The 72,089-nt window shown below is 42.7% G+C and overlaps 1 protein-coding gene across 1 annotated transcript; it reads left to right on the top strand.

Annotated features, from left to right (window-relative positions):
• Nucleotides 1-2,678: 2,678 nt before the first annotated feature.
• On the top strand, nucleotides 2,679-49,318 carry LOC133011940 (polycomb group RING finger protein 3). Its single transcript, XM_061079880.1, has 10 exons — nucleotides 2,679-2,777; nucleotides 27,585-27,694; nucleotides 34,538-34,655; nucleotides 37,496-37,592; nucleotides 39,814-39,869; nucleotides 40,176-40,283; nucleotides 42,923-43,011; nucleotides 45,978-46,115; nucleotides 47,971-48,051; nucleotides 49,107-49,318. Exons 2-10 carry the CDS (start codon nucleotides 27,680-27,682, stop codon nucleotides 49,152-49,154), a joined length of 750 nt encoding a protein of 249 aa, XP_060935863.1. The 5' UTR covers nucleotides 2,679-2,777; nucleotides 27,585-27,679; the 3' UTR covers nucleotides 49,155-49,318.
• Nucleotides 49,319-72,089: the final 22,771 nt, after the last annotated feature.

The raw sequence follows: 72,089 nt of genomic DNA on the forward strand, positions 1-72,089 counted from the left end.
CTTATTTAAATCATAAATAGGTTTCTTATAAATAGATTGGAACATGTCTGGTAGATTAATATAAAGAGGTTGGAACATGTCAGAGAGACTAAGCGGAACACATTGACTGTATACAAAGTTTATGTACGGTCTATATAGGTTTATACACTATATACTGTGTATATGGTTGATATACAGCTTGTGGAGCAATGTGTTGACCTTCATAAACCAAAAGCTGCCCACGATAATATACCTGTCTGAAGGGATTGATAAATAAAGCTCAACAAAAAACAACGCCTAAACTAAAAGCGATATTGTTCATATAAACATAATTTATTTTAATTTATTAAGCACCTTTTGATATTGATTAATCTTCTCTTATTCCTGTGTGCAGCTTTTATTTTGGGAACAATTTAAAAATGTTAACCACCTAAAGTTCACTCATGAAAATTTGTGGCATTATGGAAGTTTTCATTAATCAACATTTACCTTAAAGCCAGTGACCATGGTTCAGATTCAAGCAGCTTTACTGCACCCAACCATGACACACATTATCTCAAGGTTCTTCACAGAGTAAGGCCAAGACCTCAGATCGTTATAGAGAAACCCTGTTTTCACCGTGAACAAGCACGTGGCCACAGTGGAGATTAAACCTCAAATAGAACCAGACTCAGGGTGGGTGGATAAATCCTCATCAATGTCACTCAGAATTTATATTTGTGTTAACCTGCAGCGCCATTTCAAAGTATGTCAAAGATAAATTCTCTCAAATATTAGTTCACAGGTGCACTGGCCCGACTTCCAACTGACGGCAGTGGAATTTTGTAAAAGAGGACAGTTATTCTACATGTATATGGTGTTTAAATGTCTCTTTTCCACATGAAACCTGAGGAAATGAATGATGGCTGAATTCAATCACGTACACATACATAGCAAGTGCTTCTCCAGATATCAGGCATGTGTACATGTGAAAACAACTGTGCACCATTTAATCAGAAGACTTTCCCCCCACTGTTGATCTTTCTTCCTTGTGCTTGGCCACATGAACAGAGTGAGAGTCCTCTCGTTTAAACAGCTCTGACTGAAACCCCTCCTCCCTTTCTTTAACCCTTTGTGTGTATGTGCTTTAGTGTTTAGGTTTCACTTCTCAACAAAGCTCTATACAAAGTTAACAGAATACCTTTTGAACAGGATCTATAGTGTTAATATATACAGTGTAAACAGAATATATTTAATGTAAACAAAAATATACACACCCAAATGTAAATCTAAACATATATATATGCATGTAAATGTATATAGAATATATGCAGTGTAAACAGACTATATAAAGTGTAAATAGAATATATACAGTTTTAATGCAGTGTAAACTGAGTATGCACAGTGTAAACTTAATATAAACAGAATATATTCAGTATAGAGAGAATATATACAGTGGAAACAGAATGTTAACCGAATACATACAGATTATTCACAGTGTAAACAGTGTGTAAACAGAATATATACAGATTTCTAAACAGTGGAAACGCAATACAGTGTAAACAGAATGTAACGAATATATGCAGTGTAAACTTAATGTAACCACAATATATACTGTGCAAACAGAATGTAAACATGATATATGCAGTATAAACTTAATATTACCAGATTATACACACTGTAAACAGAATATATGCAGTGTAAACATAATGTAAACAGAATGTAAACACAATATACACAGTGCACATTTAATATATACAGATTATACACACTGTAAACTTGATGTTAACAGATACAGAGTAAACAGAATATATGCACTGTAAACTTAATATAAACAGACTGTATACAGTGTAAACTTAAGGTAAACAGACTATACACAGTGTACACTTGATGTAAACATAATATACACAGTATAAACTTGATGTTAACAGAATGTACACAGTGTAAACCATACAGATTATACACAGTGTAAACTTGATGTAAACAGAATATACACAGCATAAACCTGATGTTAACAGAATGTACACAGTGTAAACTTAATATATAGGATTGTACACAGTGTAAACTTAATGTAAACATAAATAACACAGTGTAAACTTGATGTAAACAGAATATACACAGCATAAACCTGATGTTAATAGAATGTACACAGTGTAAACCTAATATATACAGATTATACACAGTGTAAACTTAATGTAAACATAATATACACAGTGTAATCTTGATATAAACATATTATACACAGTGTAAACCTGATATAAACATAATAAACACAGTGTAAACCTGATGTCAACAGAATGTACACAGTGTAAACTTAATATATAGGATTGTACACAGTGTAAACTTAATGTAAACATAAATAACACAGTGTAAACTTGATATAAACATAATATACACAGTGTACACTTGATGTTAACATAATATCCACAGTGTAAACCTAATATTACCAGATTATACACAGTGTAAACTTGATGTCACACATTACATGTTATGGGATAAGCTTTATTTCCAGTACAAACCCAGTGTGGAAACCAGTAAAGTGTGTATAACTGTATCATAACACACACACACACTCTCACAGGATCGATCCCCCCCCCCCTCAGATTAACAATGATTGACACTCTCTGCGGACCAATCGCAGGGAGGAGCTCCAGCCGCCCGCCCCGCCCCCTCCCCCCGGGCTCGCAGTGCGCATGCGCGGCTCAGCTGTTTCGGCCTGTTCCGCGGCCGCTCGGTCATCTCCGCCTCTTTGTTTTACCCACAGTGGATCTAACCGGGACCCAGCGCGACTTCCAGCGGACCCGGCTGCTCCCGAACAGGTCAGTGGGGACGACCGGACCCGGGCCCGTTTCCGGACTCGAACCGGGCCCGGTTTACGGTCCCAGTTCGAGTCCACCCCCCCTCACCCTCCCCCTCTTCCCCCCTCCTCCTGCTGCTGCTGCTGCTGCCTGCTCCCAGTGTCTTTCCGCTGGCTGCTACTGGGGGCATGCTACACTGGTGTGTGTGTGTGTGTGTGTGTGTGTATGGTGGCGCCGGGGCCCAGTTGCACACACACCGGGGATGGGGGGGGGTTGTTCTCACTGGGTGGTGGTGGGGGAGGAGAGAGAGAGGGGGGGTGCACCGTTGGTCCGGAGCTAGCCGGGGCTAGCTGCCGCTGCTCCGGGGAGACGAGGCTCCTCCAACCGCCTCCTCCTCTGTTGTCTCGTCATGTTTGAATGCTGGCTGTTCCGCCGTGTCTCCTGTCCCCCCATCGAGCTGGAATGCTCTTGAGGCTGGGGTGGTGGTGGGGGGGAGGAGGAGGAGCAGGGGACAGCTCGTGCTCCTCCACCATGAGATCCGGGCTGACCTCCTGCACCTCCTCCTGCACCTCCTGCAGGGCAAAGTTAGGGCTCGGGTCCACATGAGGCTTCAGCAAAGTTGGTGCATTTGTGCTGCACTGTGTGTGCCTCTGTGTGTGTGTGTGTGTGTGTGACATTGTGTAGAAGAAGGGGTGAGGGGGGGACATGCAGAGAGAGAGCAGCCAACAAGTCTGTGCAGTTATTCAGTAGGTGGAGGAGGAGGATGCAGCTGAGATATCATCTGCACATGGAGCAACACGCTCCTGGGCGGTGATGAAATTCACATTCAGGGGTTTCCTCAACTTTTGTTGTATTTACACCATCTTCCTCCTCCTCCTCCTCCACCTCCTCCTCCACCTCCTCCTCCTCCTCCTTCTCCTCCTGCTCCTCCAGGGACAGTGCAATCTGCAGGGAGCATGGTGGAGGTGAGCTGCAGGTCAGGAGATGGAGGTGTCTAGAAGCAGCTCCTCTCAAGGTGCTTGATAAAGTGACTCGAGCTCTTTCTCCAACAAACATCTGTGTCTTGTTAAATCACGTTCGGCTGGAATCGACTCCTCCAAGTCTCGCTCCAGTTGTGAAATGTTTTTACTTATTGTTTGCAGCTCGACACAAAAAGCTGATTTCACGTTAATTTGAAAAGTTCCTCTGAGTATTGAATCTGTGCCGGCTTGGTTCGGAGACTTTGTGAGACGTTGGACAAAGTCTTGGTTCAACGTGAAGCTCTCACAAGTTGTGTTACCTTGTGTGGAATCTCCAGCACTCGAACACTGAGGGTTTGACTTTTAGGTTAAGTAAGAGATTAATATTTGCGTGAGGGTGGATTTTTAAATGAGGAAGACCAAAAACTAAAGTTTATTTGTCTTAAAATGTCATTATTCAGTTAAAGTTTCTCCAAACAAATGTAAAAACTCATTTGGTTTTTCCTAGTTCACCTGAAAACCTGCATTGGAAATCTTCTTGTTCCTTTTAAGAGAACAAGGTATTTTAGTTCTTCATAAGATGTCGAGTTTTGATTTATGGTTAAACTTTACATATCCTTAAATCATCACCGACTCGTAACCTTGATTTGACTTTTCACCGACACGTAGCTCAGCTGAAACCGACACGACCGGGCGTCTCTTGCTCTGCAGATCATTAAACCCGTGTCTGCATACACTCTGAACCACAGACATTTATACTTAGTCTAATTGGTGCATGGAAACCAACGACCATAAATCAGATCGGTATTGACTTCAAGCTATGGCTGTTACCGCGCTGACATTAAAGCTGCCCTCCACCACGTGAATATTTGAACCTGTATAACCTGCGTCCTTCTAATGAATGGCTTTGTTATTATGATGGTGAACACACACACACACACGCACACAGGCACACACCGGGGAAGTGTTTCCTCTGCTCCTTTGAGCTTCAGTTGCCTCAAATCCCCACGCCGCTGCTGCAGCTGAACTGCACCGGTGGCGTGCTCGTGCCTCCGCCGCCGAGCCGCTCTCTGATGCTCTATCCCACCAGAGAGGAATGAGATCTGACAATCGGCGAGTCCTGGTTTCTGCTTTTCACTGAGACCAGAATCTAAATCTCTAGAGCCTCAGCCAGACGCCAGTGAAACCGTAGTTTTACCAAATGATGTCAGCTTCCGTTGCGGTGAAACTGAACCTCATGGTTTCTCGGTTCCACCAGAACACCCCCACTGTCCCGACTGATGGTTCCTGACCAGCTGACTCGTGCTCGTGTCGCACCTCAGAGGTCACACACGGTATGACCGTTGCATAAGAGTCCACATGCCCTCCAAGCATCAGCTTTCACGTCAGGTATCTGCTTATTTACCGCAGTTATAGCCGGATTTCTCTAACAACCGGGCCTGTGCATGGTCTGATACGTGTTGGTTGGCACCGCAGGACGGGCGAGCAGGATATTTGGCCTCCTGAAGAAACCAGCGCCAGATGAACCAGATGAGGCATTTCTCTCTTTTTTTTTTTTCAGACAGGAAATCGTCTGAGTCAACTTCCTATATGAGATGCCACAGCTTCCAGTTCAAGCTGCAGCTCAGAGGAGCACTGGTCTCACTTTCTCCTCCTCATCACAGACTCCTCACACATTTGTTGAGATTCTGCAGAAATAAACGATGATATCAACCAGGACAGTGTGGTTTCTCTCATCTTTAGAATAATGCTATCAAAAGCTGAGCCTCGTGATTTATTTGCCAGATTATTTAAACGTGCTCTATTTCAATGTTGTTTTGCTGAATTCAGTGAATTGGCCACAGAACTTTTCTGTTCTCCTGAACTTCTCTTCTGCAGCATTTAGTCCAATGAGCAGTGAAACTATTAACTGGAGCAAGGGGTAATGATTTCTCCAATGAAGACTTAATAGGAAAGACGAACTAATCAAAGCAGAATTAAGAGCACAGAACAAACAAGAAAACTCTGGTGTGGAACCAAGTGTATTGAAACTCTTAGAAGCACAATTTAAAAGGTTTGATCAACAAAATTGATTTATTCATCTGAGCTGGAATTGAGACTCTGGGACGTAAATATCCTTCACTGACGGAAAGGGTAACACGGAGGTATATATTTGACTTTTCAGCAGTGCAGTGAAAACCATCTTAAGCCTGAATATACAAGTCAATAAAGCTGCATTTAGACCAGAGGACAAACGGATACACATGGAATAGCTGTAGATGAATGTCCGTCTGTCAGGTGGCTCTGCTCTGGCTGCTCTGACTCTGATAAGATTCACGGCCAATTGCGTCTGTTCTGTGTCAACATCTCGGAGAACTGGTTGTCAACAGGTTGTGTGAATCTAAACGGTCGGACCTGCCTTTGTGTCAACATTACAAACACCCACTGACAGATACTGAGCTGGATTCAGGTGGAGAAAAAACACCAGGAGACAATCTGCGTGTGTGTGTTTCCAAATCTGGGTTTGAATTAAATCTGTGGATGACGCCATCGCTCACATTGATCTGTGTTTCTAACTGAGTAACTCTTATATTGTGAGCTTGTTTGTTGTGTTGTGCGTCGGCAGGTTCGTGAAGGAGCTGTGCATCTCCCAGACTCACTCGTTAGCTGAGGCAATTAAATGAGGACAGGAAGACGGTGCACTTAAAGTGAACGGATGCTGGAAGCTGCCCTGGAGGGGGTTTCTCTTTTAGAGCTTTCATGTGATGAAACCTTTTTCCTGCCGGCCGGGTCCGAGGTGTTCAGTTGCTGCTGATGTCTCTGAAGCTGTTCCTCTGCTTTCTCCACTGTACAAGCTACACATGTTGTGGATTTGACTTGACAGATCACTCTCAGCCCTGTGGCATGAAGAACTGAACCAAGCAGCCAACATTTAGATTAATTAATGACAGAAAATGTAGATATTTGCTGGTTTTCTTGATGTTCTATGATATTGAACCATAAATCTGTGGGTTTTGAATTCATGATCAGACCCGACAAGTAGTGGGAATAAGTCAGTTTGGGCTTTGACAGTTTGATCAGGTTAGTTTCAGTTGGTTTAGATTAGAAGTTTGTAGAGTTAAAGGTTAAGATACTTTAGTCTTCATCCAGAAATGATATATTCTGGATATATGGATCATTATTTCACCCACAGCTGTTTCTCTGCTTCCTTTCAGCTCTGGGATTTAAGAGCCAAGTAAAGCAGGAAGTCTCCAAAACTGAGTTATATCACATCCAAGGCCTTTAACATTATTATTTAATTATTTATGTCTCAACCTATCCTCATGCTTCAGGAGTTCCTCAAGTTTTAAACATGCGTTAGCTCTTCAAATAATCATCAATTTCATTGTCTATTAATCTTCTTATTGTTTTCTTGGTGAATTAATGAGTTGTTTTGTCTATAAAATGTCCAAAGGTGAATAATAAGTGATTTTCAGTTAAGTTTCTGAGGTCACACAAGTTATTTAACTGACTTTTACTTTGTTTTACATTCTTGGTTTGTTCCGTCATCCAGGAGCTGACTTAATTATAAGACTTACTCATGAAAACAATGTGCTTTTTCATATATTTAGTTTGAACAGTGTAGGAGCTCGTTGCCCACTCAGCTTCCTGTTGAATGATGTTCGCTGGCATGAAATAAAGATTTGTGAGGGAGAAGTCTAAGTGACTTTAAAGATTTCCTTTGTGTTTCACCCACACGCCTCCACTATCATCTGGTGATTACTCGTAGTCTGTCGTCTCGAGCCCAACGGTAGTGTCGGTGGACAGAGCCTTGAAAGAACCAGACAGACAATATAACAGCTCAGCTGGTATTTATTGGTCCGTCAGCCGTTTGATAAACGTGATCGGGGGTCAGCAGGGGTCTCTGCTCTGTATCACAGTCGTATCGGAGAGCTGCTCGAGTGACGGCCCTGTTTAGCTGCTCTGTCGGGTTTAACAAGCCCAGAATATATACCGTGTAAACAGAATGTAAACATGATATATGCAATATAAACTAAATATAACCAGAATGTGCACACTGTAAACAGAATATATGCAGTGTAAACAGAATGTAAACATGATATATGGAGTATAAACTTAATATAACCAGATTATACACAATGTAAACAGAATATATGCAGTGTAAACAGAATGTCAACAGAATATACACAGTGCAAATTTAATATATACAGATTATACACAGTGTAAACTTGATGTTAACAGAATATATACAGAGTAAACATAATATATGCACTGTAAACTTAATGTAAACAGACTGTACACAGTGTAAACTTTATGTAAACAGACTATACACAGCATAAACCTGATGTAAACAGAATGTACACAGTGTAAACCATACAGATTATACACAGTGTAAACTTAATGTAAACATAATATACACAGTGTAAACTTGATGTAAACAGAATATACACAGCATAAACCTGATGTTAACAGAAATTTATACTCCATATATCATGTTTACATTCTGTTTACACTGCATATATTCTGTTTACAGTCTGCACATTCTGGTTATATTCAGTTTATATTGCATATATCATGTTTACATTCTGTTTACACGGTATATATTCTGGGCTTGTTTCAAACCGAGCCCAGAAAGGCTTCGGAGATGAACGTCGCTCAACCAAATGAGGAAATGATTACCTGCTCGCCTCGTTCCTCAGCCCGGCTCGTCCTGTAAATGGGTAATAACTGTCATCTCCGGGTCTCACCCTGTCGCCGCCTGTGGCCGCGAGCCCACAGTTTGTGGTTTCGAACTGGAAGAGCAAGACAGCACTACGCTGCTCTGAGGCTGTTAACCAGCAAACCCACGTAATGGCTCATTGCATCCTCCCAGTGGAAGCTGGCCTCGGCCCCACCGCACAATAAATGCTGCATTTGAGTTTTTTATTTTTCATTTAGAGGAATATAAACAGGAACTTGTTTTTTTCTTAACACTTGTTTAGTCTGAAATGTGTCTGATGGACACGGAGCTGTTGGAAAAGCAGTAATTCTTAATTCCTTGGTATAGTAATGGCAGCGTGGTGACAGATGAGGATTTATCATCGTTGGGCTTTTATCCAGTGAAGAGGGTTTAGTGTTAAGTTGATTAAGAGATTGGTTGATCAGTGAGAAAATGAGCTGACAACTGTTCTGTCGTTTAAATCTCTACTTCATTATACGACACGGTTGGATGGAACATGCATGGACCCAGGATTTATTTTCTTTATCAGAGACATTTCTACAGAGAATAATTCATGAATCTTGAAGAAGTAATTCAGGCACATTTAGGTGTTTGATTTCTATGATTGTGTGCAATTTGGTGCAGTTCCAAATATAAAACAAGCATATTGAAGACACCATATTAACAGGGTCTGTTCATTTGCTCTAACCAGAGGATTAATCGATGCTGAACATAGTGTCAGCCCTGTTTGCCACTGTGACCATTTAAAGTGACCTCTGATGCCCTCTCTGTCGGAGCTGATCTCACTGTATAAGCTCCCACCGGCGACCCTAAATGCCCCCCCCCCCGCCCCTCAGGGTCTCATGCCGTCATTACCCCCAAGGTCAGGAGGCTAAGAGCTTTAGAAGAGGGCCACTTTGACCTGAGGGGGTTTTCCTCCGAGCGTGTGTTGCTGTGCTTTTTAGCAAAGTGACGGTGACTCAAATGTAATTAAGGGCTTCTTTCGTTTTGCTATCATATAACAGTAAACCTAATTTCTTTGGGGTTTTCACGTTCTGTTTTTTTAAGGATAATCAGGAAGTTCATCAGTAATGAAAATCACAATTTCTACTTTTCTTCTATGTTTAATAATCTTTAAAGATTATTAATAACTTGATTGATTTAACATTTAATGTTTAAATGTCCTGTTATCTTTATCGTGAGCTGCCATAAGATTCTACTTTGAAATTAATGTTGCAGTGTCAGCAAATGAAATGAAGCCTTATCTTAAAAACAGAAAATACTGTATGAAGAGTCGGCGACTAAAAGGGTCAAAGGTCACAGATGGAAGTTTTTGAATACATGATTTTGTACTTTAATTATCTCGTCTCACAAAGAACATGAACCTGCCTGACCTGCTGCTGTTAATGGCTTTAAGTAAAACAAGCGTTGGAGCTGCTAAGTTCTAAATAGTTGCTGTTATACTGTGTAAGTAAGGAAGTGGAGAGAGGTGTTGAAGGAACTGCTTGCTCAGCAAACCCTCCTTGCATAAACAAATGTTTTAAATACCATATCACTGGTAATTTGTCCTGGTATTGTCATAGGACAAATGAAGGATTCCTGTGAGGGCGTTTCTGACAGCTAAAAGCATTGTGACGCTGAAGAGTTTGCCTCCAGTTATTCATTTACTGCAAGTTAATTTAAAAGTGTACTTACATTTTTTAGAATGACATTTGAATTGGTTTTGAAGTAAAGCTCCAAATCAAAATAACCTGCAGCCACTTTAGCTGTGGTGTAACTCCTCTCAGCAGCTATCACAACATCACACTTGGCTTCACAGTATAATAGATTAACCTGTAAACATTTCAGATTAGCATCCGGCATTAAATCATAAAGTTGAGGCCTTTTAAAAACTGTAAAATAAGATGAAGTCTTTTGGTCCCAATCGTGTTTTTATGCAGATTCTTTTGAGCATGAAGAGAGTGAAGAGCTGTGAACCTCATTCGTCTCAGAAAGAGAACGACTTGTAAAAATCAAACCTGTGGGAGAGGCGGTTATAAATCTCCCATTAAAGAACAGTTTGGAGTCACGCTGCTAATATTGTCTTTTACTTGATATGTGACGTTGTGTGAGTCCTGAGATTCAACTCCTGAAGATCAGGGTCAGATTTACAGAAGAGATCTTGCTGTGCCTCTGTTAGAGGAACTTTAATGGGTTAGGGTGTGTGCACTTAACATTAATGGGACCAGTTTGTCAGAGTTCAGCCCCAGACCAGTGGAAGCACAAACTACTCAACTGATCTCAGACAAGGTTTCCAGACTGAGAGATTATATCAAATGTTATAGGAAATTCAGCACCTCAGTTTAACAGGTTCTCAAAAAACATCCTTCCACCAAGTTTCATGGAAATCCATCCAGTTTTTTTTATGTAATCTTAAAGGGGTGAAATCACATGACCTTCTCGGAGGAAAGAAACAAAAAGCATCATATGTCTCCTTTCAAACATATATCATAGAATAGTACTTGCATTAACCCTCATATGGGTAATACCAGTACTTTATATGAAATGTAACTTGGGTTGGAAATAATTTGTTCACCCTTTGAAGTAGCTGCAGCATCCATGTCTTCATCTGCCAAAATATCTCATCAAACAAGAAGCGTCCTGGAGCAGAAACAAGGCCGGTTGGTTTCCCTCCAACGTGACAACAACCTGGTGAAACTCCGGCTGGAGCCAGGATCCAGCCCCATGCGGCCGGCTGCTGTTCGTCCCACCGACGACTCTCTGGCGGTGGAGGAGGAGCGCTGCTTTGCATCTGGACGCCACGCCGCCAAGATTACACTGTTGCACCGAAGCCTTGCTCATGGGCGTGAGTCGCGAGCAGAACAGAGAGATTTGTTACGAGGGAACAACAGACGCCTTTTATTTAATCCCCTCATCACAAACAGCTGTGTGGAGGTCGATGATGGAGTTGACTCGGGTTCATTTGATATTCGAGACACTTTTTAGTTACTGCTCTCAGCTGCACTCTGCCGTGCCAAAACAAATACTGGATCGCAACGCAGGGAATTCATATTTTCTCCTTATTTTTCTATCATAATATAATAATTAGAAGTATTTGTGTTATCTATCTAACTGCCTTAATGTCACTGACAGCCTGTTATCATCTTGTACTTTGTAGAAGAGGGTCTGAGAGTGTCATTCAATAATTTGATAGTTAATAATTCCATCTTTCTACAGCTGCTTTGCTTGTTGGTGAGTTCTCCGTTTGTGTCCCTGCCCCCCCGGGAGCTGCAGCCAGCCGTGCTCGTTACATGTATTTAATGACTTAATTAAAGTTGACTGCTTATTGGTATTTGTTAAGTGGGTTGTGTGTGGACGCCAAATTGACCGCTGAGTAATGATGATTCTTTAGGTCTGCTGGTGAAGTTCTCACGCGAGCCAGACAACACGACACAGTGTTTCCTCACAGATGGAACCTGAGAGTGGATTCTACCGGAGGTGGACCTGAATCCGTCTTTACCCACAGCAGCTTCTGTCAGTCGAGTTCAGGAGAGTTTGATCCGTGTTTGCAGTCAGGGAATCGCTGCAGCTGAAAGGTGTGGTCGCTCAGCCCCCCCGCTGTTAGCTCTGAGCTCAACAGAGCTGTGAATCAACACGTTGACCTTTTTAAAAACTTCAGACCAGGACACTTGATAATCGTCCTTATCCGTGTGAGGAAATGTCTTAATTGGTTCTGTCTTCACCTTTTGATGTTGATTTAGTCTTCAGCAGGATGATAGGCGCCGTTTAATTTGTTCTTCAAAAGGACAAAATGCATTTTTATGTTTCCACTGACAACAGTCCTTTGTTAGGGATGAACTGAAGAGGATCCGTGTCAGAGCGAGAGCAGAGAATTCAAAGAAAACAAATTGACGGTGATATCTTTGCAGGAACATCTGACAGATTTGCATCAGTAAATCATGTTTTGCAACTGCCAACCTTTGGTTTTGGTCTCCAGCAGCTCAGTGTCTGGCACTTTAACGTCTAAATGCTCGGCTGTCGCAGCAGCCTGCCTCTGTCGGCCGTGTCTGTAGGCAGAGCAGGTACACTGGCTTTATTGGAAACGGCCGCCTGCAGCTGGAGAAGATGCAGTGAGTGAGTGGAGCTGCGGCTGATGAGCTGCATGATGCAAAACGGAGGGATTCTCTATGCATTTGTCACGATGACGTTCAGACAGACACTGAGGAGGATAAACAGAAGCTATCCGGAGGGGCTGTACATGTGAATGCAAAATGTCTGAGTCGGTTGCTGCAGAGATTTTCTGGATTTTCTTCTGCATAATGTGAGTGAGTCCATGTGAAAGTAGCCGCCAGCAGCAGATTGTCTGGTGGATTCACCTGAAGCCAGCTGGTGATGATTCTAACTGAAAAAACAAAACCAATACAACTATCTCAGGATGAAAAAGAGGAGACACTGAAGACACTGTGGAAGATGTTGACTTGGAAAGACGTGACTAGAGAGATTTTGGTGATACAGGCTAGAGTCGATGTGCTATAAACATAAACACCTGATCTCTGCAGCAGATCTCATACGTTCGGTTCTGGAGATTTTTCTGTTGTTGTGAACTCGTCCGACTGGTGAATTTATTCCACAGTTGTATTCTTGACACCTGGAGAGAGTCCGGTTCCCATCGTGCAGACATTTCCCGGAGCTCATGTCTGAAAACGGCAGTGGACTAGTGGCAGAAACTTGGACTATGGGCAGAAAAGGTCTCTGGTTCGTCTCTGGTTCGACTCCACGGAGAAACAACAAAAAGACGAACCTGGATTGATCTGTCCAAAAATCCAAGAGGATTCTCCCTACCCTGTCTAGTGCCCCTGAGCAAGGCACCTTACTCCCCCAACATCTGCCACGGGCGCCATACATGGCTGCCCACTGCTGTGTTTCCTGCACCAGATGGGTTAAAAGCAGAGGTTAAATTTCCCTCCTTGCATGAGTGTGCTTGTGCATGTCTGTGCATGTGTTTGGGATAAATAAATGTATAAATGTATCTTAATCTTATACAGTCACGTGACCCATAGTTTGTATGTAACCATCAATAAATGCAGCTTTAACTGGAAACGATAAGAAAACCTGAAGCACATTATTAACGGAAAAAGATTCAATGATCACTAACAAGCACAAGGAAACAGACAAGACGACCTCGTCTGTAAATTTAAATCTGAATTCATTGAAGTATCCTGGACGAGGCCGATGTAATTAATAAGACGATGTGTGTTCCAGCAGACGGAGAGAAAGAAGGTCAGAGACACGTCAGCGCGTTTGAACAGATTTCTGCAGAGCCTCATTTTGCAGATTCTCTTTTGTCTCTGAGCCGTCGGGGCAGCCAGTGAGTCCCGAGCCTGTTTACTCTTTGATATCCTCTCCTCTGTGTGAGGCTTTGTTTGTGTGTCTGTCTGCACAGTAGGACACACAGCACGCTCCATCTCAGCGCCTGATAACTTTAAGGAGCTGGATAACAATCCCATTTGGCCGCGCTCCTTGCATGTATCACTTAGTGGGAACATTTACCCAAAGCTCCTTAAGAATGTCATGTGCGAGTGTGTGAGTTTTTTGTGTTGGTGGCTCCGATGGGAATCTCCCACTAATGGGAAACCACTAACTCATACAGTGTTAGTGCACTAATCTGCCCAGTTTCCCCTCCAGGATCAATTTGGCTCATCCTCTTTTTTTTGGAGCCACACATGAGTCCGACTGATGTTCGAGATAAAAGCCACCAGCAGCGTTTCACACAAATGGTTTTCATCCGACTTCGAGTGGCTCAATAAACGCTCTGAATGGGCTTTGAACAGGTTTTAATCTCTGGCTGTAGTAACTGATATTTCAGATCAGATCCTTAAAGTAAACTCCAGGTTCTCTCCTTCACAGATGAAAACATAGACAACATGGCTGCTGTGTGACCTTGAGCTTTTGACATGATCACGAGTCTGAGTCGAAGCAGAGGTTTTATTTTCATCTCTCTCCTTTGTTTGTTGTTTGTTGTTGTTGTTTCCAGCAAGATGACTCACAAAATAATGAACACCTCACACTTCCTTAAAACTTGGTGGAAGGATGGAACTTGGATATTTTAGGATTTTCCTTTATCAAATTCTTTAAGATTGTGAGATAGGAGATTTATTTGCATTTTCAACAATTTTCCACAGGGAAGGATTCATGAATCCTAATTATAAAAAACTGGTATCTTTAGGGAACAGCTCTGTATGAATATGTGCAACCTGTTGCAGCCTGATTGAATTTAAGGGAACTGGAGGTATGTGCTAGACTGGGGGATTCATAAATCCATGTAGGTGCATCTGACAGGCACAAAATGAAGGTTTCTATAAATCTGCTCCTGATCTGAGGAGTCCTCTCACACACTAATTCAGTGATCACCAATATGTGGTTGTAAAATGTCCGTCCTCGGAGAAAGATCCTCACATGTGGCTCTCTGAGGTTTCTATGTTTCTTTCCCCTGTTAAAGGGAGTTATTGGTAGTTTCACTCTTGTTTACGGTTAATAACTGATGAAGTCACACCTTGTTAAGCCCTATGACACAAACTGATATGTGAATATGGGCTATAATAATATACTCTGATTGATTTATTGTCCCAAGTGCAGGGACTGTATGTGTTTTAGCTCAAGGCCTTGCTTCTGTTTTTTTCCAAATAAAGTTTTGCTTATAAAACATCAGTATAGTGAAATAGTGGCAAACCAACATGTTCTGACCAACAGTCCCGAACCCAAAGATACTGAGTTCATGACTGGAACAAAGATGAAATGCTCTGTGTGTGCACTATATGTGGTTCTCTCTGCAGAATGCTTTGTGCCAAACCATGGACTCCTGTTCTCTTATATATATAATATCACTGATATCTAAGCCAACTGCTCTTGAAGTGGGTCAGATTGTGACTGAAAAGCAGAGTATGCTGTTTTTCTAATTGGATATTTAATTAATTGCATTTGGAAGTTCTCTGTCTGTTTGAAAACAATAAGGGAAAGTGGAATTCACAGACCAGCTGTTGGTCACTGCAGAAGTCTGTGAGTGTTCAGTAGCGAAGTGAGGAATGTCCAGTATGTCTCCTGCAGTGGAGAACAGCCTCCGTGCTGTAACACTAGCAGGTGAAAGCCATCGTAATCCAAAATGCTGCAGAGGCTCAGCGCACGTGAAATGAAACAGACTTTGGACCGAGTTATTTTCTTGACCCAGTTTCCAATCTACTAACATTCTCCTGGTGATGAGACGTAAACACACTTGACTGTAAAACTGATTTATTTAGTCGTGTAATCCAAAATGCAACCAAACACGACTGTTTATGTGAAGATTACCTGTGAATATGTTACGGTCTCAGGGATTCGATTTAAAAATCATACAGGATAACAACTGCACTTCGATAACAAGCTAAGTTCAACCAGATACATATTTGTCAGTTACCTTTTACAGATAATCTCAATAAAGTCGATGGATAAATTGATAATCTTGGCTCTTAACATTTACTCCTGTGAGAATCAAGCCTGTTGAGCTTCCCTCATTCTGCTCTAGTGAACATTCTCTCTCTCCGTCTTCTTTCTTGGAGAATCGCCCACGTGTCCAACAACGATCCAGATTGATTCTGAGTGGGATTGTTGAGCTTTTGTTTCCCTCTGATGAACAAACAGTTTTTCCTCCTATTCCTGGCAAATTCAAACCGTGTGCATGTGTGGTCGAGTTCCAACTGTTGCCTCGGATTCTGGAGATCGATTTCTGGTGCGTTGGATCAGCGGCGGACTCATGTGGACTACGTGTTTGTCGAGTGTCGTGTGAATCTTGGCGTCTCTTCGCTCGCTGCCTCTGGGAGAAACTTGCTGACACAGAAAAATCAGGGCGCCTCTCTCTGCTCACTCTGATAGCTTGAAGAAGATAAAGAGATAAAGAGAATGGTATCTTTGCTTTGCTACCAGTTTGGTTCCCAATCACGTCAGGAGAGCATTTGGTCATATCTGTTGTCTTTTCGTCCTTGACCTCATCGGATTTGTTCGTCTTTACAATCGATAACTCATCAACTGACTTTACTCTCTATGATTTTGCCCTAAAAAATCCTCCAGATCTCCTCAGAACTTTCCTTTTCCCAGGTTCTGTTCCCTCTGTGCACCCGGTGACCTGCGAGCCTTTTTACACATTAGCTTCAATAACTCAGCTGCCGGCCTCCACAACCTAAACTCAAAGCTCAATTATTCAAGTGTTGCTGCTTCTTGGCAGCGCACGCGGCCTCCCGGCCCCCCCGCAGCCGGCTTCTCTCCGGAGCGCCGCTATTGTCTGACTGATTTCCCCAGGCACCGAATCCTGGCAGCAGGATTGAAGGCCATCAAAGAGAATTAAGAGGAGACAATAAGTGTGTGTGTGTGTGAGAGAGAGAGGGATGGTGGTGGATGTGTGCACGCTTGTATTTAAACTTGGGCAAGAGTGCTTTTCCATCGTTGTGTATTTGGTGTGCATTTGTCGTGTGTGTTTTTGTGTGTGTGTGTGTGTTGAAGTGCAGCCAAAGCTTCCACAACAAGCCCAGGCCTCCCCTGCTGGCTCCGTCCACTGGTGCAGGCCTTCCGTGTCCGTCGCTCCAGCTGGCAGCCGACTTCCACTGAGGCCAAACACTCCAATACCCACAGGCCGGCCAACAGGGAGCTCTTTGTGATGCCAGAGTGTGTGTGTGTGTGTGTTTCTTTCTGTGTGTGTACTTATCAGCTACTGAGACAGTTGTTCAGCTCGTGATTGACTGCAAACGCTGCTAATCTTCAGACTTGGCTGCGTCCGGAGGACTTTTGTGTGTTTGAAGAAACGACCCGGCTGCTTTCAGCAAAACCACTATATCGTAATTTATGCCTCGACCAAAGCAAATTGTCGAGTCTGAATCAATGGTTTCAAGGACAATGTGCAGTGAGTGTGAGGTTCAAATGAGGATTCTTGATTTGCAATATTTGGCTGCATTGATTTTCTGACGGTCAATGCGCAATTGTTTCAGTGCAGTTTTTGCAGGAGTCAACAACAGGTGAATATCAAACACATGGAACAAGCAGTGGTTTGATCTGTTTTCTCAGTGGAGGAACGTTCTGGGTTTCAAATCAAGCCTTTCTGAGCCGAGCTTGCATGTTCTCCCACGGTCAAAAACTATGCAGGTCACGTTAACTGACCTGAAGGTTGTAAAGCAGATTTCAGACTCAAACCTACTGCGCCTCATCTGAAGTACAAAGCAGGAGATCGTCAGAGTCGAAGAACATGACGTTGAACTTTGACCTTGAAATCCCATGTTTTGATTTATATCACGTCATTTGTACTGTCGGCGGTCATCATTAAGGGCTCTTAAATCTCGCTGTCATTCTTTTTGTCTGGCTCCTCTTTTTCATTCTGACATTCAGTTAGTTTTTCTCACTTTTTGAATTGCGTGTTAGAAACGTCCCCGACACGCCCACTCGCTGTGAGCTTTCCTGATATTTTCTTGCTGTGTTTACACATGGGATCAGTCTGCCCTTCTATTAGGAGGCTGGCAGGACTCAGGAACATGTCCAGCCATCAGTGCTGATGTCTGAAGCTGCATGTCAGTGTGAGTGTAGGCGTGAGAGGTTGTTGGTCCAGACCTGACGTTACCATTCACCCCAATATACCCAATTAAGAGTAGACTGCTCTAAGCACGTCAGTTCACACCTGGCATTAGAAAGTGTCTCCACGTGTGTCTTCTGTGATTAGGTCTCACTTCCCTGCTCTTTATGCTAATAAACACATCATGCATGAGACCAAATGATGCTGTTTTTACTCTTGTTTATTTAGTGGATGTGGTTGAGGTCTGAGTGAATCAACGGCTTGCACGTAGCTTCACGATGAAAGAAGATTTGACCCATTTTCATAATGAAACTGCAGCAGGTCATGAGACGTCAGCCGAGGAGATGATGAGTTCACGTTCACGCTGATAAAGGATGTGGTCACACCTCTGAATGTGGGTTGAGAGATCGGAGCTCAAGACACACTGAAGGATGCATTAGGGAGCGATTAACGAGAGCTGTCTACATGTGATCGTATCACTAAGGGTAATAAATAATACCAAGTGTGAACGGCCCCCTGTGACCGTCTAAGGATAAACGATATGTCTTTATACTCTTCATGATTCAGAGCCTCTGATGGTATTGCCTAATGTGTAAGAATGAAGGTAAAAAAGTTTAGAGGATCAAATTCAGGTCAGTGCAGATCACAGCTACACAGACCAGTCGTCAGGTTTGCAGTTTTTTCAGAGTTGCTCTTTGCAAACAGCCTCTTTTTTAAAATCTGACATTTACAAGAACCCAAAGCTGATGCTGTGAAACCTCTGTGTTCACAGCTCTGGCAGGTGAACCACAACCGCTCTAACCTCTTGCACGGTCATAAAAGCGAATGTATTACGCCGGGCCGCCAATTTGAGTATTTCCTCCTGACGCTCTGTCTGTTCCTGATCTCTAAGGATTATGCAGTTGTGTTTGTTGCCTTGATTTGTTGCTGTGAGCAGGATAAAGTTTGTCCGGCACTGAAATGCTGCCAACTGGATGTTGTCGTGTGAATTTGACGTCAAAGGTACCTGGGCACGAGAAATGCATCTTTATCATAAAGCAGGAAGTGTTTTTCTTATTTAAATGAGATCTTGGATTCATTGACAACCTGTCATAGCATCGTAGGCTGGGAACTTCCCCCCCAATTTGCAATTTTGCACTAATTTATATCAAATTGTGCAGCTTTACTGCTGTGAAACCTCATCTGATACCTGCGCTCTCCTCTCGGGGGTCGACCAGGCTGACAAACCTTTCACCCCAACAGCAGGTTCAATTACAACATTTAAAAACCTCCAATTACACCTTCCCTGATATTTCTGCTTTTCCAAGAAGCAGCTGGACTCTGTTAAGAGAGCACTTAAACTGAAATCAGTCCCCGTAATGTTTTTACATGGCAGGCGTTCAACTGATCCATTTACCCAGAGTGACTGTTGCTACAGTTTTATTTCATTAAGCTGTGGACTCGAGCCACGGTCTCTCTTTTTTTTGTTGCCGCGACTTCAGAATAATTGTGTAAAAAGAGATGTTGGGGAATGAATTTAATTTAAGTTAATAATAATTTTCTGGTGTTTTGATCCCACTGATGATATTTAATATACCTTAATATCATTATGTAGAGAACTGTCAGCTCTCACCCTCTCACCCTAACTTCACGTACTAAAGGCTAAAACATCATCCTGTCAAATATTCCCTTGGCTGTCACATGACCGCCTCTCAGTGCGATGTGCAACTCTTTAGTTTCAAGTCTCGTGTTGAATAAATTCCTCTTATTTCTACAGCAGACTTGTGTTATCTGAAGGAATTTCACGGCCTGAAGAGGTAAAAGTCTTTAGGTCTTCACCCCAGTGATCATCTGGTGAGGCTTTTGGGATGTGGGCATCGCTAACTGCAGGTTGTGAATCACCGGGTCAGAGGGCGTCAAACCCACAACCTCCGTAGACGAGAGACGAGAAGAACATCAGATATCAAGTCGCCATGGCAACCTGACGTGCTCTGTCAAGGCAGCGTTGTGTGAAACGTTAGATGTCTCAGAGCCAATATAAAACTTGTTACTGGTCTGGGAGATGAACATTTGAGATTTATTGATAAATGGATTGATGGTGACGCAGGTTAAACAAGTGGCTTGAGAATGATGAGCACTCGTGGGGCTAAAGCATGGAAGAGCTAATGAAGCATGGATGTGGATCAGACTTGACATACGTTTATTATTTGATGATTTGCATTTCCACTACGTTTGGTCTTTAATTTAACTTCCAACGCTGCTATATAGTCTTGACTTGAACTTGTTTAAAGCTGTAGACACCCTGAAGCTAAGACTTTCCAAAAGTCTTTTCACAGAACAGACATGATTGTGTTGTCTCCCCCTGCGGCTCCAAGGAGATTTGATTCATCACATTGTTTCTGTAAATCTTGACAGAATGAGACTCTCTTCTCCACCGGTCGATATCTGTGCTGCTTGAATCCCTCACAACTCGGACCCACGTGCGGGACTCACTCTCCGCTGGGATCAGATATTTGTCTGTGGTTGTAGAACGTGACTGATGGAACCAGAGCGACTGGTTTCTGTAGGTGTTGGGAGTGTGAGCGGTGATGAGTGTGTCTGTGGGTTTGTGGGGCAAACACATGCTGCTCGACTGGTTTCAGTGGGAGGATGATGAGGATCTCTGTGGTGTCATGGTCGTGAATCACTACTGGATGACGAAAAGGCCAGCAGGGTGTGAACAGACCCACAAATCAGAAACTAGTTTTCATTTCCTCTCATTTTCTCACTTTATGTTTCCTTTTGGCTCAGTTAATAGAATTCATATGTGCAGAGGGATGTTTAAATTGTTCTTTCTGTGAAGCTTTAACCAGTATTTTAAGGTTTGGATATATTTCTCTTAGAGCTGAAATAATTGGTCATTTAATTCGTAAATTGTTTAACGTTCACAGAAAGGCTGTGCTGAAATAACAAATCTTTCCAGATATGTTTTTTAAAAGCAATGATAAGAAATAAAGAGCTGAAGAACATCAACACTAAGAAATATCTCACAGGCCTTGATTTGTCTTTTTTTGACGATTCATGATACAAACAAGGTTTGAACAAAATCTGAGACGATGCTGAAACAACCTTATCTGACCTGATTCTATCTGAATGATCCTTATCACCAGCAGCAGCCTGAGAGCTGACCTGACCTGAACTCAGCTAAGAGGTGTGCGTCGGTGTGTTTTATCACATGTGCACGTTCCCTGGAGTGATAACTCTCTAATCATCCAGTGAAAAGAAAGACAGCAGCTATTTTCTGATAAGAAAGTCTGACTCATATTGTGTTCTTTCTTGACACTTCTCCAAATAATTCATTGATCTGCAACCACATCAATGAATACACACGTCACGTGGCACCTGGAATAAGGTCAAAATCCAAATTTAACTGTCATTTTTGATATTTAGCTCATTAAGAGTCGTACTGTTCTCACAAATTAAATTAATGTTGATTGTTGTGGAATGAAAGTTTCAAACAATCACATGTGGGTGTGTGGCAAAAGCGAAAGTGTCTCCTGAGACATTCCACACATGGGAACATGCTTGATGTGAACGTGACCTCAGCTCACCCCTGCAGACGCACACATGTAAACACTGAGGAGCTGCGTGGTCGTCACGTGACCACAACATCTGCGTGAAGCTCATCGGCGCGTGACAGCTCTCTAATGGGCAGCGATACAGCGCGTGTCCTCAGACGCCCCCCCCCCCGCCCGCCACACTTCATCTCTGCAGACTAACTGGGCTGATTTCATGCTCTGATGAGCAGACACAGGCGGGTTGACTTTAAAAGGCAGTGGGTTTTTCACGTGTGTGTTTAGACGGATGAGACGGAGGAGGATGTTCACCTGGCGTCCTCCTCCTCCCTTCATGACTCCTCCTCGAGTGGTCCGACTCCTACAATCACACAGTGACTCACAAGAGCTCCTGGCACAGCTGCTGCGTGGCTGGGAGACAGAAGTACAGTATGTTGCTGTGTGTGAAGGACGGATACAACGCTCGTGAACACTTGTGCAATGTGCGTGCTCGAGTTGTGACTCGTGAGATCCTCGTCTGTGGTTTCCTTTTGGCTCGTCGATCCGTGTGGGTGGAGCGGTGACGTACTGGGATTGAACTCAACTCTTTGTACGATGTTGTCCTTTTAGTTACTCAACACAACCAAACCAAAGTTAAAGCTAGTTTTCGGGAAGTATGATCTTAACTTTCATGTCTTTCTGTCTGAGTTCTCCCGTGTCTGCAGATTGAGGTTCGGTTAATTAGAGCAGGGGTTTTCAAGTGGTTTTGTCCCAGGGACCACCATTCTGACTAGAAAGTAATCCGCGACCCACTGATGTGTCTACGCGCGCCTTGCCTACGTGTATGTGTGTGTGCGTGCGTGCATGTGAATAGAAGGAAGTTTTAACATTTGGTTTTCCATGTTGGTTTTATTTAAAAACCTCAAACAAATCTAGAAAAATCTGTGAGAAAAAAACGAAACAAAAACGGTTGATTTTCAGTGGTTAAGAATTGCAAACAAAACTACGTTGTAGCACTTGCGGGCCCGAGCACCCGCCCGTTGAAGCCTGTTGCGGTCGGGGGAGAGAACGAACGATGACCAAGCGCACGTCTCCGCGTTGGATGCGTTTTCCTCTCTGTGGCAAGGCTAAACGCTTCACATTCCCAGAAGTTGAAGTTGATCTGATGAAAGCCCTATGAGTTTGTCAAAGTACAAATGTGGAAAATGGCCAAAATAGCCATTAAAGTCTAAATGGCGGGCTTCCTGTTTGGTCTAGCATGTCTATCCAGGAAACTTATTTGTTTTTTATGAAAAGACATATTTCCCTATATATTTTTGTAGATGTCGGCCAATCGTAGTGCCGGGGCTGCCGTTTAGGGGGCGCTAGTCAGTTATTTTGCCACGCCCATTCCTTAAAACCATCTGAATGTCTGTGGGTGGGGGATGGCTACACACGTGTAGTTTGAGGGTGATAGACCCATATACAATACAATACAATAGGGCCCCCCACAGCTTGGTGCTTGGGTTCTTTCAAACACATTCATGTCAGTGTAATTATAGATTTCTGTCTTTACAAAGTGAGATCTAAATATGTGTGATAAAGGAAGGTCAGTGTTTGATTGACAGCTGATCTCTGTGCAGAGCAGAAACGTCACCACGATGAACTTTGATCAACAAACATGGAGACAAAAGAAGTTAAAGATTTACACACAGAATCTAAATCACTGCTATTAATGACTCGAGTCTATTTGAGTTTACGGAACTCAGTTGTGGCTTCATACCGATAAACTCCAGGTTAGAGAGGCTGAGTGAATGTGGTCTGGACTCTGTCGAGGAGAGTCATGGTGTCAGAGACTCTGTAGAAGGACAGAACACCTGCACTGTGATCCAGGTACACTCCTACTCTGGAGGACTCAGGACCTGACACTGGAGTGTTGATGCTGTTGTAATAAAAGTTATAACTGTTTCCATCACAATAAAATGATCAAGATTTATCATAGTATCCAAATATACATTCATCTGAGCCTCCTGCTCTGCTGATATTCTTGTATGTGACTGCTACACCAACTTCTCTTCCCCCCCCACCTCCACCTCCCAGTAACAACGTCCAGTCAGACTCTCTCTACTCAGGACCTGAGACCAATGAGTAAATCTGTCTGGGTGATCAGAATAAGACTGATCTTCTCTCACACATGCTACATTTCTGTTTCCATGAGATAATAACAGACGTTTGTTTGCTGTGTTTGGATCCAGTGTAATTTCCTGTGAATATTTTAAGATGTCAGCTTTGGTCTTTGGCTCTGGTTGAGGCAGTAAAACATCCACTTGAGACACAATCTGTAAAATCTGTGTCTCTGTCTCACTCAGAATGTCCTGTAGTCGACCGTTGACCTGTGACACAGCTGCTGTCACGTCCTCAAAGTTCCTCAGAGGACGGATCCTGATGCTGGATGAGTGTGTAGATTCACTGAGTGGTGACAGTGAGGGGTAGTTGTGTAGAAACTGGTTTTGATCCTCTGTGTCTGAGAGCTGCTTCAGTTCATGGTCTTTCCTCTTCAGCTCAGTGATCTCCTGCTCCAGTCTCTCCTGAAGCTCTCTGACTTGACTCAGTTCAGTTTCCTGCTGGGATCTGATCTGCTGCTCCACATCAGAGCTTCTTTTCTCCAGCAGAGGGATCAGCTCAGTGAAGATATCCTCACTGTCCTCCACTGCTTTATCAGCAGAGCCATTGACGTCCTCCTCCTCCTGTTGAAGCAGCTTCACGTCTTTCTCTGTGTCCTGGACTCTCTGCTGGATTGTTTGTCTCCTCAGCCCGAGCTCTCTCTGCCTCTCAGTCCTTTCTGCTGCAGCTGACACTGTGTCGTGGTCTTTATGTTCCTCCACAGAGCAGAGATAACAGATACACTGCTGATCAGTGCGGCAGAACATCGTCATCACCTCGTCGTGACAAGAGCAGATGTTCTCCTGGAGCTTCTCCGAGGGGTCCACCAGCTTGTTCTTCTTAAATAGAGGTGACTGAAGATGAGGCTGGAGGTGTTTTTCACAATAAGAGGCCAAACAAACCAAACAGGACTTGACAGCTTTCAGTTTTTCCCCAGTGCAGACATCACAGGCCACATCTTCAGGTCCAGCAGAGCAGTGATCAGCAGGAGCATCTTGGAGTCCAGTCTTCTTCAGCGCCTCCACTAAATCAGCTAACATCGTGTTTTTCTCCAGGACAGGCCTCGGTGTAAAGGTCTGTCTACACTGAGGGCAGCTGTAGCTTCCTCTCTCCTCCTCTTTGTCCCAGTGGGTGTTAATACAGCTCTTACAGTAGCTGTGTCCACAGCCAGTAGTCACCGGATCCTTCAGTAGATCCACACAGATCCAACAAGAGAACCTTTCTCTGGCCAGGGGATTTTCTTGCTGCTCCATTTCAGATGCTGCCAGAGACTGTTGAACAAATTCACTTCCTCCGAACAGAAACAGATCTCTGCTCCTCCCTCTCTCCTTCACTTCCTCTTTTTACCATGTTTTAACACACCATTGAAAAGAGCACCAGTATGGTCCCTCAGCAGCTGCTGCCTTTATGTCAAACTTTTTAAAGGCAGCTACCTTTAGTGCAGCTGCCTCTTCTGTAGCTGCCTTTAAACAGTGTGACATACTGTTGTATTTTTAGACTTTGATGCGGGCCAATTAAAAGTGGATGGCGGACCGCAGTTGGCCTGCGGGGCCGTATTTTGGACACCCCTGGTCTGGGCCCTGAAAAAGCTTAAAATGGCCACCAAATCCAAAATGTTGGGTTTGGTCTAGCATATGTATCCAAAAGATGTATTTCTTTGTAATGTAAAGACACATGTCCCTATTGATTTTTGTAGATGTAGACCAATCGTAGTGCCTGGGCTGCCCTTTCTTTGTAGATGTCATCAGGCCGGGTCTCTTGTCTTATGTGTCTAGTTTGGACACGATTGAACCAAATATGTCCGAGATACAGAACCTCGTGTTTTGATGGCGTTTAATCAAACTTTGACGCCACAGTCACATGGTGATCTCTAAATCAGTTTTTATCTCCATCTTGTTGTGATGACACTCATCTAAATTTGAAGTTGATCTGATGAAAGCCCTGGGACAAGTACGTCAAAGTAAAAATGTGGAATATGGCCAAAATGAAAATAGAAAATGGCGGGCAATTTCTACAATCCCACTACCAACGAGGAAACGAGTCTCAAAACTCTTACAGTATTGTCACCTTTCTTTAATGCTCGAGCATGGTGCATACCACAGAGTTTAGTTTGTAATATGCACACAGATAGAAAACAGTTCTTTGGTTTTATACATTTGGCTAACCCCTCCCACTCTGGAGGGGGTTTGCTAAACAGGAAAAGGTTGAGATCATTTGATCACATGAATACAACAATGCCTAGTCTAGAGCAATCAGACCAATATGCATTCTGTAGTAAAGGGCTGTGTCTAGAGAAAATCAGATTACAGTGTCTATGGTAATCAGGCCTATATACATTCAGTAGTACAGGAAACAGCATGATCGAGGAGAGCATTGTGAGAGATTCAATCATGATCAATCAAAAGGGGAAATAAACATGATTATTATGGTCAACTGTTATATTTCCCTTACAAGACTTTTTTCTTTGTCTGGTCATGATACACGTGGGCCACGATTTTTGTGTTGATCGGTCAAAGGGAAACCTAGGGGCTGCTTTCCAGGGGGCGCTGTTGAGCCATTTTGCCACGCCCATTTCAAATTACTTCAGTCTAGTAAAATATCCGTAGGTCTTGAATTTCTTGCAAAGTTTCATAACTTTTGAGCATGTCTAGACCCTGAAACCCCCCCTCCCCCCCCCCAAAGGGAAATAATAAAAATCTTTACAGTTTCAATAGGGCCTCTCACCTTTCGGTGCTCGGGCATAAATTAAAATGCAGTTTGTAGTTGTACTGCATCTCAGAACCATATGTACATTAATATATAACGTTCATGACTTAAATGTACAGACATGTAGCTGACATGTTGAGAGAACGTTAAAGTAACGGTGATCAATAACAATCAACATGAACTGGGGCTACAACTGAAGAGGGAAGATGACAAAGTAATGCAGAATATGTCACAAATGATAATCATACAATATCACACATGATCACCAGCACCTTTATATTATTTTAGACATTTTTCTTATTTTAGATATTTTTCACGATATTCAAGAGTAATCTGGAAATGTGTTGAAATATCAAAGCGAATTTCGCAAATCCCCAGCAAAGCCGTCGTGGACCACCAGGGGGCTGCGGACCCCCGGTTGTAAACCCCTGAATTAGAGAATCTAAAGCCGGAGCATGCTTCTGCGTTGTCAGGGGCCCGCAAGCACGCAGCTGTAACGCAGGACTCGTTCTCATTCATGATTTTCCAACCATTGCGCGGGTTGCCATGCAATTCCCCGCCAGAACACTAGGCGGAGTAATGTTTTTTGTCAAAGTCGGCTCTTCTTCGTGTGTGGCACGAAGAAGAGCTCCTCAGAGCCTTTTTCTGGTGGAAAAATCCGCCGGTCAGTGACGGGTTATACTAGTGGTCATAGTGTCGGATCTCTTCTGCCAAGTGCTCTTCTATTTGATCCATATTCGTTCTTCTAAATCTTCCGTGGTTTCCGGGCATGAACCGGAAATGCGACTCCGGAAATGATGTAGTTAGCAGACCAATCACAGCCCTTGCGGGCGGGTGACGCTTGCGGGGCATTGTCGTCTAGTTAGAAAAATTGGCCGACGCACGTAAGCACATAAGGACGTAAGAAGGGCTACGTTAGCGCGTAGGGGGCCCGGCAGGGCTCTTGCGCTTCCGGGCCCATGAAAACGCAGAAGCATGCTCCGGCCTTTAGTCGTCCATAGTTGTGAATGTGAATGTTTGTTTGTCTCTGTGTCCCTGTTCAGACCTGGTATAGACATCCACCCTGAGAGATCTGCTCACACGTGGTCAGAATCTCACTACGTCTGTTCACACCTGGAATTAAAACGTGTCCTGAATCTGTCCCTCGAGATCGTCTCTCACTTCCTGGGGCTGAATGAATCTCGTGCAGCTCAGCCGTCCTCGCCTGGTTTGTGACCTTGCTGCATAACAAACAGATTTCTAACTCTGCTCCTCTGTCTCCTTCAGGCTCCGATGAGAGGCTCTCCATGATGAGGAGCTAACACTGTCGGCCGTACAACCGCAGGAAGAGACGTGGCTGCTGCACCATCCACAGCCGACGCATGGCGGTATTAGGGGTGAGAGAAGCACGCTGTTTGGTTTCCTCTTGTTTCTGTTCTTTCATCTCCCAACCCGATAGTAGCTCTATGCTCCACGTAGAAAATATCATTTCAAAATCACAACAATTCTGACTATGGCTGCTCACTCATTCCACAAATGTTTTTTTGACACACTACAATGCCTGAAATTAGAAATTAAAATCCATATAATTTTTTTCCGTTTAGTCTAATCAGCTCTTTAGAATTTAAATATGTAAGATTTTCTGACACAAAACAGCAAATACTCACAATTTCAAAGCTATTTTGCCTAAAAATTACTCCATTAATTATAAAAGACGGATCTTTTCAGCTCCATCCGTGTCGTTGTAGATTGTTTAGAATTCTCTAAGCAAACTTATTGTTACTTTGAGGATGTGAACCTCGTCAAGCTGCACAGATAAAATATCTCGACCTCCACGTTCATCTGGCGTCTGCACATCTTCCTCCTCGTGTCGACCTCAGTGTGCAGATGCCTGTGCAGTCAGTCAGCGCAGATCTCAGAACAGGTTGCAGCCTCTAAATGATGGATGGGATCTGCCTCGGTGCCTTAATCACCAGACACAACCGTCCATTATCTGTAATGTGGCTGGCTGTAATTTCACATCTGATCATTTGCCCGCGACTGTCGTCTGCGGTGGTCTGTTGATGAGTCTGTCACACGCTCCAGACAGGGAGCCGGTCACTCACTCATTTAAAAAGTACCGTCTATAATATAATAGTAATTAAACATTAATTGCATCGGATAAATTAAATGAATCGCTGATTGTTTTCAGTCAAAGCAGAACTGAAAACAAACCGGTTTGTTGATTTGATGGAGACAGAAGTGACATGATTCAGTCTTTCAAATTGAAAGCTCACGCTCGCTCTTTGTTATTCTAAAAGTTTACCCTGCTAGAGATGAACAGAAAATCTTAGGTCTGCTCTTTAGAAAGATTATGCATTAGTCAATGTGACATTTTATTGTCTTAATATTCATTGATTTCCTTCAGTGACCTGAGATCAATATTGATATTGTTCAGTAGAAGGAACAGCGCATGTTTTATTAGAAAAGTAGAACACAAGCATGACAACCAGCAGTTCTATGATAACTGACTTTAACCTTTAAATCCAATACAACCTCTACTTTCTCTCTCTAACACTTTCCTCTTTATCTTTTTCTTGTCTTCTACAAAGATATTGTAGTAAACATTAAAAATCACCCTTTAAATTCAGTCTTCACATCACTCACGTCAATCTATGGTGCATGAAGTTTCTCTCCAAAACTGCATAAATAATAATAAAACAATCAAAGTATGTTATGAGTAAGAAACCAGATTGTGAGACTTCATCAAAGATGTGAGAGGGAACAGGAGCAGCAGCAAGATACAGAAGCTGAAACCGAGCTGCAGCATTGGTTAGGATGTACAGGAAGTGACACAATACCAATAACAGAAGGGTATCTCCCCCGTAAAGTGACACACACACACACACACACACACACACACACACACACACACACACACACACGCTGCAGTTTGCATTGCAGGGATTTTTCATATCTTCCCAGTATTTGTTTTGCTGAGTGTTGTTATGTATGTTGATGAATTGTCTGCATGTGTGTACTTGTGTTTGCAAACTCACTTGTAAAACAGTATTTTGAATTTAATTGAGTCTTCTGGGCTCATGCTCCCACCCGGGGTGGGGGGGGGGGCTGCTCTGCTGCAGGAGAGTGTGCAACAGACAGCAAATCCAAACTTCATGGAAACAAGTAGCTGGAGCAGAGCAATCACTTTTAATAAAGAAGTGTTTTTACAGTTAGAAGCGTCTGAGGGACGGCTCATTATTGTGTGTTTGAGCTGAGGCAGCAGTGGATTATTAGGGCCCGAGCACAGACATCAAAGGTGTCTGGTGAGACCCTATTGAAATTGTAAGGATTATTATTATTATTATTATTTATTATTATTATTATTATTATTATTATTATTATTATTATTATTATTCAGGCAAATGAAATGGCTTTTTGAGGGCTTTAACATGCTCAACTTCTTACCAAAATTTGCAGAAAGTTAGAAAGTGGTGAAAATTTACATATTCTGAAGGAATTTTCAATGGGCGTCGCAAAATGGCTCAACGGTGCCCCCCGAGACCCCCCGAGACCCCCAGAAGGTGTTCCCATTGACCTATCTTCACAAAAATCGATATACAGGTGTATCATGACCAGACAAACAAAAAAGTCTCTTGGTGCAATTGGAAAAACACAACAGGAAGCCTGCTATTTTGCATTTAGTGGCCATTTTGGCCATATTCCACATTTTTTCTTTGATACACTTGTACCAGGGTTTTCATCGGATCAACTTCAAATTGAGATGAGTGTCATCACAACAAGATGGAGATAAAAACTGACTGACAGATTTTATTTTAATCACACGGTGTGACCGTGGCGTGGTGTCAAAGTTTGATTACACGCCATTAAAACACGATGTTCTGTAACGCGGACATACATGGACCATGAATCCTTTGATTTCAGTCTTCCTAGATCAAAGGAAACTTTATGTCTTGCAAAGGTTACGTCTCTCTCTCTCTCAGAACTGGTTATTTTTGTTTTTTCAGACAAAAAGCATGCAACGCTTCAAAATGGATGTGCTCGGGCCCACCCAGTGCTGCTTTGCAGCCCTAAAATTTTTATTATTATTATTATTATTATTATTATTATTCAGGCAAATGAATTGGCTTTTTGAGGGCTTTAACATGCTCAATTTCTTACCAAAATTTGCAGAAAGTTAGAAAGTGGTGAAAATTTACGTATTCTGAAGGAATTTTCAATTATTATTATTATTATTATTCAGGCAAATGAATTGGCTTTTTGAGAGCTTTAACATGCTCAACTTCTTCTTCTTATTATTATTATTATTATTATTATTATTGTGACTAAAGTGAATTGGCTTTTTGAGGGCTTTAATTATTATTATTAGGGCCCGAGCACCGAATGGTGAGAGGCCCTATTGAAATTGTAAGGATTATTCTTATTATTATTCTAACCCAAATGAATTGGCTTTTTGAGGGCTTTAACATGCTGAACTTCTTACCAAACTTTGCAGATAATTAGAGAGTGGTGAAAATTTACGTATTCTGGAGAATTTGGAAATGGGCGTGGCAAAATGGCTCAACAGCGCCCCCTGGAACCCAGCCCCTAGGTTTTCACATAACCGATTTTCACCAAAATCGGGCAAGAGGTGTATCGTGACTAATCATGAAAAAAAGTCACAAAGGGCATTATGAAAAACGCAACAGGAAGCCCGCCATTTTGGATTTAGTGGCCATTTTGGCCATTTTTGCGATTTTTGCTTTGTCGTACTTGTCCAAGGGCTTTCATTAGTATTGTTATTTTCATTTTGTTTTTTCCTTAGTTTTACTTTTCTTATTTATCCTCGTATGCCTCTGAGTGTTCTGTCTTTTCCTCATTTGTTTTATTTTTTCCTCTATATCCATGTCCGTTTCAGATCCTACCGTCTGTGATGCAGTGGTCTCCTCTCCCGTCTCTTTTTTTATAATTATATTGCATTTATTGATGTTTTGTTTCATATATCATATATAGTTTTTCTTATTTAATTATTATTATTATTATTATTATTATTATTATTATTCAGGCAAATGAATTGGCTTTTTGAGGGCTTTAACATGCTCAACTTCTTACCAAAATTTGCAGAAAGTTAGAAAGTGGTGAAAATTTACATATTCTGAAGGAATTTTCAATGGGCGTCGCAAAATGGCTCATTATTATTTTAATCTGCTGTATGTGTCTGCATTGTTCCTGTTGGTGCTAATAGGGACACTGGGAGCTGTCTGGTGGGAAAAGTGTTATTTTCATAAAACATCCTGCATTAATTTGTCAAATAATTGTGCTTTAACTAGCAACACTACAGGGAGGAGACAATTATCTGTGGCTCCTGTTGACTGTTCTAGTGCGACGCCTCTTGTTCATTTGGATTTTCAGTCACTGGCTTTTATTAACATACATGTGTGCATGTTATAACCTGTTGATTTCATTATAAATCAATCCGTCAGTTAAAACAATTACAATATGTTACCATATAGTCGATTAAATTCCAGAAAATGTTAGAAGGAAAATGACTGAACTTGTCTGAGTGACCAAGGTTGCATCTTCAAAAGTCCTAATTTGTAAGATTTCAAAACCCAAAGATCCTGATTGGGGTTTCATGTGTAACAAAGAGAAGCATAAAATCTCTTGTTTTCAAATGTTTAATATATCAAATATTTTAAATTTCTATGCAACAGAAGTAAAAATGTCCTTTTAATAATAATTATTTCCAATTTGTATTGTGTATGTGTTTTAATGACACTGTTTTTTGCGCCATTTGCCTCGGTGGTGAACTGTTGAACGCCCATTTCCCTGTATTAAGTTTGGCACTTTTACATTGTCACCCAATGGCCCAAGTAACTTTTTCAGGTTTTTCAGAAAACACAAACAAATTTACCAAATAAGCGGTTCTGATAAACGCAACGGTCGCTCCAGAATTTTGATCTCCTCAAGTTCTGGATGGTCTTTGATCAAAGGACTCATCAAAGGATAGTCTGGATCGCTTGTCCTCTTCATGGTGTGGATGTGTCTGCTTGGCATCTTCAACAACATCAAAGGAAGTGTTTAATTGTCTGCTCCACCTGGTGGAAGCTGCTTCATCGCTTCAACGACGATCTCTCGGTCATCTTCAGTGGATGAGGCCTGATCGGTGTCAGAACTGTTGAGTGCATCTACTCCCAACAAAGAAAAAAACATGTCGACCCTATCGAGGTGTGCAGTCACAAATGTGTGATCATTCTGAAAAACATTCATTGCCCTGCACATCGGTTACATCTACTCAAAACGTGACTCAGATCACACTGTTCAGTGATCAAAGTAATGGCAGATTACATCTTTGTTGATTGACTAATCCATTGTTTGACGAATCGCTGCAGGGTTTGTGTGTGTAGTGGAATCTGTGTGACATGTACAGGTGGACTGGGAGTGTGTTTTCAGTAAGATGCGTCTCATTGGAAGTGGAACAAGGCCTCACTGAAGCCACAGCTCCTGTTTGTTACTGCTACTCAGATTCAAATGACAGTTATTGTCTTTTAAGCGTCTCTAAAGCAACAATCGCTGCTTTTAACATCTATGAATCATCAGCAGCTGTAGCAGCCCGTCGGCCTCTCGTCAGATTGTCATGGAGCAGAAACGTGTTGAACTGGATAATCTGTGTGTGGTTCAGCTGCAGCTCAGGGTCTCCACCTGTGGTTTGACGCTGGCAGAGATTCGTCACTGCCAATAGAAGACACCACCTGACGTATTTTCAGTGATTTCCTTTTGTAAGAGTCTGTCGGTGCTGCTGCAGAATCTGGTTTTCTTCTGGCTCAGATCCAGGAGGAAAACACAGGCCCCGTGTTTACTGAAAAGCAGGAGCGATGGTTAAGTAGCTCCCGGGGTGCGATGAGGACAGACGTAGGAAAAACAATGAAGCTGTGAAATGCTGCAGCAATATTCCACATAATGTTCTGTGTTGTGTTTGTGGGGATTTTCCTGCTGCTGGCAGTGTTGTGCCTGCTGTGGTTTGTGTTTTTTGATATTGCTTGTGCTCAACAATATGTTTTCTAGAGGTGAAATTCGCTCTGGAATTCACTTATGTCGTGTGCTTGATGTTTTTGTAGAAGTGTGCATCTTTAACCTTCATATAATTGAATATATATAGTTTGTGCTTGCTTTTTTGGAAAATAATCCTGTCTGTGTTTGCTGTGAGGCTCATCACTGTCGCACAAATAATAGAAATATAAAGCAAACACAACAGAAGGAGGAGAAAGAGAAAAGGAGAAGAGTTGTAACAGGCACAAGTTATAAATGTTGCACAATGAAAAGAGGTCACATTGTGTAATTATCAGTTAATCTGTCGTTAAATCCACTCGACATTCAGAAAGTGTTCTGAGGACAAAATGTCAATTTCACAGTTTCCCACAGTCTTCGTCGGACAAACAGTCAACAACAAAAAGATTTGGTTTCTCGTGACTTAACAGAGAAAAGCAGTAAAATCTGAGAAGCAGGATCAAGTGAATATTTAACACCGAAGTGATAAATCGATTATTACAATAGATGCTGGTGAATTTTCTGTCCACCTGAACAGAAACTTTCAGTATTTAGGTTTAAATCCAGCTCCAGTTAAAAACCAGTGAGGATGTCGGGATGTGTTTTTTCATCCCATCTGCACATGTGCAACAATCTACTCAGTGTGTTTACAGATGTGGGCACTTTTGTAGTTTATGGAAATATATGATGCAAATACTAAATGTTTTTTGCCATAAAATATTTATATATCCCTTTACTTGTAGATAATGTTGAAATAGATTTTTTTTAAGCCTTAAACACTTCAATAAATGTCACATTAAAGTTCTATAGAAGCTTTAACAATGAGAAAGTGTTCTGTCTGTGAGTTAGTTTAAATAAGAACTACAGGACGGATTTCCACGAGACTTGGTGTTGGAAGAACGTTTTATGGGTTAGAGAGGATTTAAATGTGGTTTCATAGGCGTGTTGGCATTTTTCAACCTCTTTGTGGGTTTGTGCTTTCTTGTCTCGAGAAATAGAACTTTCATTTTGTAGTTTTCACTAAAATATATCGATAAAAGAAATGAAGGAATGAATAGTACCAACACAAATTGATTTCCCAGACATCTTAACGTACGCTCAAGGTGTTTTGACTGGAGCTAAATCATGTTTTTTGTTTTGCTCTCAGGCAAATTCAACTTTTGACTCGTCCTGAGCTTCAGTCCTTAATGTTTGTGTTTGTTCTTCTTCCTCAGAACCCCGACATGCTGACGAGGAAGATAAAGCTGTGTCACATCAACGCCCACATCACATGTCGTCTGTGTGAGGGCTACCTGATCGACGCCACCACCGTCACCGAGTGCTTACACACCTGTAAGTCCCCCCCCACACACACACAAACACACACAAACACACACACACCAGCTCTCTCCGTGTCCTTTCAAATATTCTCTCCCTTGAAGTTCCGCTCTTCATCTCCTTGTTTTGTTCCCGTCTTTCTGTCTCCTGTCAGTTTTCTCCTTGTTTCTGTTTCGTCACTTTCTTGTTTACACTCGGCTCTGCTCGTCTCCCGGGGTTTGTTCTTTTTCTTGGCTCAGGTTTTTTTTTACCTCCAGGATTTACCTGAGATGAGATGAATCCTGGAGGCCGGTCGATGCCTCAGTGATCCGTGCAGCTTTGTTTCTATCTGCTCTCTGACACAACCTGTATCAGGTGTTTCATCAGCAGCTCTGAAGTGCCTTCTGTCTGTCAGACCAGCTGCGCTATGGAGTTTCATAGTGTTTTAGCAACATAGAACTTTCCTTTGTTCCTATTTATGTATAAATTCATTATGATTTAAAAGAAGAAGCCTCTCAGGTGAACAAACAATCAGATTCGCCGTTTCACAGAAAATTGGATTCTTGTCACTGCGATGAAATCTGCACATTTATTACCCGGCAGACGAAGGAGAGAAGATGTCGCCTCTTATTCACACAGTGGTTCATCATTAGCTGGGTGTTTTCAGTAAAGTAGGATAATACAGTCCTGTGAGTGTCTGCAGTTAGTCTTCATACTGTCTGTCCTTTATACATGAGGAAACTCTTTAAGCCTTAAAGCCCTAAAAGCTACGCATCTTCAGAGTTTTCTCAAAGACACACTTCTTCGTTTTTCAGTTAAAGAAACATAAGTTGCACATAGTCCAGTCTGAGGTAATGAGACGTTCTCAAAACTGTTTGAGTTTACGTCACAGTTGGATCAAACTCTTCAAAGACGTGATTCGATATTCTATAGGAGGCTAAATATCTAAACAAATCTGCAACAGCTCCTGTGGCTCAGGAAGAGGTAGAGCGGATCGTCCACTAACCAGAGAGTCGCTCGTTCCATCCCAGTCTCCCACTATTCCAAGAAGGCTGCACGAGGATTAGCAGACTTTAAATATCGTGTAGTCTGAAGTCACACGTCTCGTCACTCTTGCAACACGTTCAAGGGGAGAAACTTCCTCCTTCAGCCAGATGTTTCCTGTGTAACCACGAGGCCTTGTGTCCCTGAGAGCATCGTGTGCTGGAGCTGGAGCGCTCTGCCCCTACAGACCAAACCCGGTGCTTTACACGTGGGTGTCTGTTCTAGCGCCTCCTGAAGTGAAAAGGAAGTGGTGCAGCCCGTGAGTTACCTGTTTTCTAACGCCCCAGGGAGTCTCTGAGCTGATCCTGATTACAAGGCAGATTTCACTGCTCACTGACAGGGAGCCAGACGCTTGTGGTTTGTACACAGCTGATAGGTTGTGGTGGTTGTTGTTGTGAAATCATTATCATCTGCTGCTGCAGAATAATGAAGGTGTCTGTGGTTTTCATCGCCTGAGGTCGAGCTCAATCAAACTCTGTGTTTTCATTCCTGGTGCATTCGACATTAGAGTCACTGAGGGTTGGTCCTGTGAGGCTGTGAATTAGGTTCATTGATATGGTTTATTCCAGACAAGCCTCATAACTGGGCCTGGGTTATAGTTAACAGACATGTCTAATGTGTGTTGAAAGAGTTTAAGTTGCAGAAAATGTATATTGTATCTATGAGATTTGGACCAAGCAAATAATTTAAGAGCGGCCAACGTCAGCTGGAGTAGCAGCTTATTTAAGGAATTCATGTGTTTTTCTTTATTGATTAACATCTGACCGACCTGCAGCAAGTCGCTTTCCTCTATTAAAGACAAGTATCAATATCACAAAGGTCAAACCAGTTGACTCGTTCAGCTGCAGGCCAGATTGTGACGTGAACCCATACAGTGTAGTACCTCGCATGTCCACTCGATGGCGCTTCTCCCCCACAGATGAGGGTCTTATTGTGCATACAAAGGGATTCACCGGTGAGAAATCAATTATCTTGAGTATAAACTGTTTCACTGGTTCATCATTACATCATCACAGGGGTCAAACTTTCCTTTCTGTTCCTCTTCTAATCACTTCCTTTCTGTTTGTGTAGGATTTGTGTAACTGAAACAAACGATTAGCTGATTCATTAAATCAAACTTGTTATGAAACACTTGATTTATCTTCAACATCTGCTTCTTTCAACTTCTCACACATGAGCTTTTACTGTTTCTCTCCTTTATATCATTTCAAGCTCAATTATTCTGGGATTCAAATTGTTGTCAGTTTGTTATCAGTTTCATATCTGTGACACAACAATTTGGAGATATTGATTTCTGCTCTTGAGAAGTTATATAGACTAGGTTTACAGACTACAAACTATTGATTGATTTACAGTAACAGTATATTTGATAATTCAAGTGATGAATAGAGATGTTAGTTGCAGCCACGATTTTGCATCCGTTTGGAAATAAATTAATAAGACTAACAATATTCAACTCAACACAAATAAAAGACATCAAGACTCTCATGACATATCCCTGACGTGCTTATGTCAACAAGCTAAATTCTGTCCACAGCATATAAACAACTATATCATATATGACAATAAGAGCCGTGTGTGTCTGTTTCTTCAGCTGTATTAATGTTTGGAAAAAGTCCGACGTGTGATTTCATTCTCAAGTTGCCAGTTGTGATTTCAATCAACATTAGTAAACAGAAGATTTTCAGGATTATATTTTAGTTTAGTCACAGTTTCACGTTTACAATATTTGTCATTTCAATACAACTGTCTGAACTAAATAAACAATATTGTTCATCGCTTGATTTAAACATGTGTAGTAACCATGTGTGTGTGTGTCTGTGTGTCTCCAGTTTGTAGAAGTTGTCTAGTGAAATATCTGGAAGAAAACAACACGTGCCCCACGTGTAGGATTGTTATTCATCAGAGCCATCCACTGCAGTACATCGGGTGAGTGAGAGACCCTCAACACACACACTCCCTAAGTGCACACACATGCACACCCTTGCATGCACACAACCACAAACCGACATGTTGACATCAGTGTGTAGAGAGCCACTTGTGCCTCTGGGGGCGTCACCAGCTCCCTGCCAGAAAACTACCACACAGCAAAGTGCTCATGGCCGTGACCTTTTCCTCTGGACAGGAAACACAGACCCTGCACCTCTGTGGTCACCGTGCTCAGGGTGGTCTCTACTTCTGTGTGTTTCTTCAAAGGACACTACACGATTCACTGAGTAAATTAGTGTTAAAGAAATAGTGTATGCAGGTTGTAGAAGTGCAAACAATAAGAAGACAACTTGAGCCATTTACTGCAGGTTATCAACTGTAGAGCTTTTCCAGAACCTTCTACACCAACACTGATTAACTCCTCAGGTTGAAGTGAAGAAGTCTCATTTAGAAAAGTCCTTCCCTTGTTGTTTGGGGAGTCGGCTCTGCCAGGTGACATCCTGCAGCGTGAGGGATCACGAGGCTCGAACCTCCTCTGGAGCGCTCAGCCATCAACGTCTGATTAATACGAAACACAAAGCTCATCTGCACCAGCAATTAAGTCATTACCTCCTAAACTGTGCTGTCTGCAGACTCATTGTTTCCCTGGAATTGCTCCATTCAGAACACATTAGCTCTTTGCACAGCTGCTTTTCTTTCCCCCCCTCGAGCTGATGGGAGACATCACAAGAGACGTGAGGACAAAACACTCAACAGGTGACTGAAGCAGGTCGTTATCCCCAAGTGCTCTTCAAACTAAAGTCAAACTCAGACGAGCAAAAGTCGTCCCTCTACTTGTTCTGTCAAGTGTAGCTTCTAGTTTTCACTATAACGTCTTCACAGAATTAAACGTAAAATATATCAAAATACTTACAAAGAATATCCTGCTGTTCTGGGGCTGATAGTTTTCTTTTCTTATCAGTTTCATATCTGTGACCCTCTGACGAGCCCCAATCCCCAGGTTCAGAATACCTGCATCCATTTCTATAATGAACTTAATCATTAGGAGGTTATATTTTCCACTGTGTCTGTTTCTTTGTTGGTATATTTGCTGTCAGAATAACCAAACTGATATTCGCCAAACTAAATGCAGGGATGGGTGTCAGAAGAAACCGTTAAAGTTTGGTGTGGATGCAGATCAGGAGGCAGATGCACAGATTTAGATTTTGCTCTGAGCTCTTCTCAGTTCTACTTATATTGAAAGAAACATGAAATGTCGCCCTTTTTAACCTTTAATCTTTTTAAGAACCTTTTGTGTCGAAGTCCTTTTGTTCATTACAACATTTATTTAACTTGATAAAAGTCGTCACCTGATTGGAATCTGTTTCCTGGAGCGACGCCCGAGAGAGGACAGAATACAACAAACAGAGTTGGATCAATAAGGACTAAATTAATTCCTGATTGAAGCCTGAGTACAGAAGGTTTACCAGCAGGTTAAGACAGCCTCAGCTTTTGGTTCAGCTTTGTGTTGCAGTGTTTGCTCACCAGGGGGCAGTGGTCTGCTGTGTATCTGGAGCCTCACCATCATACTGCCTCAGATTCAGTCTCTCTCCCAGCGAACAGCAGGGGTGATGAACCTGTCACATTCTTCTGGAGGTTTCTCCTCCGTAGAACCGAAGCGAACCCAGCGTGTGCGTGTCCCTGTGTGTCAGGGTGACGGCGCCCGGAGCCCCCCCCCCACTGTGCACCTGCGTCACCTGCGTGGCCAGACAGGGAAAAAGTCTCTAACACTGAGTGACGCAGCATATGCTGCAGCGCGGCCTCCGAGGGCGGGTGTCACTTGAATTCTCTGCATAAATGACACCTTCAGAAAAAGCTCTCAGCGTTTGGGAAGTTGTGATTCATTTATTATATTCGACTTTCCAAACTTTTTAGTGCAGCCGTTCATTTCTGACGAATTATTTCTCCTCAGGTTGTTGCATTTAGAGGCATAAATATAATCTGGACCTCATTTACAAGAAGGAAAGTCTCAAAAAATATAATATATAATAATGTAATGAAGCAGATTTAGTCTTTTTCTGTCTTTACTAATCTATTGAAACTGTTTTAAATCAAAAGGGATCCTGGGTATCAAGGTTATCACTACATATAAGGATATATTAAGGATGATAACTAAAATAAATATGTATTTATATTGATTATAAGCGATTATACTAACTAACCCTTTCCTTGTTCTCTTCAGCCATGACAGAACAATGCAAGACATTGTCTACAAGTTGGTACCGGGACTTCAAGAGGGTGAGTGTTGTGTGTTTCTTTGTAATGTAACACTGAGTGGGTCCATCTAATACACTTAAAATGTTAGTTTGCATCGTTAAGAAATGCATAAATACATTATAATAGAATATTCTTGCTATCCTGGATGGGCCAAGCATCTGTGATGGAACAGTTTCAGTGTTCACACATACGAACGCACATACACACACACTCTCACACACTCACACACACACTCCAGTGAACTTCAGAAGCCTGGCAACAGCGGTGACCTCGAGAAACAGTCGCCCCCTTGTCTCACTTCTTTCTGTTTCTTCTTCTCTTTTGCAGCGGAGATAAAGAAGCAGAGAGATTTCTATCAGAAGTTGGGGATGGAAGTGCCCGGAGACATTAAAGGGGAACTTTGCAACATGAAGACTCATCTAGATCAGCGCAATGGTACGATTGGCGACGCCCAGTGTTCACACCTCCCAGCACTGTCAGGGAGGAACTGCTGTGAAAATGTTACACAACCACACATTAGAAAATCTGCACATTTCTACTTTGTGGACTAAATACTGTAAATCCACTGGGAGTGTTCATTTACAGGTTCACTGGTTCACTGTACTCTGTGAAGAATGGAGCTGTGAGCATAAGTAACATCAGAGGGATGACCAGTAACAGTGGGAACCATTAAGTAGTAGAGACGAAGGCAGTTTAACCAGTCAGAAGGAGCTTGTGGTTCTTTTCCGAACCAGTTAGCTAGCGAGTGCTGGTGTGACTGCGCCCAGAGGGCCGTCGTGCTGGCAGGCCTAATCGCTCGCTTAATCCCTTCTCTGATTTTGGTAATTAAGGCTCAAATGGAAGTGGAAATGCTCTCCAGCTTCCACTTGAAGTCAAGTTTACAGCCACACACAGATACAAACACACACACACACACGCACACGCACTGACATATGCTCAAACACACATTCATGTTCATACACAAATACATTTCACGGATCATTTAATGCAAACAGAGGTGGAGACCCAGGAACTGTGGAATTGCATTTCTCCATCGTTTGCGTTTGTGCTAAAAAGCAAACGTTTGACAAGAAAAACAATAATCACAGTTGTTTATGGGACTGCTTTCTACACAAGATACTGTTTATTGAGTGATATATCTTATTTAGACCATTTTAAATATGTGGAACAGCAGCGGCAAAATATACGATGTCATAGGAGTAGTTCAAACAGTTTCTATTGAGTCTTTGAGTCAACTCATAAGCGCCATCCTGCTGTTGCTGCACACAAAGACAACACATGGTGTAGTTTGCACCATAGACCCATCACTCAACCAATGATAGCGCCCTGACGTTAATGGGTGAGACTGAATCACTGCAGGCACCAGACGTTCTGTAAATCGGAGCTCCGTTCACTTCTTCTTTGAGTGCAAACACAGTTTCCTTTATAAGCATCGTTTGTCACCGGCGAATCAAAAAACTTCCGTCAGCGCACGAGACTCATTTTCTCCAAATTGCTCGGTTTCACGAGCACTTAGTGAAGAAGATGGAGGAAGACGAGGCCGCGGCGCCTTCCTCTTTCCTGACAATATATAAACTCCCACACACAAACGGATGGTTTACCCCCAAAGACGCCTCCCTGGAAAATGTTATTGTCCGTCCCTCTGCGGACCTGATTGTATACGAGATCCCATCAATCACAAACCCGCCAGCGCTCGACTGTTTCAAACCCAAACTCGATTGTTAAACTGAATGAAACAAAGAAGAAGAAGAAGAAGAAGAGAAATCCCTGAACTCGAGCGACATCATTACCTGATGCCGTCGTGTCTATTTAGGGACAACGACGGGTGAGATACTCTGGGGTTGTTTGAAGGTGAGACACAACAACAAGAGCACCCCCCCCCGCCCCCCCCTTGATAAGCAATCAGAGAAGCCGACTCTGGAGACAATCACCGCAGAGACACCAAAGCAAGCTCAGGCCTCTCCCGGTAATACCCTGCAGAATTGGTGACAGTTAGTCCAAATGGAAAATGGTCACAGAGGGTTGAGCACAATCACATCTACAGTCTGAGCAGTGAACTGTCCGTTATCACACACACACACACAGACAGACACACACACTTGAGGAGAAGACACTGAATTTCTCTTCTCTTTGTAAAGTTTACAGAAAAGCAATACACATCTGAGCAGCAATTTTGTCCCAGCGCCTCGGTTTTGACTCGGATAAATACATCTCGTATGAAACAATTCAATACTACAATATCACGGCCAACGATAAAACCCAGCACATAGAGCCACGCCTGCTCGGGACGATTTAGCAGCAGCTCCTGTTATGAGGTGTTTTTAAAAGATGTTTAGGCGACTGACAGATGGGTTAACGTGCACAAACGAGGAAGCCGGACCACGTGGGTGAAGACAGGACCTTTCATAAACCTCACTTTAAAAATTGTCTGTGACACCAGCTCATAAAAGCCAATTAAGAAAGTCACCCCCGGCCTTTAAACACCAGTTCTCCTCCAGCACCTCAGGCTTTACTTTGTGTATCATTAAACAGGAGCAGTAGCTTTCATGCTCTGAACACATTAGCCTCAGTGGCCCAGAGTGTCTGTCTCCATTTCCCTGAGAAAAACCCGTGTGTCACAACCAGAGGAACCTCGCCCCCCCACAGGCTCATCAACATGGAGGATGACTGAGGGGTTTCTCCTGATTAGAAGTCCCTGTGTTCCAGAAACGTGCTCAGACTGCAGCTGATTCACTTAACGGCTGTTGTGACACCCTCACACATGTGATTGTCTCATAAACGGGCCTCGGAGGCGCTTTACACTCCGACAGGCTCGGGCTGTTACAGACCTGCACAGAGACAAACATGTCTGTTTCCCCCCATCGTCCAACAAGGCTCGATTTCAACTCAGACAAATTGTCCAAGAATCATCCACCGATTGAATGATTGTCTTCAGTTTTTTACTTTGACATGTTTACAGTTTGCAGGTTTAGATCTGTCTGTCTCCCTTTCTCTGGGGACCAAGTGTTTTGTTGTGATTCAGAACCGAGAACACGGCGCTGAACACTTCTTCTTCTTCTCCTCCTCCTGAACAGGCGATGCTAAATCAGAGGACACCGCCCACAAGGAGGCGGGAGAGGAGAAACCAGAGGAGGACAACGACTATCACCGTAGCGACGAGCAGGTGAGTGATGCTGCTGCTGTTCTCTCCCCTCGGCAGCTGGTCTTTTATAAACTAAGATAAAGTTTAGGTTTGCTTAATTCATAGTTCAAAGTTAGGAAGTGTGAGGAAAGAGAAGTTGGTGTTTTAGATTTTGTGGTCTATCAATCATCAATCTTTTTATGGAGTAGAACTCAAAACTTCACAATCAGGTCGTGAAGTGGTGACGTTTAAAGTCTTTGTTTTCTGAGTGAAATATCAGGACTTTAGGTGAAGTGAGCGACACAAACATAATCACATCCCTCATTTTATTCATATGGAGGCAGGATAATTGACAGTGTAAGTATCTGCATGGTTAGATAACATGAAAAGGAACATGATGATTATGTTACAGAGGTGAACAGGTGCTTTCACATTAGAATTCAGAGGCTGTGCAAAAAGAGTTTGTCTCCTAAAACGACTTGGAAGCAGCAAACGCTTTAAAGTAATGACGGGTTGCAGAGCGAGCTGTCAGGAACAAAAGCACAAGTGAGAAAAATACTGTTGCTGATAATTGTCGGGACAATTACCTTTTTTTTAAAAGCCTGCATTTCAATAATTGCTTTTATAAAAGCGGCCTCAGTGTGATTCACCAGTCTGCTTCACAATTACAGGTTTCCTTTGTCTTTGGTTTCTGTGGCTCTTTAATTTGGATTTATTCATTTAGTGTCTGGGTCCACCGTCCACCGGAGGCATTCAGAATGGATATTTCCTGATTTCATTTGTATTCTGGCACAATCTCAAGCTCGGCAAAAGAGGTATCAATAATGCAGAGGGAGCCGAGTGATTGTTGTGCTGGACAGACGACACCGGGAAGACAGATCTTCTTCCCCTAATGTTGCACAGGGGGAGGGAAAGTGTCCTTGTGCCATTTTGGCTGCTGAGTTTAGACGTAGGAACGACCCGGTGGTGTCGGGCGGAGCCGCTCGTCACTGCCAGGCGCTGAAGACAGGCCGCCCCTGGTGAGGGTGAGGATCCTGACCTTTGGAGATTCAGCGCCGGTGCAGAATGCTCTCTGAATATCTGATCCAGCCGCCTGTGTGAGCTGAATGCAGCCGTGTCTAATACCGAGGAGGGAGCGAGCCGAGGAATCCAAGATTCCTTATTTACTCTTTACAGTCCGTCTCTAGAGAACCTGGTGTGTTGTTCTGTTTGTTCTCCAGCCAAAGAGGAGATAGAGATTTATTTATTTACTGCAGACGTCCTATATTTAGTGTTAGATTCCCAAACTGATGCTGAAGGTTATCTTTATGAGAAAGGAGCTGTTTGGAAGAAGCAAATCTATTCAGCTGCAAAAATAAACAAAAGGTAATGGAGTACAGGCGTCATGATGAAGAAGAAGAGGAAGGTTCAGGGGAAAGGATCCAGGGATTCACAGTTACATTAACAGTAACCTTGGGGGGTGCAGCAGGGCCACAGAGAGCTAATGAAAGCAGTGACACACAGCGAACGACAACAACAGCCACAATCACTCAGAGATATTTCCATCATCAGCAAAGCATGAAACAGTGCAGTTTCAGAAGTGATTATTCTGGGATGGAGGGATGAATCCTGAGGGCTAGGGTCACATTCAGATTCTCATCTAATGTTCATGAGATGTTCCCGATGTGTAAAATTTGATGAACCACAGCTATTTTGGGTCCTAAAGAGGAAGAATCAGAGAACACGGCTCGGCTCTGAATTATTAATCTCGTCTCCAAATGCTCGAAGCCTCATTTATCAAATTCAACACTGGCACGGAGAGAGAGAGAAGCTGCTGCTGCTCAGAGAGACACACAAAGAAACACAACAAAAAGACGTCTGCACGCGTCCGTGACTCGGTGATGAGAAATCGTGTCTTCTCTGCGTGGCACCATAAAGCCATATATGATGTTTTCTCTCTATACGCCTCACTCTTGCATCAGTCACATACGTAAGTGTGTGTGTAACTCCTGGGCGACATAAAGAGGTCGTTAATGTTCAGCAATGTGAGGAGCTGCCTCTCGGGCTGCCATAGCGGAGTCCAGATCACCACGGAGACTTTCATTCCACATGATGAGCCTCGCTGATTGCCAGCGCTGGTGGAAACAGAGACACGTTCCAGCGCTGCCAGTTCTAATCAAAGACCAGTGATGGGGTTTCCAGGGTGTAAGCAGAAACCAGAGTAATGTTGGCTCTTCCTGTTTGAAGAGAGAGCGGCAGAGGACTCGGTGGTGGTGATGCAACCCGGCTCCTGCAGCCGGCGGCGGCCAGAACCAACTAGCGTGTCACCACATGGGGGGGAGGGGACCAGTGGGGGGTCAAATGACAGAAGCCAAAGACAAAGAGACACAACTGGTTCAGTGAGATGTGAAGGGGAAAAGCAGAAAACCGTCATTCAGTCTATTCTTATGATACATACACGAAATGAGCAGAGTTATAATATTAAGGATAACTGTTCTTACTGCTGATCTGCTCCTCGGATGCAAGAATGGCTTAAAAAGAGACGAATTTAGCTTAAAGGCAGATTTTCTAAGTTGTTTCTGAAACCGTCTTTATTTCCCGATAGCTATTTATAAATAAAGTTATCCAGGAAAAAGCCTGTGTCTGTAATAAACACGACCAATCATTCCAATCAGGTTCTTGTGTTTTGCTGATTCTTCCGCTTCATACGTTCGTTCATCCTCTTCTTCACCGTTTGTGTTTCTCTTGTTTGAAACGAGCAGAGTTATAATATCAATGGTACTGTCCCTTCTGCTGATCTGCTCCTCCGATGCAATTTAGCTTAAAGGCAGGTTTGGTAACAGGTGTCTGAAACTGTCTTTATGTCCCGATAGCCGTTCATAAATAAAGTTATCTAGGAAAAAGAAAGCGTCTGTGGCTGTAATAAACACGACCAATCATTCCAATCAGGTTCTTGTGTTCTGCTGATTCTTCCTTCTCGTACATTCGTTCATCCTCTTCTCCACTGTTTGTGTTTCTCCTCTCCGCAGGTCAGCATCTGCTTGGAGTGCAACAGCAGCAAGCTCCGAGGTCTGAAGCGCAAGTGGATCCGCTGCTCGGCTCAAGCCACGGTCCTGCACCTCAAGAAGTTCATCGCCAAAAAGCTTAACCTGACATCGTTTAATGAGGTAGAGACAACAACACGCTCCAGAGGAGAGAACCACAGCTCGATCACTGAACGTTTGCTGCCTTACTCAAACTTTGATAAGAATTACACGAGATATGAAAGTGTAGAAATGATCCGCTGATCAGCTTTGTGTGACTTTTGTTCGCTCTTTTCATTCGTCCTGATTCCTGAGCCGAAACAAAGTGATGTAGTGAAGTGATCCACGCTCTCTGAAGAAAAGAGAAAAGTGCTTTGTTCCCCTGAAGTGGATTTGTAGCAATTTGGAACAAATCTCTTAATTCTTTAGCGTTTTGTTTTAACTCGTATTAAAAGCACCAGCTGGTCCTTGTTTACCAGGAAGTTGAATGTAATCACAGGAGATGACACGATGGTCAGCGGAGACACTGACACACACAGGTTCTTTGTGTTGGTTTTAATTTGCAGATATCAGGTCTTTGTGAAATCTAGATGTGGCAACTTTTCTATTTATTGTCCCCCCCCCCTCTGTTCAGAGCAACAGGGGGGGAAGGTGGGCGATAATTTGACAGATGGATTTTTCTGAGATGCTGAGAATATTCATCACAGCCGCCTTCTCTCCTCCCGTTTTTCTATTTTCTGCCTCTCTTGGTTTTTTGTTGTGGTTTTTCTCTGGCTGTCACAGAGATGAGTGGGACGGCTCCATTATATCGCCGCCCCCCCGCCAGCACCAGCCATTGTTGTGCTATCTATTGACTATGGAAAGTTGTTGTTCAAACCCGTTTCTGCGCCGAGCTTTACAATAAGTGGCTTTGTCAGAGAACAGTTGGGCCATTTACTCATTTCCTGTGTCTGTGAACACGTTGTGATCCCGTCATACATCTAAATGTTCTCACAGGAAGCGAACGCATCGAGAAACACACGAGTGAACGGAAGAAACGCCCCAAACTACCAAAATAACATATTTATATAAAGCTCAACACAACGTCCCCAGTGATTGTCGATGGTAAAATTGATGGAAAAGCTCCTGAGAGCGTCTGAAGCAACTGACTGATTCAAATACAACGTACAGTAAATCTCTGTCTGTAGTAAAAAGGCCTGCGATTGATGATTACTTTCATTTTGGGTTCATCTGTCCTTTGGTTTATTGAAGTATTATTTCTGTAGTGTTAGAAAATGATGAAAAATGCTTCTCACAATTTAGTTTCAGCTTTAGATTGTTTGTTTTGTGCTGGAAATCTAAAGAGCTTCACTTTCCTATCAACAGAAGAAAAGTAAAACCAGTATCTTTTCACTTTTTGCCGATTCACTGTTGGTGGATGTTTTGTTTCCTCTGTTGTTTGGACTCAGCTGCTCTGTGACTTTCAGGATTAAAGTGGATTGTTTCGTATCTTTCTGATCACAAACCGGCTGTTTCCGTGCTGATAAAGAGGCTGACACGTCCTTCCAGTGGCGGCCAGTAGGTGATGCTGTGGCAGTAGTTTGTCTCAGGCCTTCACCCCCCCACCTTCCCCTCCTCTGCCTGTCTCTCAGTATATTGATCGGCAGACGCAGATGCCAGGCGCTGCTCGGCAGAATATCAATGTTGACTTCACAGGAGGAGAGGTAGATTTGGCGAGCCGGGCCCCCGTGTTCGGTATTGAACTCCCGTGTTCGCCTCCCTGATGCTGCACGGGGGGGCCGGGGGGCCGCTCCAAGTCGAAGTCTGCTCCCACCAGACTCCTCTTCCTCAGAGAGGTTATAACTCAGGCTGAATAGTGAGAGAAGAGAGGACAGGAGGTGGAGGTTTATCTCTGCATCACGTCGGCTCAGATGCACACGTCTCATTTCATTTGAGTGAAAACTTCAAACTCTGATGTTCAGAAATGTTTCAGTCATTTGCTCTTTTTCTCTTTTTACAGCTGGACATTTTATGCAATGAGGAAATCTTGGGGAAGGACCACACATTGAAATTTGTCGTCGTGACAAGATGGAGATTTAAGGTAACTCTCAAGAAAGACTGATTTAGATAGATAGATAGATAGATAGATAGATAGATAGATAGATAGATAGATAGATAGATAGATAGATAGATAGATAGATAGATAGATAGATAGATAGATAGATAGATAGATAGATAGATAGATAGATAGATAGATAGATAGATAGATAGATAGATAGATGGATACTTTATTAATCCCGAGGGAAATTCAGATCATCCAGTAGCTTATACAGTTAACACTTAAACACCGCACTGACATACATACATAAATCACATACGGAGAATATATATACAGATACAGGAATGCAGTGGTGGGAAGTAACAAGGTAGAAATACTTTGATTCTGTACTTAAGTAGATTTTTCACATATCTGTACTTTACTTGAGTATTTCTTTTCCTGACGACTTTTTACTTTTACTCGTTACATTTGAACAAAAATATGTGTACTTACTTCTTTCTACTTACATTCTCAAACTGGCTCGTTACTTGAGCAGCGGAGGTTGTCTCTCTCTCTCTCTCTCTCTCTCTCTCTCTCTCTCTCTCTCTCTCTCTCTCTCATCTAGGGTACATTTTTTTTACATTATATTCATATTGTTGTTAAAAATGTTCAGTTTGGTACTTGTACTTTTACTTTTGATACTTAAGTACATTTCAACACCAGATACTTTTGATACTTAAGTACTTTTAATATGAGCTACTTTAAGACTTTTACTCAAGTCATTTTCTGACGGGTGACTTCTACTTTTACCGAAGTCGCTTTCAGTTAAGATATCTGTACTTTTACTCAAGTATGGCTTTCAAGTACTTTATACACCACTGCAGGAATGGAATGCAACTTGTAAAGTATATAATGTGGCATCAAATTGAAGATGTTAAATTAGTTCTAATCATGTAATCTGAAGTATGAGTATTGATTCAAAGACTTTATGAAACTGGTCCCTGGTTGACGTTTCCTGTTGACTCGTATTATTGACATGACACTAACAGTGCAATGTCCTGTAAAGGTTAAAGCTAACAAGCTAAAGCTAACCGGCTCCATGTGTTTGTGTCACACAGAAATCCCCCCTCCTGCTCCACTACAGACCCAAGATGGATCTGCTGTAGCGAAAACGGACACAACGGTTGTTTCTTTCCTTTTTTTTTAAATATTTTTAATTTCAGGTCCGGTGACTGCAGACTGTGCCGTCTTTTTTAATTTTTTTTTTTATTTATGCAAAGACGATCAACCAACACCAAGCAAAACGCCCGACAGTAAAAAAAAAAAAAAAACATGAATCAGCATAAGCCAGCAAACGGGGGAGCGAACGTTGGGAACAAACACACAACCACCGAACTGGAAAAACCTCCAGCACAGACTCTGCAACACTCGTGTTTTTTTTTAAGGAACTACAACAACCATTTTTTGTTTGTTTTTTTGTCCGCTACATCCTTGATATGTGAACAAAATGGAAAAAAAGAAAAAAAAAATTGAGAGAAAGCATATATTTATACTTTTGTACAGAAGAGACACATTGAACCAAGACACTACTGGTGCTCTGTTTACACACAAACAAGATGTCTGGATCCCGTGGGTTTTTGAGCTCCGTGCAGATTTCATCCTCCCGAGACGAAGACTGAACGGAGAGGAGGACGATTTCTTTTATATATAAAAACAAGGTTTCTGTTTTTTAATTTTTCTTATTTCCTGTCACAATCCACTTGACACGTCTGGGGAGCACAGAAAGTTTATGGAAGATTTATAACAGGCATCGATTTCAAGTAAAATTGTCTCAGAATTCTTTTTTTTCCTTTTCCATTTCATTTCGTTGGCTTTGTCTAATTTTGCTAATGGGTTCTTGATGATTGTCAATTGTGAATAGGCTAAAACATTTTTGTTGTGTAGTAATTTATGTTCTATATACCGATATTGTACATAAAATGTCATTACAGAGAGAGAGAGAGAGAGAGAGAGAGATTGAAGAGAGTAAGAGAGACTTTAGACTGTTAAAAAGAAAAGAGTGGATCCCAGAAGAGCTATCTATATGTCGGGCAAATAAAAAGAAAAGTGTCCAGAGGTTTAAAAATGAGGAATTTAAAAAAGACAGACTCACTATCAGTATCAAAAATATATAAATGCATCTTTATGTTGTCTGACACAGACACGAGACAAATATCAAGTCCCTTGCAGTGTGCGTGTGTGTGCGAGTGTGTGTGTGCGTGTGTGTGTGTGTGTTACGAGACTTTAGGGCGAACAAGCAGAAAGCTTCCCATCCACCCCCCCCTCCCGTGCTCCTCATCTCACCGGCCTCCTGTAGAGTTCAGTTATTGTTCATTTGCTCATCATCAACAAATCCCTTTCTCACCGATGACTCAACACTGGTGTGTGTGTAAACCAGTTCATTCTACTGGTTTCGTTCTGGATCTTATTTGGATTTCGCATCATTCAGACCTGAGTATCCGTCCTGGTGTTTCTACTCGTTCACTGAAAACTGATACAGCCACATGTTGTTGTGTTGTTGTTGTTGTTGTTGGCAACGTGCGCACTCACAACATGCACTTCCCTGTGCAGCGTTGTTGTAGTTTGTTGACCACAAACTACTTTAAAGCAACACAACGTAACTTTTAGCGAGCAGCAGCGCCCCCTGCGGCCATGGATATTACCCATGATCCTCTGCTTCCTGAACCTGGAGAGCTGCTTTAAAATAAGTTTCTCATGTTCAGCTTTATTCTTCCACTTCCTGGGCCTGATTAATATTATAATTGATAATTGAAGATGCGACTGATTTACCTCTTTACCACCGAAGGTAGCAGGTGTTCACAGGTTTGTTTAAAGGAGTTTAAATCTTTTGACCCTGAAAGCAGATTAAATTAATTTCACATAGAACAGAGGTTTAATGAAGCTGCTGTTCTCCAGTTAGAAGTTGCAAAGTGTTGCTTTAAACCCTCTTCACCCCCCCCCCCCCCCCCCCAGTAGAGCATGTCACCTTTTTTTAATTTGTTGCCCAAATTAAATCCTGGTTTTAAGTATCGACATGTACTCGCCCACAGGAAGTGAACGGACATGAGAGGAAGTGTAGAAACGTACGAGCTGATTCAGATCAGATCACTGATGTCACCGGTTCTGGTAGATTTCAGTTTGTCCTCACTGCCAGTTGCAAATGTTCAAAGTTACACAGTGTTAAAAGAGCGTTTTTTCTAAAAGTTGCGTGATTATTAATCAGTATAAAACTTGGAATTCTTTTTTTGCAGAATAGCTAGTGTTGGATAATGTCGACTTCCCAGGACAGCATTGTTTCTGAGAAGCTACTCGCAAATTCAGGTTCCGCACAGGGGGCGGAGTTTTTTTCTGAACAATTTTGATATTGAAATTCTGAAATAAAAATGGCCCCAGTTGGGTCATTTGGTGCTGATACGTGTCTGTTTCCAGTCGTACGGTTGTTCTTTCTACTGTCACACTGCAAAACCAATGTTCTGTCCAATGAGAAAAAAATGTCTTAATCTCACAACCTGCTCAACTGTCTTCAAAAAAAACGTGAAACACAACTGGATCCTTAAAAAAAACGCCATGTCTGACCTCAAGTATGATTACCTCACCTGACCCGTGTGGTCAGTGGTTAAATAACGATGATTTACCCTCTGCATTGTATCTGCCCACAGATGTTTTCTATATGTTCACACGCAGGGTTCCTCCTCATCCGCACATCCTCCCTCAAACGGTAGAAATTGGATAAAAACTCATATCTGTTTACCTGCAATATTTATATTTTTTGCAGGAAGAGTAAATAAAGCTGTGGACATATTGTGTTACAATCCGCGTATTGGATTTGGAGATGTAATGAGATGTGTAGGAACCCTGCTGCATCAGGACCTATATGACTTGTGTGTAAAATCAGCGTTTTTATAGCCGACAGGTCGGTACCAAACCAGCTCTACCAAAACCCTCCAGTCTGCATGTGTCACTGCTGAAGGGAACCGAAATATGTCAAGGCCCCAAAATCCGGTTAAATACGTCAACTGGCTATTGTTTTTGTTTTTTTAATGTTGAAGCTGAAATCGTGGAAGAAAAAGATTGAAATGCAAAAAGCCTCCTGATCTGATTTAAGAGAATCTGAATAATTTGCAGTAAAAACAACATAAATATGGTTTATTGGCTCTTCACCAACAAATTTAAAGCCAAGAAACGGTACAAAATTCAGGATAAAACCAAAAACAAGGAGCCGGACGTGTTTGGTCAGATCCTGGATGTGTGTGTTCTGTCAAATCCCTGCACACGTGATGTGAGTCCTGTTTGAAATGAGGAGCGAGGTGTCATCACATCCGTCACGTTCATGTTCTTTTCTCCGGTCCGACTCGTCCTGTAGCTGTCGTCACCTTCTGTAAACCTTCAGGAGGAAATCTCTCAAACCTTCATCCTCTTTTTTCCTCACGTGATAAAGCTGTAAAGAAAACCAACAACAACACGGTGCTACTTTTAAAAACAACGACTACAAACTAAATGTTTTGCAGAACACTGCGAAGACGGAACATCTTTTATTTTCTGTTTCTGTGAGTTTCACACGGCACCAGTCTCACAAACAAGGATTCATTTTCAATATGTCAGAATGTGAATTTACTTTGTCGCAAAAGTTTTGGAACTGAAACGACCTTTGGAAAGAAAAGTGTAAAGCGACCTACTGGTGCTTTTCTGGTTCCACAAAAAGTTTAAAAACCTAGAAAGTTCACAAACTTTCAGCGAGAGGCCGAGTTCAGCTGATTTACAGGAGCCGACAAAATCAAGGTTTCACTTCTGTGGCTGAAGATGGAGAAAATCTCACTTTTCTTAATTTAACTATACTTTCAGTTCTTTATAGTTTCATCACAGACGATTTGATCTGAGCTGGTTTCAACACAAACGGCTGAATTGTGAACGGAAACTTTTTGAGTTTTGTTCCGAGAACCCTGTGATGCATGTGACGGGTGGGGGGGTGAGGGTGTGGGGGGGACGAGGGGGGGCGCCCTCTGTCTCTGGTGCTCTCTATGGTGCTAACAACCTCTCGTTTCTGACGACTCCTCTCAGAGAGAGGTTCTGGGGGAGCTGCTGCTCTCCTGGACCTCGGGCGTCCTCTCCTCTCCTCTCTCCACTCCTCTCCTCTCCTCTCCTCTCCTCTGTCTCCTCCTCCTCTCCTCTCCTCTCCTCTCCTCTCCTCTCCTCTCCTCTCCTCTCCTCTCCTCTCCTCTCCTCTCCTCTCCTCTTCTCTCCTCTCCTCTCCTCTCCTCTCCTCTCCTCTCCTCTCCTCTCCTCTCCTCTCCTCTCCTCTCCTCTCCTCTCCTCTGTCTCCTCTCCTCCCCTCTCCTCTCCTCTCCTCTCCTCTCCTCTCCTCTCCTCTCCTCTCCTCTCCTCTCCTCTCCTCTCCTCTCAGACCGGCCTCGCTGGAAGCTAATGGCTTCTCCTTTATTTCTCTCTCTTCATCTTCTCATTGATTTGCTGGGTTTGTTTCTCCCCCTCTTGTCTGGACTTGCTCCAGCAGACTTGAGGTCCTGGACTGTGACGGGTCTGACGCTGTGAAAATAAAAGTAAAAGTGGTGAGACATTGGACGTGCGAGCTGCGATTTCTCGCCTCTGAGATGAACTCACACTTCGTGGAGTTTTCTCCGGCGACGCTGCCTCAGAGTCAGACTGAGATTCTGCTTCAATCTCTAATTGGACCTGCGAGTCTCAAACAACCTGAACATCACACGAAGCTTCAACCATCTGACCGTCCAACCACCAGCACGTGATCTCTCACTGGCTGCGTCTCCCAAACTCCACCTTCACCTTTCTTTTGCTCTGAAATTGGCTCCAGGATTGAGTCTCAGCTCCGGCTCACTGCAGATTCACGTCGGTGTGAAGCCTCTGAAAGGTCTGCGGCAGGAGGCCGGGCCCGGGGCTGTCAGAGCCTCGTGCTCGGCTCCTCCGCTTCGACCTTGAGCGCCCGTCAGTTTGTTATCTCCTGCTGGGATCCGGGTGAAGCTCCTGGGCGAAGCCACGTGAACCTTCTGACCGAGACGGCTTCACGTGACCTCTCAGCACCGGCGGGTTGTGGTTCATGCCGAGTAAACAAGTCCCACCCGGCTGCTGACCTCGGGGACGTCTCAGAGGCCGGCCCTCTGACGGCAGCAGCGCTCATTTCAAGTTTGCCGGAGCAGAATCTCTCCTGGCGACTCAAAATGGCTTCTCTGTGTTTTCACGCCGCTCGGAGACGGTGACGCCCGGCTCCTTCTCCCTCATTTCAGAGTAAAGCTCAGTAATCTCACAGGCTGAGTGTGTGTGACCGAGGCCGAGGGGTCACTCAGACGCTGAAACACTCCAAACACGCCGCCGCTCGACCTTGAGAAGCACCGCGCTCAAGTGCACTGAATCGACCTGACATTTGTGTAAAGATGCTGGATCGAGACTTCGGGCCTCAGCGATTTCCCAAATAACATTGGGAAATTGGTCATTAGCCACCAAAGGTCACAGGGACACGCCCCCATGAGCCATACGTCATCAATACATCTGTCCAGTTTGGTATTATTATTTATTTATGCTGAATAAGTGACTTCTGCAGTAATTTCTTGGTTAATTCCTTTTTGGAAAGAGATTTGCTCCTAATTGTAAATTTTTATTTCGTGAAACTGGACATGAAATGGCTTAAATTCTGGATTTGCAGTTGAATTCCCTCTCTCTGTCCGTCTCCTCCGTGTCCACTTCCCTCTGATGCTCTGTCGACGCTTCACAAACACATCGTTGTTCTTTTCGAGGTCAAGTGCAGAAAAAATAAGATTTAAAAAAAACAACTAAACAGTGTGAATCTGGCAACGTGGTTCTTGTATTTGCAAGGAAAATGTGCAATATACGGTTCTCAGATGGTTCCAGGCTTCAGCGTAGAACTCCAGACTCTCAGTTTGTTTTCTTCTTGTCTTTCTTTCTTCCAGTCGGTTCCTCAGGTCACTAAATGCCTTCTGGTCCTGAGGGGGACCAGGGAATCTCAGAACATACACTAACGCACCCGAATTACAAAACGACTGGGTTTTACTTTAGTCTCGTCGCTCTCTCATTTCTTTTCTTTTCGCTCCTTTGTTCTCGTTTTTGTTTTTTCTCTGACGATTTTCCACAGGCTTCTGTTTGTTCTTTTTTGATTTTCAGGTTCAACGGGCACTTATTCAGGTGTCCCTCTCCTCGCCTCATTTTGTATTATTGTTATTTATTGCACATGTAACGAACTGGTTTCCATTGCCACATTTAATTCGAGGAGTTTTTGGGGTCTAGAATGGGGCTGGAATTTCTTACATACAAAAACTACAGAAGCTTTTGTCAAAACTTAAGTGTGTATTTCATCAATAAATGCCTTTAAAAGTGTTGCTGTGGGGACTTGTCTTCTTTTTGTCGCGGTCGTGTCTTATTGGAGGAATATCAGAAGATCCGTTTATTGCCTGAGTTAAAATGATTAATGTGGATTAATTAATACTCAAGTTTCATCATATCTGTGTCACATTCAGAGAGGGTTTATAGTTTCTGAAGAAAAGAAAAAACAAAGACCCTTAAAAGCATCAGTGGCTCCATTAATGGTTCCTTTAGCCGACAATTATATTTTGATATTTCATAACAAAGAATATTTCCTATTCTCTGAGACTGAGACTAACTTGACACAATAAATGAAAGGATGTGTGTTTTCATAAAAAGATTATGGTCTGGTCGACTCGGTGCCAGTCCAGCTCATCCATGTTTCCTACATGATTCACTCGGCTTCAGCTTAGTACATTTACTGAAGGATAACTATTATTATACACTTATTATAAACCAACGATTAGAGAAAAGTCTGAAAAAGCCACATAGATACTTTAAGAACTTGTTTCCCGTCTCTCGAGCCAAGTCCATCTACAAAGGCAGATTCTTCCTTGTAATGAAGTTTTTTTTACTTCCAAGTACTTCCCCCTGACACTGTACATCTGAGAAACTCAACAAATACGCAAATCAAATGTATAAAAGCATACGATTACAAAATAAAATAAGCTGCATCTAAAACCTGACACGTCTTCTATTTCTTGGAGAATCAAGGTTCTGGCTTCACAAGATTTGTAATTCAAAATAATCTCTCGTTTAAATCTGTCTCCGCTTCCTGCAATTGATCTGAAAGTCTGGAGAAGGCACTTAAATTACATTTTGGACATTAGATCAGAAATCACCACATTGTCATTAAACCTTTGTAATATTTGAATGTAGAGAGTTTGTTGAGATTTTGCCAAAATGATAAAATCCAACAAACTCTGAATCTCCAGACGAAACTGAGCCGACGTCACTGTGATTACACACAAGTCTTTAAAACTCTCGATGCAGCTGGTTCTTTACGACCGGTCTGAAATGATCAATGTGACCCGGCTGCCTGGAGGAGGTGCAGGAGGTGCAGGAGCAGAGGTTTGATGAGCAGCTCGCAGTCGGAGGAGAAGCGACTCACAAGACGACAGGATGTGTTGTTTGTTTTCTCAGGACCATTAGACGGCAGCTATTTCGGGCGGCGTGTGGGCGGAGAGCTCGCATGTGTGAAATGAGAGGAGGAAAACCTCATTATTGACTCATTAACCGAGGCCGTGGTGTGGAGACCGGGGTTCCTACGTTTCACTGAGGCAGACGTTTTACCACATGGAGCCGACGAGACACACCGACAGAGGCCGAGACGACAGGGTCCGGGTTCTGAAGCTGAGAGGGTTTCAAACCTCCATCACTCAGGATCTATCTATCTATCTATCTATCTATCTATCTATCTATCTATCTATCTATCTATCTATCTATCTATCTATCTATCTATCTATCTATCTATCTATCTATCTATCTATCTATCTATCTATCTATCTATCTATCCATCCATCCTATCTATCTATCTATCTATCTATCTATTTATCCATCTATCCATCTATCCATATATCTATCTATCTATCTATCTATCTATCTATCCATCCGTCTATCTATCTATCCATCTATCTATCTATCTATCTATCTATCTATCTATCTATCTATCTATCTATCTATCTATCTATCTATCTATCTATCTATCTATCTATCTATCTATCTATCTATCTATCTATCTATCTATCTATCTATCTAGTATCTGTCTATCTATCTATCTGTCTGTCTGTCTGTCTGTCTGTCTGTCTGTCTGTCTGTCTGTCTGTCTGTCTGTCTGTCTGTCTGTCTGTCTGTCTGTCTGTCTGTCTGTCTGTCTGTCTCTCTCTCTGTCTCTCTCTCTCTATCTATCTATCCGTCCGTCCGTCTATCTATCTATCTATCTATCTATCTATCTATCTATCTATCTATCTATCTATCTATCTATCTATCTATCTATCTATCTATCTATCTATCTATCCATCTATCCATCTATCCATCCATCCATCTATCCATCCATCCATCTATCCATCTATCCATCTATCCATCTATCCATCTATCCATCTATCCATCTATCCATCCGTCTATCCGTCTATCCGTCTATCCATCTATCCATCTATCCGTCCGTCCATCCATCCATCCATCCATCCATCCATCCATCCATCCATCCATCCATCCATCCATCCATCCATCCATCCATCCATCCATCTATCTATCTATCTATCTATCTATCTATCTATCTATCTATCTATCTATCTATCTATCTATCTATCTATCTATCTATCTATCTATCTATCTATCTATCTATCTATCTATCTATCTATCTATCTATCTATCCATCCATCCATCCATCCATCCATCCATCCATCCATCCATCCATCCATCCATCCATCCATCCATCCATCCATCCATCCATCCATCCATCCATCCATCCATCCATCCATCCATCCATCCATCCATCCATCCATCTATCTATCTATCTATCTATCTATATCTCTATCTATCTTTCTATTCATCCATATTAAGCTCTACAGAGTAACACTGGTATTGCAACACTCTGATATTGATGATTTTATAATTTACTTTAATAAAAAGTCGCCTTGAGGCCAAACTGTCACTTGAGAGATTCTGTTTCCTGTGGATCCGTTAATGTTCTTCAGAATAATTCATGGATCCTGATTAAAAACAGAAACTCTGTCTTGTTTAGACGACTGATGTGTATGAATGTGGAGCAGATTTAATATTTGGGCCTTGAGCGGATATGAGATATGACCACTTGTTCCTCTACAGCTCTACTTCTCTCTCTCTCTCTCTCTCTCTCTCTCTCTCTCTGGACCACCTCCCTCACAGACTCTTTAAAACCGTCAGAGCTGTGAAAGTCCACATTTTAAAGTCGATCTCCATCTCAAACCTCCCCACCCCTCTCCTGTATGATGTGAGCTGACAGCTCCGGGGTTACAGCGGATCAGAGGCGTCTCACTCAGATGAACAAGACCTCTCTTGTAGCCCGGACGACCCGAGCCGACGTGGTTCGATGCCGGAGGGAGGGAGCGGCGAGTGTCACGGCTTCTTTCTTTTTATTCAGAGCTCCAGTCGTCCGTTCCTCTCGATGTGTCTCCACAGCCTCGAGTGGACTGACAAGCAGATCGTCCTCCGTCTCCTCTCGTCTTCCGTCTCCTCTCGTCCTCCGGCTGCTGCTTCAACATGGCGTTCGTGCTTCAGCTCAGAGTTTAACCTCGTCCACGTGGTCGCTCTGTGAACGACAGGAAGTTTGGTCGTTACCTTCAAATCACGACATTCAATAAGACAAAAGTTAACTCGGCCACAGAATCCAAACTTCTGTGTTTGAGGAGACGAACAAACTTTTGCAGACTTTTCTCTTCCCGTCTTTTCAAAGGCTAGATTCCTTTTTTATTCCTTTCATTTGCTCTCAATTCTCGCTGTTTATGTGTTTGGCAATTTTGTTGCTTCAGGTTATTACTGCTCGGTGAGAGGGGGGGCGGAGAATAGAAAGGTCAATAATTCATCAAAAAGACACAAAGGTGCCGCTCACACACACACACACACGAACACTTTTGAGGCCTCCCAAGAAAATGTATTGGCTTGAGTTATGAATGTTTTCATAATGACATCAGGAAGATGTGGATCTTAAGTACAACTGTTTTTTTTTTTATCTATCAACCCGTGTTTATGTGATCTGAAGAGAAATGAATCTACACAAACTTCCCTCGAGCAGCTTGAGAACTGTTCAGCCTGCAAATCTGTGTTTCTTTTTTATAATCCACTTGTTCTTGTTCCCAACTTGTAGATGACAGTTTTATTAAATCTGCAGAGGAGCTGATGTTATTGTCTGAATTTGTCTGTGTTAGTCAGGATTACACAAAAGAACTACTTCAGGGATTTGAATGAAACTCGTTCCAGACAGGGAGGAATCCGTTAGGTTTCAGTTTGGATTCTCTTCTCTCACTTTCATGGATTTCTCAGGGAGTAATTCATGGATCTTGATGATGTCTGATATTAACGAGTCGGTGTAATTTGGTGAATTTAATGAGCTCTGCTGATAATACGTAACTATCAGATAAGAAACACTTGAAACACTTGCATGAAAACAGCCTGATCTCGTGATTACAGACACATTCTGCCTCAGAAATGTAAAAATAAAGAGTCGTAGTTTTTCCACAAACCAGAATCCGACCGTGAAAGAATCACAAGAGCCAAAAGTTTCAGGCTGAGATTCTCCTCGGCTGAGTTCAGGTCTGCAGATGGTGTCAACAAGCGTGAACTGGGAATAACGACGCTCAGAGGAGAATCTCCCAAAGCCCGGGCATTAACTGTCCCCATGGTAACAGCTGTCAAACCCCCGCCCTCCTGACACACACACACACACACACAAACACACACATACTGACACACTCACACCAGGCTATACGTCCATTGTTGCACCAATTAGCAGCTTCACAGAGTCGCTCACAGGAGGTAAACTGTGAACCTGTGTAAACACGACTTCATCTCAGGCGAAACCGGAGACGACACGTTAGCATGGACGCTCCGAGACGTTTACTGCTCCTCAAACAGCACAGCCACTTCCTGTCCGCCCCCCCCCCCCGTCCTCAGATTGTTCACATTAATCTACAACATCACTGCAACACATTCAATTAATCTTATATACGGAGTCTGGGACCATCTGAATGCTGTGATAAAAAAGTACATTTTCAAGAGTGTAGAAGTTATTAGTTGTATTTTCTTTTGTAAAAACCGAAGACGAAGTGGTTTCTGTAGTTCAGGGACATTTCAAACCTTTTTGATGATTTCTTTTTTTTATTTTCACAAGCCAAAGGTTTTAAATTCACCTGGTCTCTCTCTCTCCTCTCGCTTGCTTCTCCACAGCAGGAAGCTTTTTCTTCAACTCTGTTAAAAGGGAGGATTTCTTTACTGCTTCTTTGGATTTAAATAATAATTAAACAAGTACAGAGGTAGTTATGATGTAGTCAAGACTGATGTTGCCACTCATGCAAAAGGATGAAATCTCAAACCCACAGCACAGTAATGATTGAATCCTCATGGGTGAAGGTTCAGGATCATTATTCTCTCTGTTGTGTCGAATCGAGTCAAGATAACAAACAGTTTCATTGGAAAAGCAATCGGAGTAATTTCCTTCACTCTGCAATACAGAGAGAGAGAGAGAGAGAGACGTCTGAGCTGAAGTGGGCCGGAAAACAAAGAGATCTGGCCCGCCCCGCTGTGACTTCTCCTCCATGGCCACCCGACAGGAGCCGGTAACAGGCAGCAGCGTTTATTTATCACCTTCAGGCTCCGTTAAGCTGCGGTTTCATCACACAGGTGCAGAGACGAGTGAAAACCAGAGAGGAGACGTCACGTCAGAGGTGGTTTACTGGGAAGACGCCAGAGAGGCTCCTCTGCCACGGGCTCTGCCCCCTTTGTACCAACACACCCACTCGTTAACGCTTAAATTCAGTTTTTTTGTGTTTGTTCTACTTACGAGGAAATAACCGGGTAATTAAATTAACAAACACAGTCCTGCAGTCCCAGAAGTCGTCGGTTCAGTCTTCACGTTTTAACATCACAAGGAGGAGAGGACATTAGTAACAATGATTTAACATCTGTTTGTGTTAAACTCCGTGTAAATCAAAGTAAACTACACAAATAATGGTAATGAGAGTAATATCCCTGAGGCACGAGTCGTTTTTTAAATCATTACAAATGTTAAATATTCATTTACTGACTTTTTGGCCACAACATTAACATTCAATCTGTTTTTCTCCAGGTTTTTACAACACAAACACTTTCCAACACAATTTTAGTTCGCTTTTTTTTTATTGAATATGAGTTAAATAACTGAAAAGTGTTTTCATTCCCAAGCCCAGAGAGAGAAAAAACACTTTAAAATATTTCATACTCAAATAAAACCAGCACTTTCTTGGCCTTGCTGCCTAAAAGTCATTATTTAAGGTGGAATATGATTTTATAAATATGTCTCCCTCGAGAATAAAGCAGTAAATAAAAAGTCTGTGCAGTGTAAAGCAGCTTGTGAGTGTTGTTGTGTAACAGTTTCTTCTGCACAGACTCACAGCTTCACAGCTTCTCTCTCACACGGAGGCGTTTCAGCACAACTGAGCTCAGGAGGGAAACTTTAAAAACACTTTGACTCTGAAGCAAAGAAAAAACATCAAGAACATAAAGAAATGAACCAAGAGTCAAAGTGAACAGGTTCAAACTGTGAGACTCATCAACGCAGGTGAAGCTGCTTCTGCAAATTCACACAAACCAACACAATGAATCTGGGATTTAACACAAAACTGGTTTATTTCACATTTTCCCTTTTCAGATTTAAAGATTTTTGGCTGAGGGAGGATTTTCCAAACTGACGGCACAGATCTAATCCACTGTGTGTGTGTGTGTGTGTGTGTGTGTGTCTGTGTGTGTGTGTGTGTGTGTGTGTGTGTGTGTGTGTGTGTGTGTGTGTGTATGTGTGTCTGACTTGTTCCTCTACAGGGAGCTTCACTGGTTTCTTGTATTTTCCTCCTGTCTTTCTCATTTTTTGCTTCATTTTCTCTGAATATAATGAACCAACAATATTTGTTTTACCTGCCGGGTCTTACAGTGCAGCTTCATCTGTTCACTTCCAGCCTGAGAGTGAGGAGGTGAATTGAACATTTGCTTCCTGTGGAGAGTAAAAACAGCAGCCGGACTTCAGGGTTCAACTAGAGTCCACGTTTCAGACGAGAAACAAGATTCAACTGGTGCAAGAAAAACAAACAGGAGAGTGAAACCGCTCAAACCAAACCACGGGGGGGTAGAGGTAATTAGATGTTTATTAAAAAAGGTTCATTAGGCTTCTGGACTCACTGACCCGACACACACAGGAATACGGTGAAATATATTTCCTGAGAATAAAATCTCTTCAAGATTTTTAAGACTAATTGGTCAAATACTTGGTATAAAGAGTTATTTACACATGTTTGGTATCAAAGTACCAAAGAAATAAGCCGAACTATATGAACCTAACACCCAAAAACATTCTTTTCACCTCCCAGTGAGTTAAATATCCACCTGGAACAAGAAAATCTCTCCGTTCTTCTATGTTTTATTCATCTGGATGTTCTGTTTCCAAACACAATGTTCTTTAAAGCTGTTCACAGGATATGTCTCGTTTTATTGTATTTGTTGTGTACTGCATGTTTGCACACATATGATATAAAATATCTGGTTCTGTCTCACACTCACACACGCAAACACACATACACACACACACACACAAACACACTCTAGAGTTACAGTTTAGAGTTTGGGGTTTTGTGTGGTTTTTAACGCTGCCAGGTGGTTTATGATAAACTTGAAATTTGAATGGAAGAACGTTTTGGGGAAATTGCATTAAAACATCCTCTCTCATTTATTTGACAGTATAAATCCGCATCCACTCAGACTCTTAATGTGAAAGAGTTCACTGCTGGTGCGAGTGTCGTCTTTTATTGTGTGAATATCGCTCTGAAGTGAACGACTTCAAACTTCTCCTGATGCGTTGACGTCGAGTTTCCAGCGACCGAACGGGAGACGACACAGAATCTGAACCGGGTGAATCTCAGCTGCTCTTCGGTTCTGCTCCTCATTTCAGAGTCGTCATCACAAACACAGAGTGAAGCCTGTTGTTTACTTTGGGGCTCCGTGCAGCCGATCATGTAGTTGCATAGCAACCGCTTGGAAAGGAATGGAGAATGAGTTGACCTGAGCATCGTGAGCCGGCAGCAACTCCCACCATTCCACTGGTAATGTGCAGTGTCGACCAGTTAGGAAAACCGTGGGATGCAGCAGGTTGTGTAATTAGTGGAGATAATGAAAGTAATGGGAAATATGATGTAACTTTATTGATCATTGAGGTTAAAGGTGAATTCAACAACATGCACAGGATTTTAAAAAGCTTGATAATAGAGATAAAACCACTTGTGCAATAATAACATAATTTATATGTTCACGACTCTGAAAACTTTCTATTTTTAATTTTCAATACAACACAAAGAGACATTAAAACTTGATTTACAAGCAGATAAGTCCCACTAAGTGTCTGAACTAAAGTTAAAGTGTTAAAAATCAGAACTCAGCTCCTTTCAGCCGTCGTTTCTATGTTTTGATGAAACGTATAAGGGCCCGGGCACCTACTGTGGGAGGCCCTATTGAAATTGTAAGGATTTTTCCTATTATTATTATAATTTGCCTTTTTCGGCTTATTCAGGTCCTAGACCAGGGGTGTCCAAACTACGGCCCACGGCCAAACTGCAGCCCGTCATCCACATTGGCCCGCATCAAAGTCTAAAAATATAACAGTATGTCACACTGTTTAAAGGCAGCTGCACTAAAGGTAGCTGCCTTTAAACAGTTTGACATAAAGGCAGAAGCTGCTGAGGAGAGGTAAGACCAAACTGTTGTTCTTTTCAAAGTACAACAGTGTGTTAAAACGTGGGAAAAAGAGGAAGTGAACGAGAGAGAGGGAGGAGCAGAGATCTGTTTCTGTTCAGAGGAAGTGAAACTGTTCTACAGTCTCTGGCAGCAGCTGAAATGGAGCAGCAAGAAAATCCCCTGGCCAGAGAAAATCAAACACTGACCTTCCTTTATCACACATATTAATTTCTCACTTTGTAAAGACAAAAATCTATAATTACACTGACATGAGTGTGTTTCAAAGAACCCGAGCACCGAGCGGTGGGAGGCCCTATTGTATTTCGAAAGACTTGCATTTCCATTTTGGGGCTTTTTCAGGGCGAAATCGCTGTAACTTCAGTGTTCGAGGTTCAACCTCCCTCCAACTACATGTGTCTATCAAATGTGCAGCCATTCAGATGGTTTAAGAATGGGCGTGGCAAAATAACTGACTAGTGCCCACTAAAGGGCAGCCCCAGCACTACGATTGTCCGACATCTACAGAAATCTATAGGGACATGGGTATTTTCATAACAAACAAATATGTCTGTCTCTTGGATAGATATGATAGACCAAACAGGGAGCCCGCCATTTTGACTTTAATGGCTTTTTTGGTCATTTTCCACATGTGTACTTTGACAAACTTGTCGTAGGGATTTCAGCAGATCAACTTCAACTTCTTGGAATGTCATCTCAACAAGACGGAGATATAAACTACCTCGGCTTATTTGATTTCATCACACGGTGTGTCCGTGGCGTGGCATCAAAGTTTGTGTCAGGGCTGCCATAAGTGGCAGGCGTGGACCCAAACGACGACACAGAAGCAGACTTGGATTAAGCAAAGTTCTAGGTTTATTACGAAGCAGAGGTCAGGATCCAGGCAGACAGTCCGATGCAAGCAAAACCAATAGGGAGTAGGCGAAAGGGGAATCCAGGGAACAGAGCCGAGGTCAGGAGCCAGGTGGTCAGTCCAAAGCAAACAAGGTCCGACAGGGAGTAGGCGAGAGAGAGGTCCAGAGAACAGGCAGGTAAATCACAAGGAGGTCAGGCAGGCGATAAGTAAGGAGGGTAACGCTGGAAGGTAAGGTACTAAACACTAACGATCTGGCAGAGGACAAAGGGAACTAGCAGGCAGATATACAGGGAGGAACTAATGAGTAGATAGAAAGCAGGTGTGTATGTGGGTGGAGCCGGTGTGGAAGTGCAGAGCAGGAGGGGAGTGGCCGAACTCTGAAATGACACAGGAATTAGTAATTGAAAATATGACAAGTGAAAACATTAATATGAGGGTGAATTCGTGACAGTTGGATTACACTCCATCAAAACACGAGCTTCTGTATCTCTGGCATATTTGGTCCAATCTGGTCCAAACTAGACATGTAAGACAAGAGTCTCGTCCTGATGACATCTACACAGAAAACATGACTTAAAATCACAGCGCCACCTGCTGTCAACGGGAAGTGACATGTTTTATACTTTGATGAACTGCTCCTGGGTGCAAAACAGCTCAGTCAACTCATTGGATCAAGGTCAGAATTGTGACATTTCCTCAAATCGTGTAAACATTGATGTGCGGTGATGGATCAACCTTCGCTGCACATCAGTGACAACATTGTCCTCTTTGGTAAAGGACACGATGTTGTCATAACTCCACTGTGCATTGTCCTATCACCACCAAACTGCTGTCACATGATCAGAGACTAAAGGCCGATATATGCTACTCCGTTTTGACTGAGCAGGATACATGAGAACGGCTTCGTCGCCGTGGAACGCCCTCTCCGAGCACCTGTTTATTTACCTCTTCCCGGCTTTCCTCACACACAGTGAACGATGGCAACTAACAGATAAAGGCTGTTGATGGAGCTGGAGCTGGAGCTATCATCATCAACAATTTTCATCTCGACTGAATGAGTTTGACCCAATTAGGCAACGAGGTAGGTAAAAAAAACACACAGCCAGGACCTTTCCATTCGACTGACTCACTCCATTCGGTGTAATGTGTTTAATTATCTCATCCATGTCAGAGTCACAGCTCAGACACTCAGAGATCAGGGACAAAAACAGACAATTGAACTGCAGTTGTGAAAACGATTTCTCACGAGCACATTGAGGGAATCTCCTCAAATTTGGTGAGAACGTTCACTTGCACTTGAAGAGGAACTGATATGGTTTCGGGTGGTCAAAGGTCAAGGTCAATGTGACCTCATGTCCTTATACACATCAGGAACATCTGTCACAAACATTCACTTGGACTCAAGGGCAACACAATCTGTTTTTGACTGTGAACTTGTTTACATTAACAACGCATCAAAATAATCCTTTCAAAATTGGGTAACATGTTCACTTAGACTCATAGATTAACTGATAATGTCTCAGCGGTTATAGGTGGAAGAAAAAACATCCGACCGGCTAATTGGCTAGAAGTGTGTTTTCACTTCGTCATAGGTTATTTACCGTGGAAGTTAAAACTGTGACGAGCAATCCACGGGTAATACGGATATAATGTAATCCAAAATCGAACCAATCGGAATTGTTAACTATTATAACATTCTCCTCCTTTGTCTTTCTCTAAAGATGCTAAAGAAAAGTGTGAGAGAGAAAAAACGACAGACGAATACCAGAGGGAAATGTGGTTTTATAGCTTTCAAAAGATGAAACTGTCCCTTTATGACTCCCTTGCTCCTGAATTGCCAGCCGGAGTCGAGCGTATATTATAACCAACTTTCAAACCCGTCCTGTTTATCCACAGCGGATATCTGTGCAATATCTCCCCGTGATGAGCAGATGACAGCAGTCGTGGGGAACAGCGATTTCACGGGCGCCTCTTCACATGTGCTCGGCTTCAATAAGTCATCATCGTTGCATCACTTCCCTCAAGTGCTTCACACGGCGTGAAACCGTCTCCTCGCCCGTCAGTCGCATCATCAGAGCAGCCACCCACTTCTCAAATAAACCAGGTCACTCTTCATTTCAGCCCCAATGTTCATTTGTTTTTTATGAAATGTTCTGATTTCCTTTTTTCCGTCACCTCCCATAAACACAAGCAGTTACATAATCCTGCTCACACGTCTCCTCCTGTGCATTCTTTGATTTTCTCCGCGTGTGTCTCGTTGTTTCGGGGGATGTCGAACCCTGCGTGATGATTTGCATGAGACGCGGAGTCGAACCTTTCATGTGCCGCCCGTCCCCCCCCACAGTGAATCTCTGCCTCCATGATAATGACGTGTGCTCACATGCGATGTGATTACAACACGGCTTCCAATAAAATACGTTTCCCAACACATATGGTTTCTGAATAGGTTCTGTAATAACGTAATGCCGGTTGAGGCCTATCTGTTATAAAAGAAATGGCCGCCTTAATATAAATACATATTCAAACTCACTAAACAGGTTTTCTGTTTGCTGTACTCGGCTCTTTTGAAGCTAAAGCTGCTTTCAAACATTCACTGGGTCTCCTGAGATGCTCTGGAGAGGTTCTGGAGGAGATGTGTGTGATGACACAGTTGCTGCTGAGATGAAAACATCATGTGATAAAGCAGGAGATTCTCCAGAGGATTCACCACGAGCAAGTGGGCGCGTTGACAACATGCTAACACTCAAGAAATGCAAAACTGAAAATAAAAAAAAAACAAGGAAAACAAATATCTCAGGAAGGAGCAGATCCCAGCAGATATGTCAAATTGGAAAAAAATAATTGAATTCAACAACTCTTCATGTCTTTTGATTTCGATTTGCATTTAGAAATGAGTCCGTGGCTAAAAAGGATAAACAATGGAGAGCAGACATCGTGAAGAGCCGACTCTCTGCAGACGTCACGTTGATCGAGTGGCAGAGAATTTCATCACCTGTCAGACGGATGATTTGAGGCAGAAACTATATTTAACAGTCCAGAGTCAATGAGTTGTGGAAATGGACTTTCACTGTCTGACAGGTTTCACATAAAAAATGGTGATTTCAGACAAACTGCTCTGTTATTTAGAACGTATGAGGACAAATCTGGACTATTACAAAGTTTGGGTCTGATCAGAGAACTCTGGTTATGGATATAACCTCTGTTGCTATGACCCTGAATATGTGAACACATGTTTCCTTCAATAATCTGAGTTTGATTTTCAATCTGTTTGATCACATCCATCATCTAAATCCTTTGAGGAGGCTGGAGCTGATCCCAGATGACTTCGGTTGAATACCGAAACTTAACAAATATCAAAACAAAGCACCTCTTTAACTATGTTATAAACATGTTAAGACGTGATATCAAATATGAAAGAGAAACATTATATTCATGCTGAAGTCTGAGGTCTTTAAAAATCTGATTCTTAATGCTCCTGTTCAGTAATAAAAGGGAAAGACTGGGACGTGTTCTGGTTTCAGATTCAACATTATGACCAGTTACTTCTCCCACAATGTCCCGGAAACAAAGAAGAAGTCCACGCTGTCCCCGGCTCAGAGGAGACGAGCCGGTGAAGACGAGCGGAACTGAATTTACAGGTGATGGCGTCCGATTGATGGTGAATGAGGAGAGTAATTGCTCTTTCCTTTCATTGTGGATGAGCTTGGACTCTGAGGCTGAGGAGGATTACTCCGCCTCCACAGACGCCCACGCTCACAGAGCTCGATCCACAATCCTCCACCACATCAAACACTCCGGTTACTTTGCTCCAGAGAATAAATGCAACGCCACTGGAGGTGGGAGGATTCAGGACTCGGGTTTTACTGCTAATATAGAAGCTTTGAGTTGTTGGTAAAAAGTTTCTGTCGTAATAAAAAACCATGGTGCAGTAAAAGTACTTCGCTCACTACACATGATTCATGTTTTTTACTGTGGTGGCTCAACAGATCTCAGTTTATTAAAAAGTTGGGGAGACAGAGGAGAATGAGTCCCTGAGCTGAGATGTTGAGATGAAACACACGGAAAGACCCTTGTTCCTTTTCTAACTTCAACATCTTGATATTTCAAAGGCAGTGACTTTATACACTTTAAAAGTAGAAGACATTTAATATATATTAGAACTGTCACCGCATTCCACTGAGAAAAGAGACTGAAGCAGCAACACTGATCCGAAAAGGTTAAATATCCCTTTTCTTTAAAAAGTGCATCATGTTCCTTTCTGACTTTGAGTTAAAGTGTCAGAGCGAAGACGTCAGAAGGTAAAACAGCAGCAGGTCTCTCGTGGTTTCATCTCGTAGATCGATAATCAGTCAGTAAACTGCAGGAGCCAAAGTGAGAACATCTTCACAATAAAAGCACGTGTTTCTCTGTAGATGAGTCTGACCTGCTGCGGAGGAAAATCCATATCACACTTATATCTCTGCTGGAGCCGGAGATCTGCTGAAACTATTATAGTTCCAACACCGACTTGTCTAAATATCCTTACAGCTTGATATCGTAGTGTCTGTACAGGGATTTCTCACAGCTCTTCTCACGCTTTGCAACAATATGATCTGATTTTAATTCTCATTTCTATGATTATATTTCCAGTTGAATTCATCGAATCTCTGCAGTTTTCTGTCCTCGCTCCACATCCGAGCAGCAGCTGCCGTCCGGTGCCATCGTCTCACTTCTCTCTCTCTCTCTCGAGTCCTCGCAGATCAGTCAAGTGTCTCCTCAAGAGGCAGGAGGCTGCTGCAGGAGACCAGATGGTCGGTCAGCTGGTCTCCTCCTCTCCGGGAGCGCCGCTCGTCCTCGCTCAGATCCTCTTTGTCGTGCGGACGTCAGTCAACCTGTGCCAGGACGCCAGCTTCAAAGAGACTCTCCACAGGGGGCGTCCCACTTGGAAAACAATCCACTTCTCTACTCCACTGCAGGAGAGGAGCTGGAGGCTGAAACCTGCTGCTGCGCCCGGGTGATATTCAAGATGGAGGAGCGCGTGACAGAGCGGCCTTGATCTCGGCTTTGTTTCTGACTCCGGCTGATTAGCAGCTCGCGAGGCGTCGCTTTGCGTCCCGGCCCCTGGTGGTGGGCGCCGATAGCAGCGGCTCCGCACCCCCTCACATTATAAATAGGTTATTGAGCTGCTCAGCGATGTCTCCTGATATACAGCCCCCCCCCCCACCCCTCCCCCGTGGCTTCTCTCAGCTTGTTGATATGCAAGATGTGTTCCAGAGCAGCGCTGTCAAAACAACACCACCGACTTCTGAAAGGCTGACAGCAGTCGTCTGATTCAGACTCTTGCTGTTTTATTAAAGTGCATTTATCTAAACTCTGATACGAGTGCGTCTATAGATTCTGCCTCCGTGAAGGTTTCATGTTCAGCTTCTCTTCATTTCGAAGCATGTGGTTTTTCAGTGAAGGAAATAACTCATATCACATAGAGACAAAGATAACTGTCATAAAGACCAACAAAGACAAAGATATTGTACTAACAGATATCATTGTATTTATTGTATTTTATACTATTTTATACAATTTTTCTGCCCTGACACTTTAACTCTACTTAACCTCTAACTAACTTTATCTTAATCTAAATAATCTAGATATTGTGATTGAGCAATTATCCCATAATAACTTTTCAGTATAATGTAACTCGAGTAGGAAGAGAGAAAACTACACTCCTTCCTCTGGGCTGTCGTGTGTGAGCTGTCCTGTGATTGGTTAACGTCTCCCATCACGGATCAGAGCGAGCCCTCCTATTGGCTGTTCTACTCAAAACTGAATCCAAAAGTAAGTCAGAAGATAAACGCAACAGATCCTGCGTGGACGTCGTGCGCACGTATGAGGCCTGTGCATGTGCTCGTCAGGTGGGCGGGGCTAATCAGGGAGAGCCTCCATCTTGAAACGCTCAACGTCCGGAGGAGGAGACGCAACAATCAATTATCTTCCCAGTGATCTCACCCACTGCAGATTCAACCTGTCACTGCCACACCTCCCATCACAAACTGCTATCACCTGTGTGTGTGTCTGAGTGTGTGTTTGTCTGTGTGTTTGTGTGTGTGTGTGTGTGTGTGTGTGTGTCTGCTCCCCCTGCCGACTCCAGCAGTCACACGTCTGATGGCGTCTCCACGAAACATCACCGCGACATCAAGGACACGGAGATATTCAGTGATGAAGGATGTTCTACATTTAGATATATTCAGGCTTAAATATGCAAAGATATGCAGAAGGCATAATTCTCACCTGCAGGTTGAGTGTCGAGCTTTGAGTAATCACTGGAACGGAGACTAATCTCTCCACAAAGAGAGAGAGAGAGAGAGAGAGAGAGAGAGAGAGAGAGAGAGAGAGAGAGAGAGAGAGAGAGAGAGAGAGAGAGATTCCCTCTGAGAGCAAGTGCATCGATGTTTAATATGACGAGCTGCTGTGGACGGAGACGAGTCCAGAGTCCGACGTCCCTCCAAGTCTCAAATCGGTTTATTGTTGTTTTTCAAAGACTAAATAAAGAAAAACTACACGATGCACAGTGGATTTAATCCTATGTGTAATAAATATGGGAAACACTTTCTGCAGCACTGAAGCTGAAACTCATTAGAATTTAATCTGTTCTGATGATAGGATACATGTAATTCAGTTCAGCAACAACACAGAGAGAGTTTGAGCTGTGAGAGGAAGCAGTGAGGCCTCGGAGAAGAGATGTCTCACTTATGTTCTGTAACATCACCTGTAAATGACAAAAATAAGCTATTATTTATCATAATTTTTGCACTTTTTACGCTTTTTTACGATAATTTGGAGCATTTGTGATAAAGCACGTTTATAACTGTTCAACATGTCTGCACTGGCTTCAGTTTTGTAGTCAACACAGTAACAGATAATAAACTTCTTGTTCGAGTGATGAGGTTCAGAGCTCAACTTTTGGAGGATCTGGCCAATCACATCACCCTGATAGAAAAGGGGCGGGGTTTAGATAGATGATGTAGGATTCATTACAGGAGGGAAAGATCTGTTCAAATAAGAATTATACAAGAACACAGTTTAAACATTTTGTTGAGTTGAGCTCTCGCTCCAGGTGAGAACCACATTCTGATCTGAGTCAAAGTTTAATATCTTTTCATGCTTGATAATATTAATAAATGTTACATTTGTTGATTTTGATCATTTCCAGGTAATTTCTGCTCCTGTCACGATTCCAGCTGAGAGAGACAGACTCGTTCTAAGTTTTAGAAAGAAAACATGATTCTGATTATTATAATATTCCATTTCTGCCATTAGAACCCTTTTAATCTCAGACACTGGACCTTTGCACCCGTCGCCCTGTGTGTGATATCAAAGACATTTTCACCTCAGGAATCAAAATTCAAAAGGAAACCTTCAC

The sequence above is a fragment of the Limanda limanda genome, chromosome 10 (genome assembly GCF_963576545.1).
Source record: "Limanda limanda chromosome 10, fLimLim1.1, whole genome shotgun sequence".
NCBI lineage: Eukaryota > Metazoa > Chordata > Actinopteri > Pleuronectiformes > Pleuronectidae > Limanda > Limanda limanda.

Coding starts and splice junctions, on each gene's coding strand:
- LOC133011940 (XM_061079880.1), top strand. Junction 40,284..42,922: donor TCATCTAGATCAGCGCAATG/GTACGATTGGCG, acceptor CCTCCTGAACAG/GCGATGCTAAATCAGAGGAC. Junction 43,012..45,977: donor ATCACCGTAGCGACGAGCAG/GTGAGTGATGCT, acceptor TCCTCTCCGCAG/GTCAGCATCTGCTTGGAGTG.